A 72,089-nucleotide genomic window follows, 5' to 3' on the forward strand; every position below is an offset into this window, starting at 1 on the left:
GATCTCACTATAATAAGATTTAAACATACGATAAGTTAGTTAAACTATATTTAGATTAACCTTATTCAGAATATCATCTTCTTCTTTTGGTTCATCATCCTCCTCTTCCGAAGTGATTTTTTGATCATTAAACTCATATTCTTCTTCTTCATCTCCATCGACCCGCTCTTCTTCTTCAAATTGTCAGCTTCTGCTGGTAATGTGTTGTCATCTCCCCTAAGGTCAATGATGTCATCATCCATAACAGCCAAGCTAAGGGTGATCGCATCACCGATATTAACCACTATTTTCAAAGCAGTTGGGTCATCAATTTGGTAAGGTTCTTGACTCTCTGTCCCATTAGACTCTATGCGACTTCTTGGCTTAGTTTTAACCACAATAACCCAGCTAGACTTGCATGACCGCAGATAAGGCAAATAGTATACCTGTCATGCATTTGAGGGTAGAATATAAAGATTGTAGTGCCTATATTTTCTGGTTACATTTACTTTAGTGATATTGTAATCCTCGTGTTTTTGTTTTCCTTGTCGTGAATTTGGATCATACCATTCATATTTAAACACGCACACCTTGTACGTAGTACGACAAAAATACTCTAATTGAGTTATATTGTGCAACGTACTATACCACTGCTTACATCCCCACGAACCTAGACTTTGGTGTTATCTGTTTTCTTTCCCACCAACCATTATAAAGAAATGAAACAATATCCATTAATATTGTATATCGGGTAGCTTGTGCCTTTATTCATTTGGCCCAACTAAGTGCAACTAGTTTCGAATTTGTTGTGCCAGATAGAGAGACACTGACTTATTCTCGGAACCAATGTGAAAAATTGTTCAATGGTTTATCAGGATTTGTTTCCTAGAATAACCTATGATACAATATGATAAATAATGAAATTTTAGTGCACTAAAGTTTTGATTAGATTAAGAAGTTATTATCTAACTAATTACACTATTTACAAAGACTTAAAAAACTAACCTCGGGTAGGGTGAAACCTAGTCACAGTTAAACAACACATGCAGATGTACGGCATTGATTTCCTTTTTTTCTAACCAATATTCACTACCCGCGCCCATTACAACTCCATTCGGAACAAATATTGGATATGTTGTTCTAGTTGACGAGGATTCTCCCTTTTCGACGTTCCTTCCAACCCTTGTTCTATGCGATTCAACATGAAGCTCAAAATATAAAGAGCAAAATGCAGATATTTCTTCAACTAAGAATATTTTGTAGATACTTCCCTTGATCCAAGCTTTGTTCTTCACAGTGTGCTTGAAGGATCCAATCATCCTCTCAAAAAGGTACATCTACCTAAATTGGACCGGCCTACATACTCTTGCTTTGTATGGCAGGTGGATTACTAAATGTTCCATAACATCAAAAAGTCTTAGAGGAAATATCTTCTCTAACTTACAAAGTACGATAGGAATGTTCTTCTCCATGACTGTGAGATCATTAACGTTAAGTTTCATAGCACATAACTCCCTAAAGAACACTTATTTCTGTGAGAGGTTTCCAAATGTTGGTAAGAAGTTCTCTGAACGCGATAGGAAGCAATGACTCCATAAAGATATGACAATTATGACTCTTCAATCCAGTAAGTCTACCCTGTGAGACGTTTTCACACTACCCAAGTTAGAAGTGTAACCGTCAGAAAACCTCAATCTCCTAATCCACCAATAAATATTTTATCTTTGGTTATTTGTTAGAGCGAACACCGCCTTTGGTTTAGCCCACGAGCTATTCTCAAGTCCCTTTAAATTCATATTTGGCCTCCTGAAAATGTCCACCAAGTCCAACCTTGTTTTATCATTATACTTTGTTCGTTCATTGTCCATTACATTGTGCATGATATTATCAATACGTTTTTTTCAATGTGCATCATGTCAAGACAATGATGAACTAAGTTGTCTTTCCAATAAGGCAACTTAAAAATATACTTTGTTTCATCCAATTATGCTCCCTGCTATATCCCAGAGGTCTCAACCCTGTCCCGTTATCGACGATCCTTCCGATTCTACTGACATAATGACAAACTTGCAAACCACTTAACCTTTTCGGTGCCTCTTCTTGTTCAATTTTTTTCTTTCTACACGAGTCTTTGTTGCGGCAAAAAGGAAGATCAATATCGAGAAACTCTCTTAGGACGTCGTTTACCAATCCGTTCTCTCTCAACTTGAAACTGGGGTGCATCACAAAATCTTCAAGCACTTAGATCCATGTCTCCCTTGTAATACAACATACAACCATGCAAACAACAATCGATTTTCACTTAATTTAGACATAACTTTGACATTAACTTTTTTGCTTCGTAGTGGCTCCGTGATATGCCAATAGTCCTGAGAGGTACTGGTTCATTGCAAAGGGTAGCTCACTTATCAAAGGACTCATGTGTATGATTTGACACAGACTTAATATTCATCATTATAACACATGCAGACAATTTTGAATGAACGCACCCCTCAAACAAAGGTTTCACGGTAGATTCTAATAGATGATAAAATCTCTTTACCTCCTGGTTAGGGTATTGTTCAGCATCTTCCATATGGGCCACACCCAATTGCATCAAACACCATCTTATTATATCTCTCTTGGTTATCCTCCCAATTAATGTCTTCCATGTTTAGTCCTCTAACCACCTGAACTCTTATTGATTGACCCTCTATACCTATTAGAATTTAAGGCAGACTGATTAATTCCCTGCTTATCTACCTCTCCATGTTCTGTCCACATCCAATACCCATTCTTGAACCCATTACGATAAAAATGACGTGTTATATCCGAAGGTCCTAACTACTTAGTCAGTCGACACTTATAGCACGGACACGTAGCTACCGTTTGAAACTTAAATGGTTTATTGTTGAATACATACATAATAAACTCGACAACTCCCTCAAAGAACTCAGGTTTAACCCCTCTCCCCCATCCGCTGTTCTCCATATCGTACATCTACAGATGATGTATGGGAATCATTTTGCAAAAAAACCCTAGAATTCAACCAATAACGCAACTTGTTAAAATTTTTAGAAAATTTGGTAGAGTTTTCTCTATAATTAGAATCTCCCACCAAATCCAATTATCATTCTCTCACAAACCAAATATATTTTAAAAAATGTAAATAGAAATTTGGTAGAAGAAACAACTACAAGCATAAAGTAGAACAAACACGCATTCAATAAAATATCAAATCCTAGCTGTTCTAGTGCACAATCCCTTATAACTTGATAATTTTTTAGCAAACAAGGATTTCGAGAAGGAACCACTATGCAACCTTCTCTCACTTTGGTCCTAAAACTCTATCCTAGGAAATGTAAGTCTAACATAAAACTTAAACAATTCAGTATATTCATAGATAGAATACTAACCTGGAATTCAACTGCACATACTAAGAAAGAAGCGAACTCCAATTGATCTCAGAGAAAATAGCACTATCCTAATAAGAACAACTTATTAGATTTACAAGATAAAACTACATCAAAAAATAATTTGCAATTAATTAAAACATAGTTTTAATTTCATCAAGTTAACAATATACATAATAAAAAACAATATAAATTGAATGTAATTGAAAGAAACTCATTCAGTAAATACAAAAAAAAAAATCTTCAACCAGCTCAAGCACTCTTAATAATTAAATAAAATCTTCCAACAACTCAAGCACTCTTAATTTAACCGTACCATGACCTATACTAACATTATGTAATTTCTAACAACACTAAATTAACATAACAAATCCTAATCACACACTTCATTAAAAAAAATAATCAATAATTTAATAAAATACTTAACAAAATTCTAAACTCATAAAGAAAAAATCTAGAAAAATAAAAAATATAGAAAAATTAGCTCTGATGATAGCTGTAAGATGGTGGAAGCGTGGTGGTGACAGGAGGCAGCAATGATGGCAACAAGGTGAGAACCTCCGATGGAAACGGAAACCAACAATGATGGTAACAGCGACAACTCCAGCAACGTTGACGATTGCCAGTAGTGGTGACGGTGGCAGCTCAAGGTGGTGGCGACAACAGCAACTACAATGGAGTAGCAGAGAAAAGAGAGAGGGAGAAGAGAAGAGAGAGAGAGAGAGAGATAGAGAGACAGAGAGAGAGAGAGAGAGAGAGAGAGAGAGTTCGCAAAAGTGAGAGGGAAGGATTTCGTGATTGAATTTTATCCCAATTTTACCATCGAATTTACCGGCAGATAGATTAATTCACCGGTAATGCATTCCTTGTGGCCTAAATGATGCGTTTCACTAAAATCCGTTATCGTAGATTATTTCGCTATAAAATTCGACGGTAAAATTGGCGCAAATAACATGAAATTTCACACCACAACTTACCGACGGATTTAGCGACAAAATTCCTAATCTGACGGTAATATTTTTCAAGAACGAATTTTTCACCCGAAATCGTCAGTTTAGCCGACGCTAAAGTTTGCCACTAAATCCGACGGTAAATTAGCTGATATTCAGCGTCTTTCTTGTAATGTTGACTGGTAGCCTTTAATCGCATATTTTGAGTTAACTTCAACACTTTACAATGATTTCATAGATAAGATGAGTTTATTGAAGCATTAAAAATTTCTTATCTAGGTCCTTTTGTAATTACTATAAGAATTTTTCTGAAATCTCCACCAAAAATAACTTTCTTTCCTTCAAATGGTAATGTCATGCTTGATTCACTATTGAATCTTAGTAAATCTCTCATTGTTCTATCTAATTCTTCAAAACAAAACTTATTCATATGAAGTTCATCCTAAATTATTAGTTTGGCTGTTGAAATTAATTTAGGCAGTCGACTTTCTTGTTTTATATTGCAAGTTGAACATTCATTAGGAGTCAAAGCGATAGCAAACCTGGAATAAGTAGGTTTTTCTCGAAGTAGTAAAAAAGATGCTATATCACTTGAAACAACAGTCAACACAATTTTGCCTTTTGATCTAATAACAACTAATAAAGCCTTATATATGAAAGTTTTTCTTGTACCACCATATCTATATATGGAAAATTTTTTTCCAGTTTTTGAACTAATAGTCGTAAGAATTTCATCATAAACATCTCTTTATTTAGTTGTCAATTGTGACAAATATTGGTTATGCTCTTTGGTCAGACTAAGATGGTCATAAGAAAGTTCACCTATTATTAATCTGTTTTGTGAATCACCTTGTGTTGGAACATAAATGTTATTCATATTAGGAAATGATATTATTGAAAAATCTCAAACTATTTTTTCATTGATATTAAATATATACTCAATTTCAATAAGACTAAGTTGTAACAATTCATCTTTTGATAAAATCAAATTTGTAATATAAAATAAAAAGTTACATTAAAATATAATAATGCAGTTTTTGCTAATAATTTATTAAGTGGACATAATAATATTAAAGTTTTTATTGATCTTTTTAACAAAATAAAAAGTCAATGTAAATTTTTTTCTTATCATTTAAGTAAGATAGATGCATGTGTCGAGAAGATATAAAAAGAATTATTGATTTTAAATTTGGCGAATTAAACATGGTTTTTGGTTATGTTGGATTATATCTGATAGTAAAATCCAATATTTTTTCTAAAAATTTTTTGACCGAACTATTGAATTTATCCATAAACATTATGTTCAAAAGTTAGAACATTAAAATTAGAAAAATATATAACAAAGACACTGACTAATAGAAATAACACACAAAAGACATACATGTTTTTTTTATAATAAAACGAAAATAGTTGTCCTTTTATTCTGATCATTGTAAACTCGTACACATAAATCTCCTATATTATCAAAGCAGATATGTTACATTCTAAATAATTTCTGATAAAAAATTTACCAATTAACTATAGTAATAATTTTACACAACTACAAAATTAAATAAATAATATTCTTAAAAAATTGTATAGATCTAATTTCATATACACATAAAATATTTGAAAATTTGAAACAAAAAAAAGTAATTTTACGACTTTATCTCATATTGACATAATATACTTTAAAGAATATTATTAAGAGAAAGTATTGGATCACACAATTATGGAAAAATATTCTGAGATATCCAAAAAAAGTACTTATTTTTGTCGCTCCTATTGGCGTAGACCACCATTTTAGGTCATCAACAAATATGGAAGAAAATAAGATAGAGACAATTTTATCTTTGAGTAAAAACTTGTTTTCCTTATCCTTTTCTATGTACACTAAACTTGAAAGGTAGAAAGTAAATATTTTTATATTAAATAACAAAAAAATAATAAAAATATAATAAAAGGCCTGTATTTTTTATCTTTAGTTAACATTTGTTTTTATTCTAAACTTATTGATATTTATTGAATTAGAATTTAAAAAATAGGTTGTACCATAGGACATAATCTTCAAATAAAATAATTCTTTAATAATTAATTTTTTTAAAAATAGGCATTAAAATTTAAAATTATAATGTTATTACATAAATATTTTTACATCTTTTAGAATGCAACTATAGATTTTTTAACCACTAAAAAAATAAATTATTACTTCTAGAAATACAAAAAATAGGACGTAAACAATTTAATATCTAATAATACGTATAAATCTTTATTTTCTTTTTATCAAATCTTAAAAGTACAAAAAAAAATTAATTTTTCTACTAACATTTCTAAAATCTTTAGTGCTAATCACCAAATGTACTTATTCATATGATTATATACTTCAAATTAATTAAGATAAAATTTTCATAACAAAACATAATTTAATTTACTTAGATTACCTCTACTAATTTATGTCTTTTTTATTAATCTATTTTTATGATAGTATGTAGTATTATATATCTAAAAATACATACATAGTAATAAATATAAGCCAACGAAAAAACAGTAAAATTATCAAAAAGGAGTTAACATAATATTATTAATATTATAAGTTAGACATTCACCACATATATTACTTACAACACTTCAACACAAACACAAAAATGTATAACGTAAACAGGATTTCAACTAAAACATAAGCCATCCTAACATATATAACAAATTCAACTAAGCATCTCTTAAACATTAATTACCATATATATACAAAGATTTGTGATCCACCTTACATTATTAGTCAAACATAACCACCACTAGAATAATTACCTAATTTTTCTTTTACCAATATCACGTCTAAAAGTTTTGCTACTAGATGCTTGAACATTTAAACTATATATCACATCTTTATTATTAATCCTTATAACATCAGCAACAACATATTTACTGGGAGTCTCTATGTCATTATCGCAATTATTCTCTGTAATAGAATTCTAATACAATAAAAAGACAATACACTCAATACAATAAATATTAGTAACCTACATTTTTAATATTTTAAAAATGCTAATATTAGATAAAGATATAGTTAGTACTTCATTCGTCTCTGACTCAATTTCGTTATGACCATTTGAAAGCAATATTGAAAATATTTTAATCACCACCCTTGAAAAGAAGGGGTATGTTAGATCTCAAAGCAACTAATGTAAAAAATATTAGAAAAATATGACACCATAAAATCAAGTGAAAGTATTCATAACATACTCCAATATCAAAGGACGAAGTTTGGGATCCATATAACTTTATCAATTTCTTATCATCGCTTATTTTAACCATAATATACACTTGATCAGTCAAATTTATATTCTTAAAGGTAACTGATAATTTTAAAAGGCATCACTTCTCAATAATTTTCTCCAATGCTGCTGAGTAAAAATCTCCACTTTGTTCTTTCTTGATCAAAATAAAATTATGATTGCCTACATTCTTTTTTGAAAGGAAAAATAACAGAATAAAATTAAAACAATTGAGAGAGTAAACTAGCTACTTACACTAATATCCCTTATTTCAATTGCAGTTTTTTTTTTCAAAATTAACCTAAACTTAAAATTTCAAAGAATTATCTTAATGAAACTAGTACTATTAGTTATATAATATGAAGGCAATATTTGCAAAGTAATCATCCTAATGATTATTATCACTTATAATTGACACATGATACATGCCTAAAAAGATTAACAACATTATAATATTCATATTAAATCATATCTTGACCTTAAAGTTGGTTTGAAACAAGTTTTTCTACAATGTTCACACCAATATCAATCCTTATGCATTTGCACTTTTTAATAGAATTTATTATTGGCACCAGCCTCAATAGAAATAATGGTACCAACAACCTAGCAGATCATTTCTATACCAATCAAGTTATATATTAATCATAAAAATAGTGGCTTCACTTTCAACATGAAACAGAAATATTTTATAATGTAATCATCTCTATCATGTTAAGAATTTTTTTAATACTCTTCACTGGAGTTGCACCACCCATTATATCATCAATGACTAAATTTTGTGGTTGTCTTTGTTATGGCTGATTGATGAGCGGATAATTTATATGCTTTTTGGCATTGTTTTTATATAGTTTCTAGTAAGTTTGAGCTACTTTTAGGGATGTTTTCATTAGTTTTTATGTTAAATTCACATTTCTGGACTTTACTATGAGTTTGTGTGTTTTTCTGTGATTTCAGGTAAATTCTGACTGAAATTGAGGGATTTGAGCAAAACTCTGAAAAAGGCTGACAAAAGGACTGCTGATGCTGTTGGATTCTGACCTCCCTGCACTCGAAATGGATTTTCTGGAGCTACAGAACTCCAATTGGCGCGCTCTCAACGGCGTTGGAAAGTAGACATCCAGGGCTTTCCAGAAATATATAATAGTCCATACTTTATTCGAAGAATGACGACGTAACTTGGCGTTAAACGCCAAGTACACGCTGCTGTCTGGAGTTAAACGCCAGAAAAACGTCATGATCCGGAGTTAAACGCCCAAAACACGTCATAACTCAAAGTTTAACGCCAAGAAATGCCTTAGCTCGTGGAATGATCAAGATCAGCCCAAGCATACACCAAGTGGGCCCCGGAAGTGGATTTATGCATCAATTACTTACTCATGTAAACCCTAGTAGCTAGTCTAGTATATATAGGACATTTATCTATTGTATTAGACATCCTGGATTGTATTTTGAATCCTGTGATCACGTTAGAGAGGGCTGGCCATTCGGCCATGCCTGAACTCTTTGCTTATGTATTTTCAACGGTGGAGTTTCTGCACACCATAGATTAAGGGTGTGGAGCTCTGCTGTACCTCAAGTATTAATGAAGTTCTATTATCTTTTATTCAAATCTCTTTTATTCTTATTCCAAGATATTCATTCGTACCCAAGAACATGATGAATGTTATGAGTCAGATTACCCTCATTATCATTCTCACTTATGAACGCGCGTGATTGACAACCACTTCCGTTCTACATGCAACAGAGCTTGAATGCATATCTCTTAGATTCCCCAACAGAATCTTCGTGGTATAAGCTAGATAGATGGCGGCATTTATGAGGATCCGGAAAGTCTCACCTTGTCTGTGGTATTCCGAGTAGGATCCTGGGAATCCGGAAAGTCTCACCTTGTCTGTGGTATTCCGAGTAGGATTCCGGTAATGAATGACTGTGACGTGCTTCAAACTTTAACCTGCTGGGCGTTAGTGACAGACGCAAAAGAGGGATTCTATTCCAGTAGGAGCGGGAACCAACCGGTGATTAGCCGTACTGTGACAGAGTGCGTGCATTAGTTTTCACTGCGAGGATGGGATGTAGCCATTAGCCATGGGTGATGCCTCCAGACTGGTTAGCTGTGCGAGTGACAGCCGCACAGGGTATTTCCCCGAGAGGAAGAAAGTAGCCACAGTTGATGGTGAACCCCTATACAAAGCTTGCCATGGAAAGGAGTAAGAATGATTGAGTAGAAGCAGTAGAAGAGCAGGCGTCCAAGAGCTCTACAGCATCTCCACATGCTTATCTGAAATTCCTACCAATGAACCTGCATAAGTATCTTTATCCCTTTCATTATTTCTGTTTTTCAAAAACCCATAAACTATTTTAATCTGCCTAACTGAGATTTGCAAGGTGACCATAGCTTGCTTCATACCAACAATCTCTGTGGATTCGACCCTTACTCACGTAAGGTTTATTACTTGGACGACCCAGTACACTTGCTGGTTAGTTGAACGGAGTTGTGAAAATAAACAATGCCATCAGAGTAAACATCCTACAAGTAGAAAGAACAAGTGATCACAATTTCGTCCACCAAGTTTTTGGCGCCGTTGCCGGGGATTGTTCGAGTATGGACAACTGACGGTTCATCTTGTTGCTCAGATTAGGTAATTTTCTTTTCAAAAATCTTTTTCAAAAATTTTTCTTTTCTTTTTCGTTTTCACAAATTTTATTTTCGAAAATAATTAATAAAAATCCAAAAAAATTAGAAAATCATAAAAATCAAAAATATTTTGTGTTTCTTGTTTGAGTTTTGTGTTAATTTTTAAGTTTGGTGTCAATTGCATGCTTTTAAAATTTTTCTTGCATTTTTCGAAAATCTCATGCATTCATAGTGTTCTTCATGATCTTCAAGTTGTTCTTGATAAGTCCTCTTGTTTGATCTTGATGTTTTCTTGTTTTGTGTTGGTTGTTGTTTTTCATGTGCACTTTTGCATTCATATTTTCCATGCATTAAAAATTTCTAAGTTTGGTGTCTTGCATGTTTTCTTTGCATTAAAAATTTTTCAAAATTATGTTCTTGATGTTCATCATGATCTTCAAAGTGTTCTTGGTGTTCATCTTGACATTCATAGCATTCTTGCATGCATACATTGTTTTGATCTAAAAATTTCATGCATTGAGTATTTTTGTTGTTTTTCTCTTTCATAATTCAAAATTCAAAAATCAAAAAAAAAATATCTTTTCCTCATTTTTCTCCAAATTTTCGAAATTTTGGGATTGACTTGGTCAAAAAATTTTCAAAATTAGTTGTTTCTTACAAGTCAAGTTAAAATTTCAATTTTAAAAATCTTATCTTTTCAAAATCTTTTTCAAAAATCGTATCTTTTTTATTTTTTATATAATTTTCAAAAATTTCAAAATTATTTTTCAAAATACTTTCAAAAATCTTTTTCTTATCTTTATATCTAATTTTCGAAAATTAGCTAACAATTAATGTGATTGGTTCAAAAATTTGAAGTTTGTTACTTTCTTGTTAAGAAAGGTTCAATCTTTAAGTTCTAGAATCTTATCTTGTAGTTTCTTGTTAGTTAAGTATTTTTTAAAATTAAATATTTTTCAAAATATCTTTTTCAAATATATCTTTTTATCTTTTTATCTTATCTTTCTCAAAAATTTTATCTTTTTCAAAATTTGATTTCAAAATATCTTATCTAACTTCTTATCTTCTTATCTTTTTTCAAATTTTGATTTCAAATCTTTTTCAATCAACTAACTAACTTTTTGTTTGTTTCTTATCTTTTTCAAAACCATCTAACTACTTCTCCCTCTCTAATTTTTCGAAAATTCTCCCTCTCTTTTTCAAAAATTCTTTTTATTTTAATTTTAATTATATTTTATCTCTAATTTTCAAAAATACTAACCCCTTTTTCAAAAATTATTTTCGAAAATTTTCTTCTCTTTTCTTCTTCTATTTTAATTATTTAATTACTAACACTTCTCTTCACCCCTCCTCATCCAAAAATCCGAATCTCCTTCTTCATTCTTCTACCTCTTTCTTCTTCTACTAACATAAGGGAATCTCTATACTGTGACATAGAGTATTCCTTTTTCTTTTCTTGTTTTCTTCTCTTTCTTATGAGCAGGAACAAGGATAAAGGCACTCTTGTTGAAGTTGATCCAGAACCTGAAAGGACTCTGAAGAGAAAATTAAGAGAAGCTAAATTACAACAATCCAGAAATAACCTTTCAGAAATTTTCGAACAAGAGAAGGAGATGGCAGCCGAAAATAATAATAATAATAATGCAAGGAGAATACTTGGTGACTTCACAAAGCCAACGTCCAAGTTTGATGGAAGAAGCATCTCCATTCCTGCCATTGGATCCAATAACTTTGAGCTTAAGCCTCAACTAGTTGCTTTAATGCAACAAAACTGCAAGTTTTATGGGCTTCCATCTGAAGATCCCTATCAGTTTTTAACTGAGTTCTTGCAAGTCTGTGATACTGTAAAGACGAATGGAGTTAATCCTGAAGTCTACAGACTCATGCTTTTCCCTTTTGCTGTAAGAGACAGAGCTAGAATATGGTTGGATTCACAACCTAAGGATAGCCTGGACTCCTGGGATAAGCTGGTCACTGCCTTCTTAGATAAATTCTTTCCTCCTCAAAAGCTGAGCAAGCTGAGAGTGGATGTTCAAACCTTCAAACAAAAAGATGGTGAATCCCTCTATGAAGCTTGGGAAAGATACAAGCAGCTGACCAAGAGATGTCCATCTGACATGTTCTCAGAATGGACCCTATTAGATATATTCTATTATGGTCTCTCTGAATTTTCGAAAATGTCACTGGACCATTCTGCAGGTGGATCTATTCACCTGAAGAAAACGCCTGAAGAGGCTCAAGAACTCATTGACATGGTTGCAAACAACCAGTTCATGTATACCTCTGAGAGGAATTCCGTGAATAATGGGGTCCCTCAGAAGAAAGGAGTTCTTGAAATTGATGCTCTGAAGGCCATACTGGCTCAGAACAAAGTGTTGACTCAACAGGTCAACATGATCTCTCAAAATCTGAATGGATTGCAACATGCATCCAACAGTACTAGAGAGGTAGCTTCTGAAGAAGCTTATGATCCTGAGAACCCTGCCATGGCAGAGGTTAATTACTTAGGTGAACCTTATGGAAACACCTATAACTCATCATGGAGAAATCATCCAAATTTCTCATGGAAGGATCAACAAAAACCTCAACAAGGTTTTAACAATGGTGGACGCAATAGGCTGAATAATAGTAAGCCATATCCATCATCTTCTCAGCAACAGACAGAGAACTCTGAACAAAATAATTCTAATTTAGCCAATATAGTCTCTGATCTGTCAAAGGCCACTTTCAGTTTCATGAATGAAACAAGATCCTCCATTAGGAATTTGGAGGCACAAGTAGGCCAGCTGAGTAAGAAAGTTATTGAAACTCCTCCCAGTATTCTCCCAAGTAATACAGAAGAGAATCCAAAAGGAGAGTGCAAAGCCATTGATTTAATCAAAGTGGCCGAATGCACTAGGGAGGAGGAGGACGAAAATCCTAGTGGGGAAGACCTCCTGGGATGTCCTTCAAGCAAGAAGGAGTTTCCTATTAAGGATCCTGAGAAATCTGAGGCTCATACAGAGACCATAGAGATTCCATTAAATCTCCTTCTGCCATTCATGAGCTCTGACTATTATTCGTCCTCTGAAGAGGATGAAGATGTGACTGGTGAGCAAGTTGCTCAATATTTAGGAGCTATCATGAAGCTGAATGCCAAGCTGTTTGGTAATGAGACTTGGGAAAGTGAACCTCCCTTGCTCATTAGTGATTTGGATACTTGGATTCAGGAAACTCTACCTCAAAAGAGACAAGATCCTGGCAAGTTCTTAATACCTTGCACCATTGGCACCATGAGCTTTGAGAAAGCTCTATGTGATCTTGGGTCAGGGATAAATCTGATGCCACTCTCTGTAATGGAGAAGCTGGGAATCATTGAGGTACAACCTGCCTTGTTCTCATTACAATTGGCAGACAAGTCAATGAGACAAGCTTATGGGATGGTAGAGGACGTACTAGTGAAGGTTGAAGGCCTTTACATCCCTGCTGATTTCATAATCCTAGATACTAGGAAGGAAGATGATGAATGCATCATCCTAGGAAGACCTTTCCTAGCCACAGCAGAAGCTGTGATAGACGTTCACAGAGGAGAGTTAGTCCTTCAATTAAATGGGGAATACCTTGTGTTTCAGGCACATGGCCATCTCTCTGTGACAAAAGAGAGTAAGCATGAAGATCTTCTCTCAGTTCAGAGTCAAGAAGAGCCCACACAGTCAAACTCTAAGTTTGGTGTTGTGAGGCCACAACCAAACTCTAAGTTTGGTGTTGAGATCCCATCTCCAAACTCTAAGTTTGGTGTGGACAACTATACAACATTGACCTGATCACCCTGTGGCTCCATGAGAGCCACTGTCAAGCTATTAACATTAAAGAAGCGCTTGTTGGGAGGCAACCCAATTTTATCTATCTAATTTTATTTTATTTTGTTTTAGTGTTATTTTTGTGTTGAATTAGGTACATGATCATGAGGAGTCACGAAAAAATCAAAGAAATTAAAAACAGAGTCAAAAACAGAAGAAAAAAATTTTTACCCTGGAGGACGCACGGGCTGGCGTTCAACGCCCAGAAGGTGCATCTGGCCGGCGTTCAACGCCAGAACAGAGCACCATTCTGGCGCTGAACGCCAGAAACAAGCAACAACCTGGCGTTTAACGCCAGGATGTGCACACAGAGGACAATCTGGCGCTGAACGCCAGAAACAAGCATGAAACTGGCGTTCAACGCCAGAAACATGCATTACATGGGCGTTTAACGCCCAGAACATGCACCAATGGGCGTTTGAACGCCAGAATGATGCATGGAGGCAATTTACATGCCTATATGGTGAAGGAATGGTATTTCTTTTCACCTCAGGATCTGTGGACCCCACAGGATCCCCACCTCAGGATCTGTGGACCTCACAGGATACCCACCTACCTCGCCCTCTCTCTTTCCATCCCTTCTGTTTCTCATTCACCACCTACCTTTACAACTCAACTTCTCTTTCCCACCCAATCCCACCCATATAGCCGAATCCTTCTCCCCTCACTCACCTCCTTTTTCTTCTTCTTCTTCTTCTTCTCTTCTTTCTTTTCTTGCTCGAGGGCGAGCAATATTTTAAGTTTGGTGTGATAAAAGCATAGCTTTTTTTTGCTTTTCCATTACCATTAATGGCACCTAAGGCTAGAGAAACCTCAAAGGGAAGACAAAAGCTTCCACCTCTGAGTCTTGGGAGATGGAAAAATATAAGCCGTCATAGCTCAGTGGCATAACATGTGGCTGCAAATCAAGAGATCCCTGAGATACCTCAGGGGATAAGTTGTCCTCCACACAAATATTGGAAGCAACTAAGGGTAGAAACACCAAAATTATTATGAATCATTCAACAGAAACAAGGAAGAGACATAGAGGAGCTCAAAAAGCACCATTGGACCTTCAAAAAGGCGCCACCCTCACTCAGGTGGATTCATTCCTTGTTCTCTATTTTCTTTCTGTTTTCGGTTTTTAATACTATGTTTATTTATGTTTTGTGTCTTTACTTCATGATCATTAGTATGTAACCATGCCTTAAAGATTATGAATAATTCCATGAATCCTTCACCTCTCTTAAAAGAAAAATGTTTTAATTCAAAAGAACAAGAAGTACATAATTTTCGAAATTATTAGTGAATTTAATTTAATTATATTGATGTGGTGGCAATAATTTTTGTTTTCTGAATGAATGCTTGAACAGTGCATATTTTTGATCTTGTTGTTTATGAGTGTTAAAATTGTTGGCTCTTGAAAGAATGATGAACAAAGAGAAATGTTATTGATGAACTGAAAAATTCATGAATTGATTCTTGAAGCAAGAAAAAGCAGTGAAAAAAAAAGTGGCGAAAAAAAAAATAGATAGAAAAAGCAAGCAGAAAAAGCCAATAGCCCTTAAAACCAAAAGGCAAGGGTAGCAAGGATCCAAGGCTTTGAGCATCAATGGATAGGAGGGCCCAAGGAAGTAAAATCTAGGCCTAAGCGGCTAAATCAAGCTGTCCCTAACCATGTGCTTGTGTCATGAAGGTCCAAGTGAAAAGCTTGAGACTAAGTGGTTAAAGTCGTGATCCAAAGCAAAAGAGTGTGCTTAAGAGCTCTGGACACCACTAACTGGGGACTTTAGCAAAGCTGAGTCACAATCTGAAAAGGTTCACCCAGTTATGTGTCTGTGGCATTCGTGTATCCGGTGGTAATACTGGAAGACAAAGTGCTTAGGGCCAAGGCCAAGACTCATAAGTAGCTGTGTTCAAGAATCAACATGCTTAACTAGGAAAGTCAATAACACTATCTGAAATTCTAAGTTCCCAGAGACGCCAATCTCTCTAAACTACAAAGGAAAAAGTGAGATGCCAAAACTGTTCAGAAGCAAAAAGCTACAAGTCCCGCTCATCTAATTAAATTAATATTCATTGATGTTCTGGAATTTGTAGTATATTCTCTTCTTTTATCCTATTTGATTTTCAGTTGCTTGGGGACAAGCAACAATTTAAGTTTGGTGTTGTGATGAGCAGATAATTTATACGCTTTTTGGCATTGTTTTTATATAGTTTCTAGTAAGTTTGAGCTACTTTTAGGGATGTTTTCATTAGTTTTTATGTTAAATTCACATTTCTGGACTTTACTATGAGTTTGTGTGTTTTTCTGTGATTTCAGGTAAATTCTGACTGAAATTGAGGGATTTGAGCAAAACTCTGAAAAAGGCTGACAAAAGGACTGCTGATGCTGTTGGATTCTGACCTCCCTGCACTCGAAATGGATTTTCTGGAGCTACAGAACTCCAATTGGCGCGCTCTCAACGGCGTTGGAAAGTAGACATCCAGGACTTTCCAGAAATATATAATAGTCCATACTTTATTCGAAGAATGACGACGTAACTTGGCGTTAAACGCCAAGTACACGCTGCTGTCTGGAGTTAAACGCCAGAAAAACGTCATGATCCGGAGTTAAACGCCCAAAACACGTCATAACTCAAAGTTTAACGCCAAGAAATGCCTTAGCTCGTGGAATGATCAAGCTCAGCCCAAGCATACACCAAGTGGGCCCCGGAAGTGGATTTATGCATCAATTACTTACTCATGTAAACCCTAGTAGCTAGTCTAGTATATATAGGGCATTTATCTATTGTATTAGACATCCTGGATTGTATTTTGAATCCTGTGATCACGTTAGAGAGGGCTGGCCATTCGGCCATGCCTGAACTCTTTGCTTATGTATTTTCAACGGTGGAGTTTCTGCACACCATAGATTAAGGGTGTGGAGCTCTGCTGTACCTCAAGTATTAATGAAGTTCTATTATCTTTTATTCAAATCTCTTTTATTCTTATTCCAAGATATTCATTCGTACCCAAGAACATGATGAATGTTATGAGTCAGATTACCCTCATTATCATTCTCACTTATGAACGCGCGTGATTGACAACCACTTCCGTTCTACATGCAACAGAGCTTGAATGCATATCTCTTAGATTCCCCAACAGAATCTTCGTGGTATAAGCTAGATAGATGGCGGCATTTATGAGGATCCGGAAAGTCTCACCTTGTCTGTGGTATTCCGAGTAGGATCCTGGGAATCCGGAAAGTCTCACCTTGTCTGTGGTATTCCGAGTAGGATTCCGGTAATGAATGACTGTGACGTGCTTCAAACTTTAACCTGCTGGGCGTTAGTGACAGACGCAAAAGAGGGATTCTATTCCAGTAGGAGCGGGAACCAACCGGTGATTAGCCGTACTGTGACAGAGTGCGTGCATTAGTTTTCACTGCGAGGATGGGATGTAGCCATTAGCCATGGGTGATGCCTCCAGACTGGTTAGCTGTGCGAGTGACAGCCGCACAGGGTATTTCCCCGAGAGGAAGAAAGTAGCCACAGTTGATGGTGAACCCCTATACAAAGCTTGCCATGGAAAGGAGTAAGAAGGATTGAGTAGAAGCAGTAGAAGAGCAGGCGTCCAAGAGCTCTACAGCATCTCCACATGCTTATCTGAAATTCCTACCAATGAACCTGCATAAGTATCTTTATCCCTTTCATTATTTCTGTTTTTCAAAAACCCATAAACTATTTTAATCTGCCTAACTGAGATTTGCAAGGTGACCATAGCTTGCTTCATACCAACAATCTCTGTGGATTCGACCCTTACTCACGTAAGGTTTATTACTTGGACGACCCAATACACTTGCTGGTTAGTTGAACGGAGTTGTGAAAATAAACAATGCCATCAGAGTAAACATCCTACAAGTAGAAAGAACAAGTGATCACAATTTCGTCCACCACTGATTGCCTAAGAACATACAACACCTTGAACTTTTAAACTGCATGAAAAAATAAGACAAAAATAAAATGAGAATTAAATAAAATTACCTTCTTTCAATCAATGAATTCAAACTTCACAATATATAAATAGTAAAACTATAAATTGAAATGTAAAAGAACAATAAAATTCCAATACATGCAAAAGTTTATACAATACTAAACTAAAAATTAAATTGATAAAAAAATTATGAAATGGTCACTAGCTGTCCATGTACCTATTTCTGAATGCAACTACATTAGAAAAGTTTAGGTTAATCAAAGTTTAGAAAGACTGATAATTATTTTGGATGTTGACCTCATCTAAATACGCATAGGTTTAAATAGTTGTATCATCATCATCAGTGGTTGACCGTCATATTCTTCTATAAAATACAAAATTAGATCAACTAAATTTTCAATACACTTCATTTTATTTCTCCTATGAGACCAAAAAAGACATAACAAAAGAAAAAATACACAGAAAAAATTCATGCTATGTCTTTATTAAAGTAAAAAAAAATAATAAAAATGAAAGGACACCAAAATAAAATAATTTTTTCTTTAATTAAAAAACAAACTATATATCAAACAAAAAAAAAGTAGTTTAACATAAAATGTGAGAGGAAAAATAAATTCTAAGTCTTTTGAGTAAACCGCAATGTGTTTATTATGGTTTCTTATAGTTGTTACCAAGTCTTTTGGATCCTCCTTGCCAATAACATAACTAATGTAATCTACAAAATCATATAAACTACCATTTTATAAAATCATCCACTTTACAAATAAAAATAATCTAACAAAACACATAACATTAACCAAATATGAAAATTAACATATTTACTTATAAAGCAATTTTGATTCAGAGTAGCCATGAACCCAATATCATAATAAAGAGTAAAAATAAAAGGACAAAATGTGAAACTATTATTGGAAAGAATAGTCACTGAAATTTTGGTGTAAAAACTTAATTTATACTTGTGAGAAGTAGTTCTAATTAGTTTGGTTTTTATCTGGACAATAAAAGTTCTCATAGAATAGATTTCGTATTCACGAATGAGAGATTTAAACACAACAACACTTGTTTTAGAAATGCTATAATGAATACACCCTTAATAATAAAATAACAAAATAAAGACAATAAAAAATAGACTAAACCACCAAAAGTAATCATGAAAGATTGATTCACTGACAAAAGTAACCATGGAAGATCACAACTCCTCAGATACCCACAATTAATTTGCTTTGTTTGTCAAATGTGACCAAACATTAGAAGAATGTTGTTAAATTATATAATTTGTCCACATCCATAGCAACGTGGCAAAAGGATGTCTTACATGGATAAATTTTTTTTTGTTAAAATTGCATTTATTTAGTTTATTAAAAAAAATGGTTACTCCTTCAAGCATTGAAATTAGAAGAACAGTAAGAGGTGTAACCCCTCCCTTTTGAGCAGGAAATCAACCATACCCTAACAGAGCAGTTTTTCATCTTCTTCTTCTCTAGTGTAATCCCATTGTGCTCTGATTCCATTCTAGCGACGACATTGGAGAGGGAGGTTGCTGCTTCTCCAATGGATAGTGTTTAGAGGTGAACTCTGTCACACTCGAAGGCTCTAAGAGGTAATACTTTCATAAACTAAGTGATTCAATGACTGTAACCTCTAAGTTATAAGAGTTGTTAGTTCAATGTGAAAAAATTAGTTCTGTTGTGGTTATTTATGATAGGGTTTGGATTTGCGGTAACTCTATTATATTCTTGTTCCTCTATTTAAGCTGTATAAATTTTTTATGATTTGAATATTGTGGTAATTATTGTTCTTGAAACCAAATTGATAGTGACGTTAGGTACCATGATGGTTAGGTTTTGAGTAACTTGGAGTTTGTGAGATTGCCACTAATGGTGGATTTTTTATTCTTTTACATAGATGGCTACAATACATATCACTTTAGAGATATATCACGAAGGAAAATTTGAGAGAACAAAAGATGGAAAAGCATAGAACTCAAGGGTGCAGTTTGGGTGTGTGCAAGGAGCACAACCCCCCCCCCCAAGACTTTGCAGCAGCCATGACAACAATCAGAAAACTAAACCCAGATGCTTGGGAGTATCTGAGCCGTATTCCACCAGAACAATGGTTAAGATCCCACTTCAGTGAATGGCCAAAGGTGGATAATATCACCAACAACAACAGAGAAGTTTTTAAGCTAAGTGTAAGAAGTTTAGGGGAAAGTGATACATGCTCGGAAAGACAACAGGAGCATTCTAAATCAAAAGGGCAGAATGAGAATTTCATACTTCTAGAGGGCCCCATCACTAGAGCACGTGCAAAGAAGCTCAAGGAGAGTTTTGGAAACCTGGCAGCGCTTGTGCATATGGAGTTACATCAAGTTCTAACCAAGGAAGAATGGGCAAGGCCCATAGGGCTAAGTCAGGACAGCAAGAAGCCCAATAATGTTTTCCGAATTCAATGGGAGGTATAATTTATTTTTAAATTTCGAAATTCTAGACATTTGTTTTTGTTTGTTTTGTGGTCAAAAGTTTGTTAGAAGACTCATTTTAAATCTGCTATACTTAGTAGTATTTTTAGGAATTTTAAATTTAAATCAAATCTGATCTACTCTAATAAGATCAAATCTGATTTAAATTAGTTATCATATCTTTAGGATTTTAAAATTTAAATCAAATTTGATTTAAGTTAGTTATCTTATCTTTTAGTTAATTGTTAGGTGCCTATTTAAACACCTTCGGTGAGACAATTTACATAACTTTGATGAATAAATTTCAGTTGCTTTTAAGCTGTTTTTATTGTGTGAGAAGTGAGGTGAGTGATTTGCTTCACTTGTTACATGAGGAAGATTGGAGGATCCAACACTAAGGTGATCTGTGTGGTGGTTTCTTCCAGTTTTCGCCCCTCTGATCTAGGTTGTCAAGGACAATTTCTTTGAAGGTCTAGTAGGGAATCCTTTCTGATGACCTAGGTAGCTAAGAACAGGTATCTTAGAGGTCTAGTAGGAAAACCCCCCTTATCTATCCTTTTGTTTTATTTTTCCTTATCTCAATTCCTCATCTTTCGAAGTGCAACTTGTTAAGGCAATACAAGAGTGAAAAAAGGCAAGAGTGGTAAGCTCATCAGAGGGTAAAAGCCACGTATTGAGTGAAACATGAGTGCCCTATTCCGAGTGATACACGTGAGAAGAGTGCTGTAAGGTCTTTTCTTTTACAGGTTCATTGATGGCTAACACTGAAGGGAACCCCGATCCACAACTAACTTTCCGCCTTGACGCATTTGTCAGCATCCTTACAGGGATTCAACAACGTCTTGATGACATGGATTCTCGAATTAACTCTTTTTCTCCTAGGCGAAAAGCACGGTCACGAGAATCTATTCATAATGATTCTACGGAGTCTGAGGATGAGACTTCATCCAAATCCCGGCATCATAGACAACCGGTAGATGTTGATAATAACCTTAATGCTATCAAGATGCGCATCCCAGAATTTAAAGGCAGAAGTGACCCTGAGGCGTACCTGAAATGGGAACACAAGGTAGAGCTCCTATTTCAGTGTCATAACTACACTGATGTAAAAAAAGTAAGTCTAGCGACTGTCGAATTCTCAGATTATGCCCTTATCTGGTGGGCCGAGCTAGACAAACAGAGGAGGCGGAATGGAAAACCACCAATTCTGTCTTGGAAAAAGATGAAGAAGGTCATGCGACAACGGTTTGTCCCTTCTTACTACTATAGGGAGCTACATCAACGGCTCCAACGGTTATACCAAGGTTCTAAGTCTGTAGATGAGTATCATAAGGAGATGGAGATGCTGCTAATCCAAGCAAATATTGAGGAGGAGTCTGAGGCTACTATGGCACATTTCTTGAGTGGGCTGAACCAAGACATTACAAATACTGCAGAACATCTCCCATTTGTGACTATGGAAGACTTGGTGAACCTAGCTATCAAAGTGGAAAGACAGTAAAAGGCAAAAGGGCTGCGTAATTCTACTTCAAGGTGGGATTCAAGAGGTGCTAATTTTAGGGAGAAGACTGGATCCAAACCTACTGAATCAAAGGAGAAGCCCACAGAGCATCACAAAAAACCGCAGACACCTAATTCCACTTCTAAACCTCCTGCACGGCATCGTGATATTACCTGCTTTAAGTGTCGTGGATTAGGCCATTCTGAGTGTCCAAATAAAAGGACCATGGTAATTAAAGCAAACGATATTTTCTCAGAATCTGATAACTCAAATGGGTATGAAGACATGCCACATGCAGATGACGCTACAGATAATGAAGATATAGTTGAGTATGCTGTTAGTGGTGAGACCCTTGTTACTAGGCGGATCTTAAATGTACAAGCCAAGGATGATCGTCTAGAACAGTGAGAGAACATCTTTCATACAAAAGTTTTATTGGGAGGTAAGGTTGGACTCATGATCATTGATGCTGGAAGTCATACAAACGTTGCTAGCTCTACTTTGATCACAAAATTGGGGTTGAAATGCACCAAACACCCTAACCCTTGCAAACCGGAGTGGCTAAGTGATGTTGGTGAGTTGAAAGTTATGAAGCAAGCCCGCATACAGTTCTCTATTGAGAGATATAGTGATGAGGTACTTTGTGACGTGGTTCCCATGCAGGCTTGTCATCTACTCTTAGGCCGTCCATGGCAGTATGATAAGAAGGTGGTCCATGATAGTTTCACAAACCGATACTTATTCAATTATCTTGGGAAGAAGATTACCCTTGCACCTTTGACACCTAGAGAAGTGTACCTGGAGCAACTGAACATGCACAAATCTACTAAAGAGTCTTTAGGATGTGAGAAAATTGAAAAATAAGAGGGTAAAGAGAGGGCTTTGAGAGATGAAACGTGTGAGAAAAAGAGTCAGGGTTTGAGTGAAAAAGAGAGTTCTAAAAGAGAAGCATCTGTGGAGAGTGAGAGTGCTCACAAAATATGTTTTTATGCCAAAGAGAGGGATCTGAAGCATGCTAGTTTAGGGAAAAAAACATTGGTGTTAGTACGATTTAAAGAGTCTTTACTTTCTACCATTGAAACTAACCATAACCTGCCTAGTACTTTTATTTTACTCTTGCAGGAATTTGGCGATGTATTTTCAGATGAGATGCCCTCAGGTTTACCTCCATTACGAGGCATTAAACATCAGATTGACTTTGTCCCCGGATCAAGCATTCCTAACCGGCCAGCTTATCGGACCAATCCTGAGGAGACGAAGGAACTGCAACGGCAAGTCGAGGACCTTTTGGCTAAGGGTTTTGTGAGAGAAAGCATAAGTCCTTGTGCTGTTCTGGTACTATTGGTACCTAAGAAGGATGGCTCATGGAGGATGTGTGTTGACTGCAGAGCTGTAAATAAGATTACGGTAAAGTATCACCATCCTATTCTTAGACTTGATGATATGCTTGATGAATTGCATGGTTCTGTTATTTTTACTAAAATAGATTTAAGGAGTGGTTATCATCAAATACGAATGAAACTTGGTGATGAATGGAAAACAACTTTCAAAACTAAATATGGTTTGTATGAGTGGTTAGTTATGCCATTTGGTTTGACTAATGCACCTAGTACATTCATGAGACTAATGAATCATGTTTTGCGAGAGTTTTTAGGTAAATTTGTAGTTATTTATTTTGATGATATCTTATCTATAGTAAATTTCTTGATGATCATATTTTGCATGTTCAATCTATTTTAGAGGTACTTAGAAAGGAAAAATTGTATGCTAATCTCCAAAAGTGCTTGTTTTGTCTGAGTAAAGTCGTATTCCTAGGTTTTGTGATAAGTTCTTCAGGAATTGAGGTAGATGACGAGAAGGTGAAGGCTATTAGAGAATGGCCCACACCTCAGAGTGTCTCTGATGTTAGAAGTTTTCATGGTCTTGCGGGTTTTTATCGGAGGTTTGTTAAAGATTTTTCTACTATTGCTGCACCTTTAACTGAAATCATCAAGAAACATGTCAACTTTAAATGGGATCAGGAACAAGAACTTGCCTTTAACACCTTGAAAGAATTATTGTATTCTGCCCCCATTCTTATTTTACTAGATTTTTCTAAAACTTTTGAAATCGAATGTGATGCTTCCGGAATTGGTATAGGTGCTGTTTTGATGCAGGAAAAGCGAGCAATTGCCTATTTCAGTGAGAAGTTGAATGGGGCCCGCCTCAACTACTCCACTTATGATAAAGATCTTTATGCCTTGGTGCGAGCTTTGGAAGTGTGGCAATATTATTTGCTACCTAAGGAATTTGTGGTACATACTGACCATGAATCCCTCAAACACTTGAAGGGCCAACGGAAGCTGAACAAGAGACATGCAAAATGGATAGAATTCCTTGAATCTTTTCCCTATGTAATCGCCTATAGGCAAGGTAAAGAGAATGTGGTTGCTGATACATTATCTAGAAGGTATTCCTTAATCACAATCCTTACTTCTAAACTGTTAGGTTTTCAGTGTATGAAGGAATTGTATGCAACTGATTCTGCTTTTGCCTCTATCTATGCTACATGTGAACATGGTGCATATAACATATTCTATAAGTATGATGGCTTTCTTTTTCGGGGTAATAGGATTTGTGTACCTACTTGTTCTATTAGGGAGTTACTTGTTCTAGAATCACATAGTGGGGGTTTGATGGGTCATTTTGGTGTGCATAAGACTTTGGATGTTTTATCTGAGCATTTTTACTAGCCCCACATGCGTAAAGATATTGAGAAATTTTGTGCTGCATTGCATGTAAACAAGCTAAATCTAAGTCTTACCACATGGTTTGTATACTCCTTTACCTATTCCTGTGCATCTATGGGTTGATATTTGTATGGATTTTGTTCTTGGTTTGCCTAGAACTAGGAGAGGTCGAGATAGCATTTTTGTTGTGGTAGATAGATTTAGTAAAATGGCTCATTTCATTGCTTGCCATAAAACTGATGATGCCACACATATTGCTGACCTATTCTTTCGAGAAGTTGTGCGCTTACATGGTGTTCCCCAAACTATTGTTTCTGATCGTGATGTCAAATTCTTAAGTCACTTTTAGAAAGTTTTATGGAGTAAACTGGGAACAAAATTGTTATACTCAACTACTTGTCACCCTCAAACTGATGGTCAAACTGAAGTCGTAAATAGGACATTGGAAACCTTATTGTGTGCTGTTGTTGGTAAGAATTTGAAAACTTGGGAAGATTGTTTACCTTTTATTGAGTTTGCTTATAACAAGACAATCCATTCTTCTACTGGTTTTTCACCCTTTGAACTTGTCTATGGTTTTAATCCTCTCACTGTCTTAGATTTAATGCCTTTACCTTTGAGTGATCTTATTAGTTTAGATGGAGCTAGCAAGGCTGAGAAAGTTAAAGCAATACATGCGAAGGCTCGTGACCTAATTGAGAGGAAGAACAAAACCACGGCTGAAAGGGTTAACAAAAACCGAAAGCATATAGTCTTCGAACCAGGAGATTGGGTTTGGGTACATTTGAGGAAGGAGAGATTTCCTGCTCAGAGGAAGACTAAACTTGATGCTAGAGGGGATGGCCCATTCCAAGTACTTGAGAAGATCAATGACAATGCCTACAAGATTGACCTACCAGGTGAGTATAATGTCTCTGCTACTTTCAATGTTTCTGATCTCTCTCCTTTTGATATAGACACAGATTCGAGGACGAATCTTTTTGAGGAAGGAGGGAATGATACATGCTCGGAAAGACAACAGAAGCATTCTAAGACAAAAAGGCAAAATAGAAATTTCACACTTCCAGAGGGCCCCTTCACTAGAGCACGTGCAAAGAAGCTCAAGGAGAGTTTTGGAAACCTGGCAGCGCTTGTGCATATGGAGTTACATCAAGTTCTAACCAAGGAAGAATGGGCAAGGCCCATTGGGCTAAGTCAGGACAGCAAGAAGCCCAATAATGCTTTCCGAATTCAGTGGGAGGCATAATTTATTTTTAAATTTTGAAATTCTAGACATTTGTTTTAGTTTGTTATGTTGTCAAAAGTTTGTTAGAAGACTTATTTTAAATCTTCTATGCTTAGTAGTATTTTTAGAAATTTTAAATTTAAATCAAATCTGATATACTCTAATAAGATCAAATCTGATTTAAATTAGTTATCATATCTTTAGGATTTTAAAATTTAAATCAAATTTGATCTAATCCAATAAGATCAAATATGATTTAAGTTAGTTATCTTTTCTTTTAGTTAATTTTTAGGTGCCTATTTAAACACTTTTGGTGAGACAATTTACATAACTTTGATGAATAAATTTCAGTTGCTTTTAAGCAATTTTTATTGTGTGAGAAGTGAGATGAGTGATTTGCTTCACTTGTTGCATGACGAAGATTGGAGGATCCAACACTAAGGTGATATGCGTGGTGGTTTCTTTCAGTTTTTGCCCCTCTGATCTAGGTTGTCAAGGACAAGTTCTTTGAAGGTCTAGTAGGGAATCCTTTCCGGTGACCTAGATTGCTAAGAACAGGTATCTTAGAGGTCTAGTAGGAAAACCCCCCTTATCTATCCTTTTGTTTTATTTTTCCTTATCAGAAAGCCAATCATTACCCTCCTGGAAGAGATAAGGTGTTATGTTATGAGAATTTTGGCTAGAATTAAGAAGGAGTTGAGGGGATACAATGGACAACTTTGTCCAGTACAACAGAGTAGATTGGAGAAAAATAAGAAATCGAGCAGTAGTTGGAGGCAATTGTGGACAGGGGATGATGCTGAAAATATCTTTGAGGTTCAATGCTTACCTATGAAGGTAAGTGTTGATCTCGGGAAGCATACTTGTACATATAGACTATGGCAGCTCACTAGCATACCCTGCAAGCATGCATGTGCAGCATTGGCACATTAAAATAGGAGAGCTGAAGAAATTGCACACACATGGCTGACAATTGATGCTTACAATGCAACATACCAATTTTTGGTTCAGCCAGTGCCTAGTCAAGAGTATTGGCAACAGCTAGACACTAATAAGAGAGACACCACTAAGGATGCTCCTAAGATTAACCCAGACCCTTACAGGACAAAGAGAAAATACGGTCAAATAAAATACAAATACTGTTTGAAGGTTTGAGAAATATTGTTCACCAAAATAATTGTTATGGATATTTGTTTATGTCTATTTGTGTTGTGAACTATTATAAAATCTTAATTATTATATAGGAAGGGCACAATTCTAGATGTTGCAAGGCTAAAAAGGAAGCCATGGCAGCAGTTGCTACTGTTGCGGATGCTGCAGCACATGGTCAAAACTTTTCTGCAGCAACAACTGCACATGTACCACCTGCTAATGTAGCGTAGGATGAGGATGATGAAAGATTGGATAAGATGTATTGGGAGAAAATCTTGGAGGATGTAGAGGCAGAGGCAGCCTTGGATGCTGCAGCAGCTGAAACTGAGGCATCTCTGACTATCGGAACCCAACACAGGTAAAATCTAAATTTGTTAATTTTTAAGCATTTTTTTGAGCTATTAATTTTACTTACATTCATGTATAATTTAATTCATAGGCCACTACCACATTGAATCCATCTAATATGTCACATACACCGCAAGTGCTACCACCAATTAGACCACCAACCACAAAAATAAAGAGAATAAAGAGATCCACCAAGAAGCCTCCTCCATCACAAGTTCAGACCCCTGTGCCTCGAGCTCCAATTTTGAACACTCCTCAGCAGCCATCCAATGCATCTATTAGGCCACCCATCGTGTCTCCACATACAATGCAAGGAGCAAGTACAGGCACAACTTCCAGGTTTACACAGTTTATGCCAATACCAAGATCACACCTTACACCAAGATGGCCAGTTCCTAGATTCAGATCACCCAGATCATCTACTACTGTGCAAGGTACAGCCTATGGATTATCCAGTGGGAGCAGCAATTCAACACCAAGTTAAAAAAAAATTAACAGTCTTTATCTTTTTTTTTTGGAATCTATATTTATGTAATTTACCTCAATATTTTATTGATAAGGATCAATTATTTTTACTATTTTTATTTTGGATTATCATGTCGTGTTCGTATGCTACATACACTACTTAAACAGTTATTGATGTACCTTTTTAGAACCTTACGAATGCTTATGAGTGCTTGTGGCTATGCAGATTTTCTAATACATATTATATTCTGATATTGATGTTATTATGATTAACTAATTTCTCAACTCAGAATGCTTAAATAATGTTGGAAAAGAATAACAATTATTGAAAATAGTGATAGAATAAAAATATAATAAATAGCAAATATATCATTCCATTCAAACATGAATTACATTGTTCTTCATTGGTAGAAAACAATCTGTATCGAAACTAGTTCTAAACTTATGCATAAATTTTGGACTCAAATTTCCCAATCACTTGTATATGAACATTACAAACAAGAAAAAACGTAAACTGCAAAAACAATCCTAAAGACACGGACATAAGCCATACTCTCATAGCTTTGATTTCACCTTCAATCTTCTTCTCAACCTTCGTGGCCATGTTAACATTTCTCTCACTGTGGTCTGTTGGAGCAATCGTCACATCTTGATTAGCAATACCACATTTATGCTCATTGAGTCTTCTAATCAAACACCTTGCCAAACTTTGTCATCCCCTATCAATTTCATCAACCCAAACAAAATAATTGCAATCTCGACTCTACAGAAGCAAAAAAAATCAAAATATCAGAGATGCAGAGAAACCTTATAATTGTCTAATTATCATAAATAATGTTCCATACCTTCGAAAAGGGGCAACGAATAAATTAACCATCTTTTAGAATTAGTAACCGTCAAAGATTCCAACAAGACAACATACTCACCACAGTGACATCGTCCATCCATAATTTTCTTCTTCTTCATCTTCGAATGTAAAGCTCCTGAAAACCTGCTTCCTTCACTTGTACTTATTTCTCTCCTTAATATTGCTCAAATTCTATAAGAATAAATTAATTCAGAAATTAGGATTCTTCACTTGTAGTTACCTTGGATGATTGTGCTCGGGTATAATTTTACCTATAAAAATTGGGTTCTAACTAAAAAGAACAAAGAATTAGTGTTCATATTGACCTTAAATGATACTAAATACACGTATACCTACCAACACGTGTTATCGTCAAAGTAAACAATCCACGTATGCCACTCTGCTAAGGTTACATCAGACTTGGCTATTTTTGGCAAACGGAGCAAATCAATTGTGAGTATCTGAAGAGTTGTGATCTTCCATGGTTACTTTTGTCAACGAATCAATCTTTCATGGTTATATTTTGTGGTTTAGTCTAAAAAATAATTGTCACAATTTAAGTCATACTACAATTCCAAAAAAAACGACATAAGAATAACAACAACAAAACCAAAAACCACAAAGAAAAAACTGAATCTTTTCATTTTGAAGCATTGTTTTCACACTCAAATATCATTCGCATTGAACTGATTTTGAGTTTCATATAGTCGTACAACTCTAACCACCAAAGACCATGATAAGTTAGTAGGTTTCACATATGCAATACCATCAATTTCTAGGTTTATACCATTTAAAAAAGTCATGTAGATATTAATACACAAAATATTCAAAAACTAATATATCATCATAGCTATTTTCAAACTAAATTAAAAAACAAGAGACACAAATTAAAAAATGGGTGTGGCGGACAAGAGAAGTAATTTCTAAATATATAGAACTTCTAAAGAACATTGTTCATAGAGAGAATTTTGAATCCTGCTCTTAAGTGCGAAAAATTCAAACTCATGTAGACAGGGGTTAATCCATATTAGGGTTTGAGTAACACATTTCGTAATCCATTACATTCTTATATCAACCAATTAAAAGGAAAATTGCTAGATTATTGATAAACTACTATTTTATGGTTTATCCTATGTTCAATTGAGTGGATTTTATCAACTCTTTACCCACTTATTCATACTATTTGCATAGTTTTACATTTGCCTTCCTAATTATGTGCTTTGATTGAAAACATGCTTCTTTGGCCATAAGTTTTACATTTACCTTCCTATGTTTAATCCTCTCTTATTACCATTAGATGCCTTGATATGTGTGTTAAGTGTTTTCAGATATTATAGGGCAGGAATAGCTCCCAGGATGGAAAGGAAGAATGCAAAAATGGAAGGAATACAAGAAGTTGGAGAAACTGCTAAGTTGTCCAGCTTGACCTCTTCGCACTCAAACGACTATAACTTTAGCTACAGAGATCTAAACGACGAGGTTCTAGTTGCATTGGAAAGCTAACGTCCGGGGCTTCGATTTGATATATAATATGCCATAGTTTCCCTGACGCTAGGCGACGCGAACGCGTGATTCACGCGGACGCGTCGCATCTGCGAACTTCAACCCGCGCGGCCGCGTGGGCGACGCCTCCGCGTCACTTGGCCGCGACCTGTACGGACCAGAAAGCGCTGGAAGTGACTTCTGAGCTATTTATGACCCAGTTTTCGGCCCAGAGAATACAGATTAGAGGCTATAAAGTGGGAGAATGCATCCATTCATCAGCATGCTTTCATAATTCACTTTTCATAGTTTAGATGTAGGTTTAGTTTTGAGAGAGGTTCTCTCCTCTCTCTTTAGGATTTATGATTTAGGACTTTTCTTAGTTTTATAAGTAACTCTCGATCCCAGGTTCAATGTTCTTTTACTCTATGTTATTTCTTATTTTCTTATTTTCTTATTTAATGATATTTGAGGTATATCAGTTTATGATTGTTCCTTTTTATTATCCCCAATCTGAAGACAATTTTTATTCCAGCAGATTTAATTTCTTTTCCTTTTGGTCTTGGTTGAGAAATCAGTAACTCAGGAGTTATCTTAGCTCAACATAATTGATAACTGTTATCTTTGCTAATTGAACTGAACTTCAATAATCCCAACCTTTTCTTAGGAAATAAATAGGATTCGAAGGTCAACTAATTAGTCCCTTGACTTTCCTTTGCTTTAGCAAAGGTTGACTAAGTGGAATTAAGATTCAACTTTCATTATTATTGATAAGAATAACTAAGTCTGGATTTTCAACTTCTCATACCTTGCCAAAGGGTTTGCTTTACAGTATTTATTTATTTTAATTGTCATTTAAATTATTTGCCATATTTATTCCTCATTCTCAAAACCCCAATTTTACCTTTTTCATAGCCAATAATAAGAACATATCTCCCTGCAATTCCTTGAGAAGACGACCCGAGGTTTAATACTCGGTTATCAATTTTAAGGGGTTTGTTACTTGTGACAACCAAAACGTTTGCACGAAGGGATTTCTGTTGGTTTAGAATCTATATCTACAACGCGACTATTTTTATAAAATTCTTTACTAGCAAAAAATCCCAACGTCAAAATGGCGCCGTTGCCGGGGAATTGCAAACGTGTGCCTTATTATTGGTTATTGTAAATATTCAAAAAAAATATTTTTCTTTTACTTGTTTATTTGTTTTTTCTCTTCCCTCTTATTTCTCATATCTACTATGAATTCTCACCCCTCTCGCTTTGAGTTTAGTTCTAACTTTGTTGAAGGAAATAGAAACCACAACAGAAATATGCATCAAGGTCAGACCAATCAAGGATGGATGGAGTCAAGAGGATCTAATCAACCCTTTAGGCAACAATACCCTCCAAGATATCATGGACAACGACCATTCTACAATGCATACCCAGCTGAAAGATATGGTTGACAACCTTGTAACTACCAACAAGCCCCACCCCGTGCCTATAGACCATTCTCTCAACATAACCTCGAACCACCACACTCACAAGCTTCTTTTCACCATTCGCCACCATACGATCCTTATCCACCCCAACACCAATCCAATTACTCCCAAGAACCACCACTCCCCCATACACCATACCCATATCCATCAAAGCCAGAATCACAGGTTCGCCTTGAAGAATCAATAAAACAACTTACTGCAACCCTTCATCAACTGGAGCAAGCAATGAATCAATTATCTTCCAGACGTTCAGCCCCTCAACAGACTCCCATGGCTTTATGTGGAGAATCCAATGAAGAACGCAGTACAAAGAATACACTAGAAGCTCCAATGAACAGCATAGAGCATAACTTCGTACTGGAACAAGTAGAGGAAGCTGTCATTGCAGAAGAAGAAGAGTTGGTTGAAGATTTAGGAGATGCCGAACTGCCACTTGAATCCAGAGTTGTGGAGAACTCCGTCAAGGATGTTACAATTGATGCTAAGGAGGATTTTGCACCGCCTCCACTGCAAATATCTTATGAAGAACTGGACGGAATAACCCAGGACGCAGGTTTCCTTGATGATGATGATCACGAGTCCTGTTCTCTTAGTGATGACCTTGCATCCGCAAGTGATTTCTCTGAGACAGGAGAATCTTCCCTAAGTGAACATGAAGATGATGCTGAGGTAGATTTTTCTCAACCTCTAATATATGACTTGAGCGATGATGAGGGAGAAATTGAAGACTCTGATCAAGATATGGTTGAAATGGAAGAAATTTGCAAAGAAATGGAAGAATTCACAAAAGATTATAAGGGATTAGAACTTACAGAACTATTGGAAATACCTATCCCACAGCCATTACCACCAATTACAAACTACAAGTGGGTAACACCTTTGCCTTTTATCTTTACTTTTCCACTTGAATATGGTTTACTTGAAACAGATGGCCAGCTTAGAGCTCTCTGCGGTTTTAAGAGGAAAAGGGATATGACTCACACTCAGCGCTGGTATGCAAGATTCAATAAGGGTTCGCACTTCAACGTGAGGTGCAAGAATTGGTGTCAAGCTCAATTTAAAGGATCTCGGAAGCTGTTTGGTCACTGCAGTGAGAATTCAGATTACTCATCACCCGACTGGACCAATGTAGATCAAGACAAAGACGGGTGTAGAAGAAAAGTTTGGGATCATATAGTCTATTCTGACATTCAATACTCCGGGAGCTTACAAGCCTGTTTGAAATCACACAAGGGCTTTACGTACTTTGTTTGGGATCCCGGAGCCTACTGGCATTCCAAGCACTGGTGGAGATTTCTGGACGAATTTAAACATAAGCCGCCATAAAAGGAAGCTCAACCAATGTCCAACTTATGGACTTTAACCAAAAGTGCTAGGTAGGAGACAACCCACCATGGTATGATCGCTCTTGTTTTTATTTTATTTCGTTTTATCTATTTTATATTATTTTATTCCTATTGAACCTGGATGCCATTCATAACATTTGCATTTAGCACTGCATACTGCATAATTACATTTTGCAAAAAAAAAAAACAACGCACGCGACGCGGAAGCGTCGCTGACGCGTCCGCGTCGCAAGTGCATTAGGAGAAAAGAAAAGTGAACAGAGAGTCACGCGAAAGCGTGGCTGGAGGCATGCCAGTGGCACAAATCGTCCCACGCGACCGCTTCGCCGACGCGTCCGCGTCACATGGGAATAATGGCCTCCCACGTGACCACGTGACCCACGCAGCCGCATGCCCTGATTTTCGACGTAAAAAGGGTGCACAATAAATTATTGTGCGAGAGTGGTGCTGGATTGGTGCTGAACGCACAGTTCTACCCACGCGGACGCATGGCTCACGCGTCCGCGTCATTCCTTTCTAAAGCCCACTCACGCGATCGCATGCCCCACGCGATCGCGTCACCCCAAATTTGGCAAATAAAATAATTCGAACAGAGAGTTGTGCAGGCGCGAGGCTGCACTCGCGCCAGAAGCATAACATGTGTCACGCGACCGCGTCGAATAACTTAAAGCGCAAGTCACGCGACCGCGTCGCCAGCGTCGCACAACCTATCCAGATTAGTGCCAATTTTTTTTTTCTAATATTAATTTTTCTATATTTTCTTATTTTATCTCCCTCCTCTCTTATTTACTTCTTCTTCCATTCTTTCTCTTCTTATTCTTTTTATCTTTCATTTTATTTTACTTAATTTATTTGCAATTTCATTCATTGCATTTTAATTTAGTGCATATTTTTCTTTTCTTTTCTAATTTCATTATTTTTTCTTTGGTGTTAAAATTTTCTTATTTAGCTGTTACATCTTCTCTTGAATTATTTTGGGTGCTTAGTGACTTGTTTTATTCTAGTTAGGTAATATTATTTAAATCAATGCCTATCTTTTATACCTGTATTAATTTTGCATTGACATGAATTTACATTACCTCTCCTTACCCACACTCTCCCTAATTGTTGCAAAATTTTGCACCACTAAGTATGCCATGTGCTTCTATTGTTTTCTCACTTACATGCTGTAGCTACCATGTAATTGAGACCCTTATTATTTGGCATTAACCTACCCATACTGTATTTATTTTCCTATCTTTATTTCTGGGTTACTCTTCTTCCCTTTTTCTTTCAGGATGGCCACCCGGAAGAGAACCGAAAGACGTTCACATGGGGAGACAGGCAAGTTCATCTGCACAATCTTTGGAGTAAAGCATCAGTTGAAACAACCCGTCCACCTGCACATCTCAGCATGCACCGAGGACGGTGAAATCTTTAAGTGTGGGGAGGTCGATACCGATCTCCGTGGGTTAGTACCTTTCTGTTTCAACACCAATGTTTAAATTTTCTTTGTTAAATTAGTTGCTGCATTTGCATGTATTGCATATTTATTTGATTTTGTGCATATTTTACCACTTGGTTGAAGAAATATTTTTTTTTCAAGAAATTTTTATATTATTTCACTAATTTAAATTGAAAAATTTGTGTTAAACTTGTTTTGAAGTTGTATTTGGAATATGGTTTTTGAGCCAAAGAACACACAACCTGTGAGATTTTGAGCTTATTTATATGGTTACATTATTTAACCATAAATTTTTATTCTTGTGTGTTTTCTTCTCTATGATTGTAATCTATATTTTGTTCCAATCTATATGTCCATTATTTAGTGTATTTACATGCTTGCATATGATTGAGGTCATTGTTTGATTTTAGCTCACTTATCCCAAATAAGCCTACCTTTACATCACCCTTGTTACCCCCTTGAGCCTTTAAATTCCCTCATGTTGTATAACCACATTACTAGCCCTAAGCAGAAAAACAAAATAAAAATCCCAAGTTGAATCCTTGGTTAGCTTAAGATAGAAATTGTGTATTGTTTAAGTGTGGGAAACCTTATGGGAACATGGATGATAAAAACAAAGGTAGAAAGTTAAAAAGAATAAAGACATTTTAAAATAAAAGTTTTGGGAAGCATGCTCATGTGAAATCAAAATAATTGAATTACCATGTACATTTAAAAAAAAAATTAATTCAGTATTTGAATAAAGGGGATACAAAAGAATTCCCCAAATGCAAAATAAAGCAATGCACATGGGACAAAATTAAAACTAATGCATGAGCATGTAACATCAAAAGTGGGAAAATTATAGGAAGTTAAGTATAATTTTAAAATTTTTATAGAGTATGTATATGTTAGGTGAGATCTTAGACTACTCAAGGATTCACTTTACTAGCTCACTTAGCCTTATATATACCCTTACCTTTACCTCAGCCCCATTACAACCCTGAAAAGACCTCATGATGTTTGCATTGGTATGCTAAAAATTTGTTGATTGATTAGATGAAGAACAAAGTTTTAGAAAGTATGACTAGAGAAGAGTAGAGTGATTACCCTATACACTAGAGAGATTTGAGCGCATATACACTACCAGTGAGGGTTCAGTGCTGAATTCTATGTTCCCTGCTTTCATGAGCTATCTTCTTACAAGTTTACTTGTCTTTATTTTATATGATTTGAATTAGTGAAATCTGATTTATGTTTGTCTTGGAGAACTTATTTATTTTTAACCAAGTAGGTAGAAACGTTTTTTGCATGTAGTTGCATTCATATAGATAAGTTGCATTTCATACATCCTACCATTCCTCTTCATCTTTATAGTTTCTCTTGAGTTTAGCATGAGGACATGCTATTGTTTAAGTGTGGGGAGGTTGATAAACCACTATTTTATGGTTTATCCTATGCTCAATTGAGTAGATTTTATCAACTTTTTACCCACTTATTCATACTATTTGCATAGTTTTACATTTGCCTTCCTAATTATGTGCTTTGATTGAAAATATGCTTCTTTGGCCTTAAGTTCCCTATGTTTAATCCTCTCTTATTACCATTAGATGCCTTGATATGTGTGTTAAGTGTTTTCAGATATTATAGCACAGGAATGACTCAGAGGATGGAAAGGAATAATGCAAAAATGGAAGGAATACAAGAAATTGGAGAAACTGCTAAGTTGTCCAGCCTGACCTCTTCGCACTCAAACGGCTATAACTTTAGCTACAGAGGTCCAAACGACGCAGTTCTAGTTGCGTTGGAAAGCTAACGTCCGGGGCTTCGATTTGATATATAATATACCATAGTTGCCCTGAGGCTAGGCGACGCGAACGCGTGATTCACACGGACGCGTCGCATCTGCGAACTTCAACCCGCGCGGCTGCGTGGGCGACGCCTCCGCGTCACTTGGCCGCGACCTGTACGGACCAGAAAGTGCTGGAAGTGACTTCTGGGCTGTTTCTGACCCAGTTTTCGGCCCAGAGAATACAGATTAGAGGCTATAAAGTGGGGGAATGCATCCATTCATCAGCATGCTTTCATAATTTACTTTTCATAGTTTAGATGTAGGTTTAGTTTTGAGAGAGGTTCTCTCCTCTTTCTTTAGGATTTAGGATTTAGGACTTCTCTTAGTTTTGAGTAACTCTCGATCCCAGGTTCAATGTTCTTTTACTCTATGTTATTTCTTATTTTCAGACATTTGAATGCTTGCTTGTATTAGTTATGTTGCCTATTTGGCCTATGCCACTTTCATGATGATTTTCTTATTTAATGATATTTGAGGTATTTCAGTTTATGATTGTTCCTTTTTATTATCCCCAATCTGAAGACAATTTTTATTCCAGCAGATTTAATTTCTTTTCCTTTTGGTCTTGGTTGAGAAATCAGTAACTCAGGAGTTATCTTAACTCAACATAATTGATAACTGTTATCTTTGCTAATTGAACTGAACTTCAATAATCCCAACCTTTTCTTAGGAAATAAATAGGATTCGAAGGTCAACTAATTAGTCCCTTGACTTTCCTTTGCTTTAGCAAAGGTTGACTAAGTGGAATTAAGATTCAACTTTCATTATTATTGATAAGAATAACTAAGTCTGGATTTCCAATTTCTCATACCTTGCCAAAGGGTTTGCTTTACAGTATTTATTTATTTTAATTGTCATTTAAATTATTTGTCATATTTATTCCTCATTCTCAAAACCCCAATTTTACCTTTTTCATAGCCAATAATAAGAACATACCTCCCTGCAATTCCTTGAGAAGACGACCCGAGGTTTAATACTCGGTTATCAATTTTAAGGGGTTTGTTACTTGTGACAACCAAAACGTTTGCACGAAGGGATTTCTGTTGGTTTAGAATCTATATCTATAATGCGACTATTTTTTTAAAATTCTTTACTAGCAAAAAATCCCAACGTCAATTATTCACAAATTTCAGGATTGCTGCACCTCTCCACAGTAACCCTTAATCTGAAAGAAAAAATTCATCTAAAAGTAAAAAAAAAAAAAAAACAAACCTCTGTTATCCAACGAACTACAACAAAAATGGCACTAATATAAGAGCTATTAGAAAAATTAATAAGTGAAGGTTGAAATTAACATCAAAGACACATGTTAAATTAAGAAGAGAGAGAATAGAAAATTCTAAATGCCCACAAGTCAACTGGGGGTGTTCTTTGAAAGTGAATTTACAAAAAGAAGATTTGAACTTAATTTCTTTGTTTATTTGCAGAGGTATACCAATATCAACCTCTCATTCATAGAGAAGTTTTTTTTTCTTTTTAAATATTTTTAGAACATATTTAATTTATGTTATAAAATTTTTTCTATATTTTAATCTTCTTTTTAAATTCCATTATTCTAAATTGAATAAGATTTAGATATACTAATTGTGTTAGAATTAGTAAAAAAAAAATAAGTTTGTTATCTTTTACTCCAAACTAATATTTCATTTTGTTTTATTTCATTTCTTCATATTTATTATAAAAATTTCTAAGTATTTTATTTTAATTCATGAAATTTATTATAAAAGAGTAAACATTTAATTGATTTTCAAAAAATTTTAAATCAAAATTTTATTTTTTAAAATTATTTTATTATGTAGAAGTCTTTGAAAATTATTTATGTATATCTGATAAATTGATTCTTTTATTGATTTGAAGCATGAATAATTTATCTTATAATGATATTTTTTGTAACTTAATTGTCCTGGTGAAGAAGCAGTAGAAGGTGAGAAGGAAGAATTTTAAATTGTGCAGAACAGAAATAAATCGAACATGTTATTATGGTGAAACAATTGTATAGTACTAAATGAATGGAACATTATCCATTATATAAATTCAAATTCGAACAGCTTTCTGCATAATGAACCGAACACGTACTCATGGTGAAACAATTGTATAGTACTGGTTGAACGAAACATAATCCATTATATAAAATCAAATTCAAACAGCTTTCTGCATAATGAGCCGAACGCGTATTCATGGTTAAACAATTGTATAGTACTGGATGAACAAAACATAATCTATTATATAAAATCAAATTCGAAACACCTCTGTCTACAATTTAGATATTATCAATTCAATTCAGACTCAGAATACCTGCGCTTATTCAATTCAATTCAATTCAATTTAGCAATTGCATTCCATTCAATTCGATTGAAAAAAATAATCCATCAGCAAAATATTGGTGTTGTTGGTATTGTTGACGATAACAAAAGAGGAGAAGAAGAAAAAGGAGAAGGAGAAAGAGGAGAAGGAGAAGGAGAAGTAGAGAAAGAGGAGGAGGAAAAGCAGAGAAGAGGAGAAGAAGAAAAAGGAGAAGGAGAAAGAGAAGGAGAAGAAGAAGAATCTGCGTGCACGAAGAAGAAGGAGGAGCAGGAAGAGGTATACGTGAATTTGAAAGAAAAAGAAGATGACGTATACGTGTATTTGAGAAAAGAGGAAAAAGCAGCGCGGAAAATGCGTGTAATGACGCTCTTTTAATGAGAGTAATTTTTGTTTGTGTTAAATCTATTTAAATAAAACTTAGATAAAAAAAATACTTGAATGTGTAGCATAACCCAATTCTAAATCATTATCATCCTCTATACTTAAACAATAATGTCACGGGAGTAAAAGAAAAAAAAAGATTTTAAACAACAAAAAATAAGAAAACCAGTAAATAAGAAAAGAAGATTATTATGTTAAATAATTTTGTTATAGAATTAATTTTTCTCTATTTATAGTTAATTCATGAGTTACTTTATTGATTGATTGTTATTTTTTGTTAATTTACTGTTAAAACTGAAAAATCATATAATTATAATTTAACACTCAAGTTTGACCAGTCAAAATTCGGAGAGCGATTTTCAACAAACACTTTTTCACAATCAACCAATCCGGACGCGCCACGTCATTATACGCTGCGTTGCAGGTATCCTTCTCCCCGTTCTTCAAATTCACACGAGAAATTGACTAGCCGATATTTTGGAATCAAAATCGAACGGCGCAGAAACGTAACAGTCTCTCTCCCTCTCCCTCTTGTTTCGTGTCTATCTGTTTCTCTCTACTAAACACGTTGGTCCACCGGCATTTCCCGGTTACCGGTTCTGTTAACTGCGAGCAGCGCGGCGAACATCTTTTGGGCCCACCTACCACCTTTCGCAACCGTCCTCCACCACCGCCACATATCCTCCTTTCCAAAAATAAAAAGATTCCTTTAGTATTTTTAAAAATATGGAAGTTACTATTACAAAATTACAATTTCTAAAATAATAATTATTTTTTAATTATTTAATTGGGTATTAAGGTTGTGATTTAAGAGAGATAAGGGCATGGAAGTGAAGGTCCCCCTCTATCAGATTTTGCTCCAAAATCACAACAAAAGAAACGCTTCTTCTCTTCTTCTTCTTCTTCTTCTGTGCTTCTGTCTCTCTGTGTTCTGCTCAGCTTACTCGCTTCTCTCTTCTTCTTTTCTTTAATGCTGGGTATGTATGTTATTCACAGATTCACTTGTTGTCTTGTAATCTTGTTACTTGTTTGAGTAGTTTCTAATTTCTCTGGTTTCGTTTTTGGTGTCTGAATGAGAGAGAGAAAGAAAAAAAAGAAAAGAAATCAAATGACCGGGTCTATCACCACCGTTTGCTTGCCTTCTTCTAATTTCTATAGTTGATTTGAATTGATAATTCTCTTGTAGTTTATGAATTGATCATTCTACTTTGTTTCCTGCATTGTTTGATCCGTAAAGCAAGCCCTATCTATCATGGATCCTGAACAGGAAAATTGGCTTATTTCTCAAACGAGATAACTATGAATGCATAGTTTAATTATTTTTTTTTAATAGAAAAAATTGTGCGGGTATGTATATAAGATGGCTTGGTTCTATTTGTGATTATTCTCTCTAATTGTGTTATTATATGGTATAATGATATTTATGATTATTTTTTTCTACTTATCATTAAGATATATATTTGTATTAATAAATAGAGCTATTTGTCGTAGTAGATGCTTCTGTTTGAGGCTTGTTCCTATGTTCAGTTCCTACCTACCTATCATAAAAGATGGCTTGGTTCTATTTATGATTATTTTCTTCGTTCTTGCATTCTCCTTCCGTGCCTGTGAAGGCACTCGTTCCAGACAACCTTCATAGAGTGGTTCCTTTCTGTGAGGACTCCATGGAATACTATAGTAGTGAGATTGAGTTGCTGATTATGGTGAGTGAAGAAAGTGTTTGGAAGATTATTTTTTGATTCAATTTGAAAATTTGGCCATCAAATATTAATCTTTTGGGGATTTTTTTTTGTTCCTATTTTTTTTTATCCAACCTTGTAAGGCTCTTGCGTTTTTATTTGAATGATCTTTTGGTTAATTTTGTTTTCGGTTTGTCGAATCATTTGGGACATGGGCATCATGATTAATGGATTTTATTCAAATTTTGAAATTTCCGGTTCTGCTTTGGAGGGTGTTATTGGTATGTTCAATTGAACTTTGTGTGTTGTTTCTGTTCTTTAGCTTCATGTCCTGCAATCTCTCGTATTTTTTCTCCAATAAATGATTATTTGGAGTCTATCTGAGTGCTTAGCTGATTGGATTTCAATCCGAATCATGTATTTTTTTTTTTTGCTTGATTTATTTCTGGGTGTTGATTTTGTTTCTGCAAACAAGAATCAAAATTTGAAACTAATGAATTGAATTTCTTCTATTTTGTTGGACAGATTCTTGAATTTGCTGGGAATTTGTCATTTCTGGATTGAGGCTTTCTTCGTGAAGTGCCCATTTGTTGTTGCTTTCTGCGGAGAGTTAGAGAGAGAGACATGTTCGAAGGTCGTTCCTGTGTGGTTTCGAGATTGTTTCCTAGCTCGTGCCAGGCAGAGAACAACTGGTCTTACATGAAATACCTGCCTGAGTTGGACATCAAGAATAATGGCAAGCGCCCTGCGGAAAATATTGCATCCGAGGATGAGAATCGTCCGAGGAAGTATACTAGGATGTTGGACTCCAAACAGAAATCCCCTGAGGATAATGAGAATTCTGTAGTTTCCCAAGAGGATCAGGAAACCATTGAGACATTGAGTATCTGCCAAGATGGCGACGAAGCTGGTGATTGGACTGATGACCAGTCATTGGCTGAACAAGAACAGCGTGATGATGATGATGATGATGATGATGATGATTCACTGGAATTTGGTGAGCATCATTCTGATCAACAGCAGCAGGGTGAACATGAAGATTTCTTGGATTCAAGTATTCATCAATCAGACGAAGAACAGCAAGAGGATGAACTTGTGGCAGATGATTCATTAGATTCTGGTGTTCGGCAACCGAATGAAGAACAGCAGCGGGTTGAACTCAGGGATTTATTAGATTCCGGTGTTCAGCTTGAGCTTGCTGTGAATTTATTGGAATCATGTGGTCAGCAATCTGATGACCACCAGCAGAACCATGCTGGGGGTTCATCAGATTCTGGCTCTCTCTTGCCACGCATGAACCGGGACAGCTCAATCACCTGTCTCAGCCGTTGCTCAAGGTCAGATTATGGCTCTCTTGCCTCTCTGAATAGGGGCTTCCGCAATGTAATCCGAAGCGGTGAGCTTTATAAATGGAGGAGACTAAATGGTATCATGGAACATTGGATTTATTTCTCCTATGCTCTCCTTGAATGGGAGGCCTATGATCCGATCCGTCAGCGATGGATGCATTTGCCAAGGATGGCCTCTAATGAGTGCTTCATGTGTTCGGATAAGGAATCTTTAGCCGTAGGTACCGATCTTCTTGTATTTGGGAGGGAGCTGCAATCCCTTGTTATATACAGATATAGTCTTTTGACAAACTCGTGGTCCTCCGGAATGAGGATGAATGCTCCGAGATGCTTGTTTGGCTCTGCTAGCCTCGGAGAGGTTGCAATCTTAGCTGGTGGGTGTGATTCTGATGGGCGTATCCTTGACTCTGCAGAGCTATACAATTCTGAGACTCAAACATGGGAATTACTCCCAAGCATGAAGAAACCCCGGAAGATGTGTTCCGGGGTATTCATGGATGGGAAGTTTTATGTTATAGGTGGAATCGGAGGAAGCGAGTCGAAGCTTCTTACATGTGGTGAGGAGTATGATTTACAGGCTAGGACTTGGACCGAGATTCCTAGCATGTCCCCTGGACGTAGCAACAGGGGGTCGGAGATGCCTGCAATGGCCGAGGCACCTCCGTTGGTTGCAGTTGTAAATAATGAATTGTATGCTGCTGATTATGCTGACATGGAGGTTAAGAAATACGATAAGGAAAGAAAATTGTGGATTGTGATTGGGAGACTGCCGGAGCGGGCAGTGTCGATGAATGGTTGGGGTCTCGCATTCAGGGCCTGCGGAAATAGGCTTATGGTTATTGGTGGACCTAGAACTCACGGCGAGGGATTCATCGAACTCAATTCATGGGTGCCGGGTGAAGGTCCTCCGCAGTGGAATCTACTCGCTAGAAAACGGTCCGGTAACTTTGTCTATAACTGCGCCGTGATGGGATGCTGAATAATTGAATTGTGTGAAGGTTAACACATCTTGACACTTCAAAGTCCTATGAAATTGTACAATGGTGATTCACCCATTGACATAGGAGTTTTGCTAATTGGTACCATTCCCCGTCTCTCTTTCTATGATATTTCGATTCGAAGTCTGGGGAGGAGACTCAAGATATTTATCAAGATTGGCTGAAAAGTTTGCTGGGGAGGAAGCTCATCAGTATTTGTTTCCAAAAATTCCGATTACTTTTTTGTTCGATTTAGTTGCCTCCATTTACATTGACATGAAAATTTTCTTGGTATCATGTAGCACAAAAGCAAGAAAAGGAGTATGTTAAATAATTGAAAAGTTCCAACACAAAATGTAGGTGACTGGTGCTGTCTGTTTTAAAAGATTTTAATCTTGAGAACACACAAACTAGACATTTGAATTTAATGATCACAAAGTTTCTTAGATTGAAGAAATGAAATAACTTTCTTAGAGTTGTTCATCAATTTTGAATTATGTATCAAACCAATTTTCTTATTTGAATTAATGATGGATTCGGATTGTATACTTTGTATGTGACCATTTAATTCATTACTTGCGCAGATAGATTTTTCTTGTCTTTTCCTTTTTTAAAGTATTATATTATGGATTTGTTCTTTTTGATGCAAGAATGCCAAAGAGCTAAATGCCTGAAACTACATATCAACATTCTTTTTGTTTTTCAGGCTTTCATGAAAAGCTTTCAGCAAAGATTACTATGTTGCTTCAAAGGCCCTTAAGCCATAGAAGCATATTTTATTTTATTTTTATTGCCTTTTGGCTTCATAATTGCATTCTCATGAAACCATATTTTAAGATTATAGTGACCATCTTAAATGTATAGTTTTGTACCTGAGTTCCCATTATTGGACATTAAACTCCTTAAACACCCATAGAGCATCCATCCTAGCCCGGTGTAATATTGTTCTCTCAGTTCCCCATTATATTATAATAAAGTGATAAAGTGAGAGCTTAATTATTATTAAATTTGTAATTCTTATTATATGTATGTTCTATTATTCTAATTTAAAAGTGATTATTTTATTATTTTATCAACTCCTTCACTTTAGATCTTGATTTATGCTTTTATCATCATTATTTTTTTTTGGGTACATCAAAAAATTTGTATATATAACACATATTTTATAAAAATTAGGTATATAGTGAAGGAGGTGAGAGTTGAATCTACAATTTTTTTTATGTAATAACTTACAATAAGTGAACAACTATTATACTAGTTAGTTAATTTAATAATTTAGAGAATTAATTTTTTATTTTTTATTTTATTAATATGTATGAAATACGAAATGATTGAATTTTATATTTGCTTTGAAAAAAATTGATATTTCTGCAAGTAATATAGAGTAGGGTTTATAACTTTAGAATGCGAGTAGAGTTAGAGATGAGAGATTCTCAATTTACGAATAAAGTAAAGTAGAGTTTTAATAAAATTTTTAACTGGCGAATAAGGTTAGGATTTTACCCTACCATACCCATTGCTTTAGCCCCCTATACAGAATAGCGTTGAATTGTGTTCACCAAAGTGATGGAAGTATGGTCCGAAAATCAATCATTCTTAGAAAGAATAATAGTGACAATTGATGTGTAAACAAGTAAACAAAGAGCAAAGCTTTTGTTTTTGTTTTATTTGTCTTTTGTGTGAAGTGTGATAACAAATCCTATTAATATTGGGCCTTATGTTGTGAATAACTAGTGTTGCAAGTCCAAGAAAGGAAACCTGTAGATCACAGTAAAAAAGCTCTCTGGTATTTACCAAAAAAAAAAAATTCTCTGGTAGAAGTTTTGGCGGGAAAGTATGAGTGAGAATTACGAAGAAGCAACGAAACGAGTTTTGAATTTTCGATGTTTGTGATTACTTGTTAGAGAGTTTGAACTTTGAACTTTGAACTTGGAAGCTTTGGCTTCGCAAACTGGAAGGAAAAAAATCCCTTACATTTCGTTTCCCAATTTCATGAAACTTTGCCCTCGCAGGAAAGACGTAATGCGACACTGTGCCTTTAAGGGAGAATCTGGTAACACCAGCAACGAGGCTACGCCACCGAGTTCTGCCATGTTCAAGACGGAATCTGTCGGCATCTTCATGTCTTCGATGCCGGAGACTCAGAGTTCCGAAAGCTTTGACGCCGGTGAAAGCACTCAGAAGGAAGACGACGTTTTCCACACGCCGCCTGAGAAGTCGTCGGTTCCCAGCTCCGGCGAGAAGCCGTTGGATGACTGCACGCTCAATCCGCAGCTTGATGCTTCCGATGAGTCTCTGGAGTTCGTCGATTTTGGTGATTCCCAGGGAGCGGGGCGCATCAGTTTGGATAGGGACTCTGATTTAGGGTTTTCGGAGACACAAAGGGATCAAAAGGAATTGGTCTCTTGGAGCCATCGGGGAATTAAACGAGATGGTGTTGATGAAGATACTGATGAGTTGCAGGTTAAAAAATCGAAAATCTCCCAGCCACAATCAGGTAGTGATTTTTCTAGGGCTTATTTGGGGATTGAATCTCTGGAAACCCCAGAGAGTAATGAGCATTGCATGGGGCTTGTTGATGTTGAACTTCTGCAAGTTCTTCCTGCTGAGGGACAAGTGAGTGGGGCCAATGAAATCTCAATGCTTGAGAATGAATGTAATGAAGAAAATCAAAACATGGAGAATTCAGCTTGTGGATTGGAGTTTTCTCCAGAAGAAAATGTTCAGAAGAAAAATAAGAGCTCCTTTATTTTCGATGTTTTGAGGTTTCTAGCAGAGAGAGAAGTTGAGAAATTGAACTCTGATAACAAGGAAGCGGGTGGTGCTGCTGCCCCTGCTGCTGCCCCTGCTGCTGCTGATGATGATGATGATGATTTGGATGTTGTGGAGATTGATGGCATTGATTTCCCTCGTCCAAGGTGGTGGCCTAACAACAACAAAGACTTGTCCCACTAGGTGAGATCAACTATATGATCAAATGCCACATCATGTCTTGAATCTTACCTGAACTTAGCTGATATATGTTTATAAAGTTCATTTAGTGTAGACCTTGTTCGTAAGAAGACTATAACTATTAGTACATGCAGGTTCTTTTTCATTTGAATTTCCAAAATCAATCAAGGTTTGCAATAGAACTGTGTTAGAGAAACTTTGTTCAAACTATATGATTTGGAGATTTCTAAATGGAAAACCAAACCTGCTATAAATGACATATATATTTGGTTTTGGGTTCTAATGCTGGGAAGATATGTAAGGTGTGTTTTGGATCTTTTATCTGTGGCAACGAAGGTTCAACTCTAATTATGTAATTTATTGTTATTTTTATTAGTTTTTTGTGTGTATTTCAAGTCTTGATCATTTTTTCTGTTTTTTGATCTCTGAATATATATATATATATATATATATATATATATATATATATATATATATATATATATATACACTGCTATAGCTTGTATATATATTGACGGTGGGATAACATTGATGCCATTTTAAAAGTTTTGGGATAAAAATAGGATGATTAAAATATTAGGGACCGAAATAAGATCCACCCCAAACGTTGGAAACCAAAATAGTACTTTACCCATTATTTAATTATGGATTTGTTCTTTTTGATGCAAGAATGCCAAAGAGCTAAATGCTTGAAACTACATATCAACATTCTTTTTGGTTTTCGGGCTTTCATGAAAAGTTTTTAGCAAAGATTACTATGCTGCTTCAAACACTCTTCAGCCATAGAAGCATATTTTATTATTTATTTATTGCCTTCGGTCTTCATAATTGCATTGCATGAAATCTTATTTTGGCCTATGATCATGCAATTGCCAACTTGAATTTAAAATCCATTTCAGAAATGATTTATCTTCCCAATATATGTGATCTTAACAACTAAACAGAACAAGATTTGATTGCTTTCTAATATTCCAAGACATTTGATTAAGTCATACTGGTGAAGATTACAGTGACCATCTTTTATTTTTTTTTGTCAGAGCAGTGACCATCTTGTATAGTTTTGTAGCTGACTTCCCATTATTGGACATTGAAGTCCTTAAACACCCATATAGCTTCCGTCGTAGCACGGTGTAATATTGTTCTCTCAGTTCCCTTTTATGGTTTTATGATCACTGTCATTTATTTTTAATTTTGGTACATCAAGAAACAAGAAATAAAGAACCTTTGCCTACTAGTTGAAGTTGATTACACAGATCAAATTTTGTCATTGAATTCTATCATATATTATGCTATGTTTTGTTCTTACTTCATTTATGATAAAAAAATACTATGCTTTATGAATGTTAATTGGGAAGTTGTAAAATTCCCTATCACTTCTAATATAAATTCAAATACCAAAACCATTCCCATGTGAAATAAATAAAATGAACCCGAACCAAGATTCATGACAAGCTCAGATGTACTCTTATCATCATTCAAAATGTTATGGGGAATCGTCTTTGATAATTTACTAGTTCTTTAGAGTGGTATAAAGTTTATTGATTATATAATTATATGTCTAGATACAAAAATTATTGTATGTTCATATTTTATCAAGTTTCCTTGATTACTAATCAATGATATTTATTGACTTAAATAAATAAATATAATGCACTTGATCTGAGAAAAGCTTATAAATACCATTTAGTACTAAGTTAAAAAAAAGAGATGGGCATCAAAACCCACTCTACTTCATTCCTGATACGTGGTACCTTGTCTAAAAGAGTGATAACAGAGAGAAGAAAGAATAGAAGAATTGAGATGCAAAAATAAATGAATGGAATACTGTTCTCTTAAGATTTGATACAAGTGTCTATATATACATCACATTAACCCAAGGACCTTAACTATTCATAAATGTCATAACAGAAACAGTTATGAGCTATAATTGACTCATCTTTGCCAATTAAGTAATATGAAATATGTCCTTAAACTTATCAATTGGTAAAAGTGAGAAAGATTTAGTCAATATATCTGTAATTTGTTGCTGTTGGAACATAAGTTACTGCCACTGCCTCATTAATAACACAATCTCGAACAAAATATAGATTCAGTTCGAAATGGTTGGTGAGATTATGTTGTATTAAATTATAGGCCAGAAAAATTGTAGGCGTATTGTCACAAAACACTGGACAAAGTGAGACATGATTGATGTAAAGTTGGATCCAAAGAAACTCCGAAAACACTGTTGCTAATACTCTAAACTCTGCCTCAGTAGACCTGCGACTGACTGTAGTTTACTTGCTGCATTGTGGCGAAACTAAATTGGGACCATAAAACACAATACGCTGAAATTGATTTTCTGTCGTCCAACTCAGCTGTCCAATTAGAATCTGAAAATGAAGATGAACGTAAATTAGCAGTCTTATTAAAGACATATTGGCTAATTTTATCCAAAGAAAGAGAAATATCTGGTGGAATAACTATTGCATATTGCAATCTCTCCTATAATAGAGTGAACGATGAACTAACCATAGGAGTGCTCATAGGTTTAGGTTTATGCATGCTAGCTTTTGACAGCAATTCCTTGATGTATTCAGTTTGATTGAATGATATTAGGGAATCAGAATGTTTAATAGCTTCAATACCGTGAAAGAAAGTTAAATCCCCTAAGTCCTTAAGTATGAAAGTAGAATATAACTAATTAATAATGTATGTAATCTTTGTGTCATTATTTCTAGTAACGAGCTCGTCATCATCATAAATCAAAATATAGGTGATTGAATTGACAATAAATCTAGTAAATAAAGTGGGATCGAATTTTGTAATTTTAAAACCAAACTTTTGAAATGTGAGAGTAATAGCAAGATACTAGGCTTTATGAGCTTGTTTTAGCCCATATATAGCCTTATTCAATTTACAAACTAATGCCGGATACTACGACCATCGAGGAAGCTGACCAACTTCATCGGAACAAGAAAAACTCCGGAATGATGAAAGAGGCTTTGGAGGTGAAACCTCAAGAGTGGTAAGGGAAGAAGAGTGGATGTTTATCAAGACCTCCTCGTAGGACCCAATGGAAAGAGGAGAACCTATGCTGACTTAGTCATGCATGGTAGTGCTGATCCCCATGCATAGAAAGGAAACTCTAGTGGTGCAGAAGACTCTTCAGAGACTGACTCAGAAGAGGAAAACCCAGAAGATGCTATGGAGATACTAGAGATAAGTCAAATGCAAAGAGAAGCATTAAGGAGATGCAGAAAGGAAGAAAGAGCCATTCCCTCTATTTTGGTGAAGAGAATGCAGAATGGAACTATTAGCATCTACTACTAGAAAATTATTTATTATTCTTGACAGATTTTATCTTAAGGAAGTACAGACAGATTTTAGGAGGGAATTTTTGTTGAAAACAAAAGAAAATAAATTAGCATAAATTACAGATAAAAAAAAGAATTTGTCGATAATTCTGTCAATTTTTTTTTTCATGAAAAATAGTTACCAACAAAAAATTTGTCTATATTTAAATGAATAAAAACGTTGCATTTTATTAAATTATTACAGACAAATATTCTGTCTATAATTTAAAATATTCCGCAGAAAAAATTAAATTAAACCTAGCATTGCCCCCACCCTATCGCTCCATTCACACCACACATCACTTTTATCGAGTTCCACTCTCTGTCAACGAGCTACTTCTTCTCTCTGCCGCTGCCACCGCCGCTCGCATCGCATGAGCCCCCTCCACCACTCGCGTCTCATGAGGCCCCTCCGCTACCGCTCTCGTCGCGTTGCTCCCTTCGTCGCATTGCTCCCTTCATCGCCATTGTCGCAGAGCTCTCTCCGCCGCTCTCGTCGCGTCTGCTCCCTTCATCGCCGTCGTCGCAGAGCTCTCTCCGCCGCTACTCTAATCCAAACACTATTTTTGTGATTCTGTTGCTTGGAGGTTAGATTTTCATTCTGCTAATTAACCGAAACTGAAGCCTTTCGTTTTTCTTCGCTTGGAGATTAGATTTTCAATTTCATGCAATTAATTTCTCTTTTCAATTTCATAGAATGGTGTGATATAATTCAGCAAGATATATACTGTTCGTAATCTCTGACCTATTCGTAATTCCTCTTTTCAATTTCATGGAATGGTGTGATATATGCTATAGTTGTCTAGAACAGAAATTTAATTCAGTTAATACTTAGTTTGGATTCATCAATTTCAGCTTTCTGCTATCTCTTGTTCAGCGGTTAGTTCCTTCAGCGTTTTGTTCCTTTCCTTGTTCTTGTTCTGCGATTTGATCATGGTGATTGATGATTTTCTTATGTTGATTTTTGCAGGAGCTTAATTTGGGAAGGAATAGGGTAAGCATTCGCAATGAGTTCATCACTGCACTCTTAATTTTAGAAATGCAAATATTTTTGTTAATTTCGATTCGATGCGTTTCGTCTCAGATAAAAACTTTGCAACATGAGATTTCATGCAGATCTGCTTTAATCAAAGCCAATGTCCTAAAAGCTGGTAGTAACAAAGATGGGGACATAACAACTTTACAGCTATCATAGTGCATAGAAAGAGATCATTGTCATATTTCCCTCTGCAATGATATAAACCAATCTATCTTCATGTGTCTCATGTTCTAATCTTTATTTTCCTTCTACCACATTAATGGATTGATGCCAATTTACAATTGAAAATTTGACCATATTTCTTGTAGTCTTGTAGACCTTTTCTTTTAATTTTAATTGAATGAAATTACCATAGCTGAAGAACAATCTAATACAGGAGAACTCATTTGTCAACAACAATATAGATCATATTATTGCTTTAACATAATCATGCAATTGCTTCTCAATTTCTGTCAATTAGAAAGATATGTTAACTGAATTTTCAATCCTTCACTGAAATGGTGGTCAAGTTCTAGAAGTTCATGGTGCTTGCTTTCTAACAAGGTTGCATGTTCTTGTAATTGAATATATATAATGCAAGCTGAATTGTCTTTATAATCCATAAAGAATCATGGTTCTACTATATATGGTTCTTGTTGGGCAGGGCATTGGGGTGACCAGTCACTTTACACCTACATGGTTCTGCTATATATGTTGCCAAACATAGTGACTGTATTACTCTTTTTCCTTCCACCTGTGCGGGGAAAGTTGGAGCGATCTAATATGCGACTCATCACACTCTTAATGTGGTGGGCTCAGGTGAGTAGCACAGGCTATTAGTCTTTGCATTTTATTTTTCTAACTAAATGTTATGTGTCTAACAATCACTTCACTGCAGCCAAAATTATATGTAGGAAGGGGAATGCAGGAGAACATGTTGTCACCACTGAAGTAAGTGTGAAAATCTTATAAATTTCCTTTATTTATCACCAAGTTTTTCAAGATGTGGAATTCAGAAGTCAGAAGGATGAGCATAAATGCATAACTACCATTGTTTTTGTTATATTACACATAGTTTACTATATAAGTTTCGTGAGAAACTTCACCATTCTAGTTAAAAGACTTCATGAAGAATATATCTATGTACTTGCTGTTCAAATTTTCACTATATTATTTTTGAAACTTTTTCGGTCACTATATTGTAGACACAAATGTTCTATTTTTGGGCCATTATTTTTTATTTTCCTATTGATCGACTAAAGATTTAATATTGAATTCTTGGCACATATATGCTGCTTCTATAATAAAGTTTGACTTTCCATATATTTTGATATTAAAGTATATGATTGTACTTTGTTATGGCAGGTATACCTTATTTTGTCCTAATTTATTTGTGAACAATACATATATTAATTATAATCATAAATTATGTTATTTTAAATTAGAATTATTCTCCACATACAAGCGTTTTTACATACAAGTCATACAAGTCATTTATATTTACGCGTTTTTCATGTTTTTCTCCGTGTCTCTTTTTCTTCTTCTTCTTCTTCTTCTTCTTCTTTTTCATAATTTTTCTCTCATTATTGTCGTCATCAACACCACCTCTTCCTCCTTCTTTTTTCATTGAAAATTCTTCTCCTCTTTTCGTTTTCTCTTTTTCCTTCATCATTAGTTATCTCGTTGTTGAAGATAATAAATAATTCAAATTCAGATTGTCAATTGAACTAGAACGAAATTGATTATTATTTTAAATCCAAGGCTAAGGTGTGGTTCAATTTAGAAGAAAAAATATAGCATTAGAAAAAAAAATTTTCTGCAGCAAATTTGAGTGTAGTACGAAGATATTTGGGTGTAACACGAAAATATTTAGGTGGATTTCAAGAATTTTTGGGTGTATTTTTATTCTGATAAATTTTGCATAATTCAAAACTCTTCCTCTTCTTCCTTCTCATCTTCTACTGTTTCTTTTTTTATCATTATTACCGTCTTCCTTTTTTTTATTCATCTTTTTTTATTTTACCTTTTCAAGTTCCTTCTTGTTTTACTCTCTTAATAAAAATAAAAACAAAAAAATCAAACAAAGAAGAAGAAACACATAATGCTGCAAAATCACTTGAAAGAAGATGAACTTACATTCATTTAACTAAAAGAAAGAAAGAAATAAGGGAAAAAAAGAAAAAAACGTAGCATTAGAGAAAATATTTTTCTCTATTTGCAGCAAATTTGGGTGTAACACGAAGATATTTGGGTGTATTTTAAGAACTTTTGGGTGTATTTTTATTCTGTTAAGTTCTACATAATTCAAAACTCTTCCTCTTCCTTCTTCTCATCTTCTACTGTTTCTTCTTTTTTTATCATCATCACAATTTTTTTCTTCTTTTTTTTTCTTATTCATCTTTTCTATTTTATTTTACCTTCTTAAGTTTCTTCTTGTTTTACTCTCTTAACAAGAATAAAAACAAAAAAATCAAACAAATAAGAAGAAAAAACACATAATGCTGCAAAATTACTTGAAAGAGGATGAGCTTACATTCATTTAACTAAAAAAAAGAAAGAAATAAGAAAAAAAGAAGAAAAAAATACAGCATTGAAAATATTTTTCTGTATTTACAGCAAATTTGGGTGTAACACAAGGATATTTGGGTGTAATACGAAGATATTTGGGTGTATTTTTATTCTGATAAGTTCTACATAATTCAAAACTCTTCCTCTTCCTCCTCTTCATCTTCTACTGCCCCTTGATCTTCTACTGCTTCTTCTTCCTCATCTTATTTCGTTTCCTTATAATTCTTCTTGGGAGAAAAAATCAAACAAAGAAGAAAAAATACATAATATTGCAAAATCAATAGAAAGGGGAGGAGGAAAAAAACGCAACAACGACAATGGTAATAAAAACACAACGATGAAGATGAAACACGCGAAGAAAAAGGAGGAGAAACGCAAAGAAAAAGGAGAAGAAGAGGAAGGAAGAGGACGAGAAGGAGGAACGTGAAGAAGAAGTGTCGTGCATGTTATCACACTCCAGTGGGTAAATGTTATTTTTGTTAGATTTGACCCAACTTGTAAGACTTATAAGCCAAAAAGACTTGTATGTGTAGCATATTTCTTCAAATTAAATGACTTATATAATGGTGGTCTTATTTATTGTTATAAATGCTAAATTGGATAAGTCATAATTACTTCTTATTTGAAATTAAATGAGAATAAAACCAGATATTATCTTTTATTTTTTAGATAATTATCTTTTGAATTTTAGATACTATTTTATTTAGGTTTTAGGATTTAATGGGTGCCATGCTCTCAGTCCCCAATATACTAAAGTCGCATCAGTAACACTTTTTCCACCAGAGAAGTTGCAATTCAGCCGTCTAAAAATACAAAAGATTTTAGTTGATGAAAATTAAAAGAACCACAAAATTCAAACTTTTCCAATCATGATTTAACTTCATAAATTTAGGTACGTTTTCGCATTCAAGTATTTTATTTCAATATGAATAATGTTTGGGTTAACGAATTTTAAGAAAATTTTAACAAGTGGTTTTAAAATCATTTATGATTGAATCATTAAAAAATAATAAATTTATTTTTGTTCGTATTCGATGTTTTCGATTTAGATTTGTAAACTCAAATTTAAATCTATGGTGTTTCTATTTTCTTGCGTAAAAGCGGATTTCAATGTTCATTAATGGAATGGTATTATATACATTGAATAAAAAAAAAATGAGAAAAGAATCATTCAATCCTATTATTATTATTATTATAATTATCATTCAAATATATGAAATTTTTTATTCTTATTGTCCTTTTGATATTGACGCAATACTATGGATTTATATGTATTACGAGTTTCTCAAGGAAACTTTATGAATTTCGATATTGTCACGTCAAGCATTACAATTGATATATTAATTATATATATATATATATTTTTCGTATTATTGAATTAGAATTGTCTCGTTTTAATTGTGTGCACACTATTAATTTGGTGTAATAATTGATTATCCTTTTAGGATATAAGGATTGTTATGTATATGTCATTTATACGAATATTAATCTACTTAAAAAAGATTTATATTTGGCTAAGTTATGTGTACACGTTAATAATATTTGAGTAATAAAAAATAATATTTATTATTTATGCAAACAGTAATTGACCCAAAAAAAGTTTATTATTTAGCCAAATAATAAGCATTACACACTTGCGATAAATAATCGGTTAAAAGAAAGTTATTATTTGACCAATTAATAAAAAATATATGCGATAATAAATAAGTTGCAAAGTTTAAGTTTCCATGTGCGTATTTAGTCGGTTCAAAGAAAGGCTTAATGTATGATAGGAATTTTGACAATATTTGATTACTGCAATGAGAATATCACTTATAGTTAATTTTTCTATCCAAAAATTAAAAATTAATGTTGTTCTGGATATCTCAATATGGATTTTTTTTCTCATTATTTAACTAAAATTTACTGCATGTTTTCCTTGTCCTAATTCAAAAACTATGGCTTCAATTGCTAATGTTTCTGCACAAATTAGCAATATTTTTATGTTGAATGATTAAAACTTTAAAGTTTGAAAGGATACCGTAGAGATTGTCCTCGATTGTATGAATCTGGATATAGCTTTTCGAGAGGATAAACCCACTTTCACTATAGAAAATCTCAATGAGGTTAAAATAGAGAAGTAGGATAGATCCAATCGAATGAGTATTATAATTATGAAACGCTCAATTCCCAAGGCATTTTGAGGCTCAATTACTGAGGATAAAGATGCCAAACAGTTCCTGAAAGATGTTAAAAAATTTTTTGCTAAAAATGAAAAGGCAGAGGCAAGTGGCCTTTTGAGCAAACTTGTCTCCATGAGGTATAAAGGTAAAGGGAACATAAAGGAGTACATTATGAAAACGTCTCATCTTTCTTCTAAATTGAAAGTACTAAAGTTAGAGTTGTCTGAAGATTTACTTGTGCATTTCATTTTGATCTCCCTTCCTACACACTTTGGGCAATTCAAAGTGAATTATAACACTCTGAAGGACACTTGGTCCCTAAATGAACTTATATCTCACTGTGTGCAATAAGAAGAGAGGTTGCAGCAAGATAAGACTGAAAGTGCTCACATAGTTTCATCTTCTCATTATAAAAAAAAAAGTGTGATACTACTGCGGATACACCTTCTAAGCAGAAAAGGCTAAGAAACAGGATCAAGCTTCAACCTGTTTCTTATGTAAGAAGGTGGGACACATGATGTCATGAAGAAGGATTGTACCAAATATGCCACTTGGCGTGTAAAGAAGGGTATGATTCCTATTTTCGTTTGTTCTGAGACTAGTTCAAGTTATGCACCTATTGATACTTGGTGGGTAGATTCTACTGCTACTACTCATATAAGTGTTACTATGCAGAGTTGCCTGTGGAGCCGATCGCCAAATGATGCTAAAAGATATATCTATGTGACAGATGGTAATATAGTTGTAGTCGAAACTATAGGAACCTTTAGATTATGTTCCACGAGTGGATTTTACTTGGATTTGTTTGAGACATTTTGTGTACCATCATTTAGACGGAACTTAGTTTCTATTTCTTGTTTGGACAAATCATGTTATTTTTATTCGTTCGAAAATAATAAAATCATTCTCTTTTATAATTCAAATAATGTTTGCTCTTGTTGTTTGGTGGATAATCTATATAAGCTTGATTTGAATTCCTATAATAATGAAATACTACAAACAGGTACAAAATGAAAACTAAATGAGAATTTGACATCTTTATGGTACAAACGCCTAGGCCACATCTCTAAACAGAGAATTTAGAGGCTCGTGTCGGATGAAATTCTTGGACCCCTAAATTTGGCGGACTTTGAAGTCCGCATTGGGTGCATAAAGGGGAAAAGGATAAACGAAAGGAAATTAGGTGCCAAAGAGTTAAAGATGTCTTAAAAGTGATACATACCGATATATGTGGCCCATTCCCTACTGTCTCTTGGAATGGACAACAGTATCTTATTACGTTCATAGATGATTACTTTCGTTACATGTACTATATTTAATTCATGAAAAGTCCCAAGCTTTGGATGTTTTCAAGTCTTTCATAGCTGAAGTTGAACTTGAACTTGAGGAAAAAATTAAAGCTTTCAAATCTGATCGTGGTGGTGAATACTACGAAAGATATGACGGTTCAGGTAAGCAACGTCCCGGGCCTTTCGATCTTTTTTCTAGAGGAGTGCGGTATTATTCCGCAATACATTATGCTAGGCAAACCTAGCATGAATGATGTTGCAGAGAGAAGGAACCGAACTCTTAAGGACATGGTGAGAAGTATGATTAGTCATTCTTCCTTGCCTTAATCACTCTAGGGAGAAGTCTTAAAGACCGTAGTGTACATATTTAATAGGGTGCCAAGTAAAGCAGTTAACAAAACCTTATGAAAATTGGATTGGAAAAATGCCCAATATAAAGCATTTGCACATTTGGGGATGTCCAGCTGAGGTGCGACCTTATAGGCCGCAAGAAAGAAAATTGGACTTAAGAACAATTAGTTGCTACTTTGTTGGTTACGCTGAGCGTTCACGCGGGTATAAGTTTTACAATCTTGCATCAAGGTCTATTTTTTGAAATGAAAAATGCGAGATTTCTTGAGTATGTTAAGTTTGGGGGGGGGGGGAGAAAATATTAGGAATGTTGCTTTTAATGAGGATTCTATAACTGATAATGATCAGGTCTTTGTACCTATTATTGTTCAAGATCCTGTTACAGTACAAGAAAATAATGAGAATATCGTTGTTGCTCAAGATACTACTACAACACGGAAAAATAATAAGAATCCTCCTCAATCCCAATCCATACAACAAGCTCAACAACCTCAAGAAGTGTCATTAAGGAGATCCAACAGAGAAAGGAGAAAATCCATATATGGTCTCAAACAAGCTTCCGATCAATGGTATCACAGGATTAATCAAGTCATTACCTCATATGATTTTGAGGTAAATATTATAGATGAGTGTGTATACCGCAAGTTCAGTGTGAGTAAATATATCTTTTTAGTCTTATATGTTGATGACATTCTACTTGCCAGTAACGATATAGGCTTGTTGCATGAAACTAAGAAATTTCTATCAAACAAATTTGAAATGAAAATTCTTGGTGATATCTCTTTTGTATTAGGAATCGAGGTACTAAGAGATCGTTCTCAAGGTATTCTTGAATTATCACAAAAGGACTACATCGAAAAGATTTTAAGTAGATATAGCATGAAAAGTTATAGACCAATGGACACACCCTAAAAATGATCTTGAGAGGACAACAATGCATGATAAACCTTATGCATCAGCACTAGAGAGCTTAATGTATGCTCAAGTCTACACACGTCCTAATATATCATTTATAGTGAGAATGTTGGATAGATACTTAAACAATCCGGAAATGGATCATTGGATAGCTGTTAAACGTGTAATGCGTTATCTGAAGAGAACAAAGGATTACATGCTTACTTGTCAGATATGAGAAAATTTGGAGATCATTAGGTACTCTGATTCCGATTTTATGGCTTACGGTTACAAAACTTTGTCACTGAGTTTCGTATAGTAGATGACATTTAAAGGTCATTAAAGATATTTTGTGACAATAAGTCAGCAGTACTATACTCCAACAACAATAAGAGCTTGACAAAATCGAAGCATATAGACTTCAACTTCTTAGTTGTCAAGGAGAAAGTTTAAGAAAAACAGATTTTCATAGAACATATAGGAACAGACTATATGCTAGCAGACCCATTAACTAAGGGATTGATCCCTAAAGTCTTTCATGAGCACACCGCTTGGATGGGTATCAATATTTGTGATGCCTTGGTTTAGTGGGAGTTTATTTTATGCTATATGTCCTATGATAAATATTGAATTATTTTTCTGCAGAATTAAGTTGATGGTTTATTTCATGTTATGTGAAAATGTTCATTTTGCAATATTTGGTTTGTGTTTGATCTCAATAAAGTTTTTAAAGTTGGACCAGTTGGGAATAGACATGCATGAGATCATTTGGTATGTAATTTTCATATTACTTATCTAAATTTGATCTATGTCATTAAGTATATTAGGATGGTGATTGTTGTGGTTCAGTCATGACATTAATGTGATAAAAGCTGCGGTAGTTCCATATCTAATGTATAAGACGGACCAGATTGTTAAAGTAATAAGGGAAATAGCATTCAGATGCGCACATAAAGTTTATAAGATGTGATTATGTCAAGAAAGAATATATGTATAGTCTAAGTAGGAGATTGTTAGGAAATTCTTTTAATTTCCTAATTTATTTGTGGGTAATACATATATTAATTATAATCACAAATTATGCTATTTCAAATTAAATGACTTACATAATGGTGGTCTCATTTATTGTTATAAATGCTAAATTGGATAAATCATAATTACTTTTGATTTGAAATTAAATGAGAATAAAACCAGATATTATCTTTTGTTCTTTAGATAATTATTTTTTGGATTTTAGATATATTATCGTTTGGACTTTAGATACTATTTTACTTGAGCTTTAAGGTTTAATTGGTGTCATACTCAAATATAAATAGTGCCATTATTTGTTACAAAAAGCTTCCAGTGAGCTTTCTCTCCTTCACAAAAAGCTTTCTGCTTGTCACTATTTGTCACAGAGAACTTTTTATTTGATGCTCTCCATCATCTTTTTTGTTTTGTTTCTTTCTATTTTCCTTTTAAAATTTCTTGTAATCAATGAAATTCAACTAATTAAAGTAATGTTCATTCTAACCTTAAATTCATTGATTATTTAACAAAAATTCTTAATAAATCAATTGAAATCAAAAAGAAAAAATATTAAATATGCGCACGCATCAAAAGCAGGAATAGAGACCGAGTGAGAAAGAAGGAAACCTGAAGACCGCGTCGCTGCTTGTGACGACAGCAGTGGCAATGCTTTGGAGGTCGGCGACGGTACGACAAACGAAGAGAACGGGATACTTAATAAGGAGGTGAAGCTTGGGAGGCCCAACGACGCTGACGGAACGGGAGAGGAGCAAAAGGCCGAAAGCCATTACAAAAAAATCGAGTTCATTTTCTGAAAGCATAATTTGTGGGAAAAAACAAAGATTTAATTTTTAATATTTTAATAAATTATATAATTATTCATTTTAAAAAATAATTTAATCACAAAATAGTATAATTATAGTTAAGATAATAACTAATTAAAAAATAATATATTATGAAAAATAATTTACATATTATTATAAAAAGGATAGGATAGAATTTAGATATTAATTTTGGTTCAGTCCAAATAGTAATTTATTGACATTGGTTAATGGTAGTGGATTACAATGCTATAGCAAAAAACTACGAAGAGGACGGAAGGGGGGAAGCTTTAGCCTTCTAGTTGGCCAAAAGCTCTTCTTTTTGGGCTGGAGAAAAACATGGAGTTTAATAACAATATGTAAACTTTAGTGTGGATCTGACCAAAACTATTAACTTTTTAGTATGGGTAGAGTTCAGTCACCAAAAAAGAAGAGTTTTCGAACAGATAAAGGTGTAGAATAACTGACCAAAAATAAATACCAAAAATAAAACTGACCAAAAATAAGACCTAGAATTTAAACTTCTGTTGTTATATATACACTTATACTATTAATTTTATCAAACCTATTCACCAAAAATAAATAAAATTCTATCAAACCTTATAACAACTTAGCATATTAACCAAAGGTAACAATATTATACAAATTTTTACAATATGATATACTTTGCATATATCATAATCCTATCCACTTTCTTGTGAAAAGATGTATAATGTGGTAAATGTTTAATTTCGTTCCTGAAATGATAAATATTATTCAATTTAATCTTGTCTTTCAAAATATTTAATTAGTTAAAATAGTAAATAATACACGAGTGGAAAGAGAGAAAGTATGCAAATAAGATGTTAATTTTTCAATTAAGATAAAATTAAAATTTTACATTTCTCGTTAATTTAGCTTAATAGAAAAATAAATTTTGTACTATATGTCCGAGATCGCCAAACTTTGTGATGATTCTGCTAAATAATACAATGCATTACAGAGCCAATTTAACACTTAAATCATATATCAAACACACCCAGTTCTCTCAAGAGTTTTTTTTCTGGGACTTAAAGCACATAGGCATATCTATTTTTGTCTTACATACTGAAATTCTATTTTTTCATAAAGTATTTTTGGTGAATTCATTTTTCTTTTCAGCCGAACAAAAGGATTTATGAGATTATAGAGACAAGATGATAGAAGCATAAAACATAATGTCCCCAGAGTTGAGATGATAGTATGATTTGTTCATGCGCAAAACTCAACACTAAAGAAAGACTATACAAGATGGAAATTATCAATCATATTCAAGGACCAAAAACAATCTATTTTATTTTATTTTATTTACTTAATATAGAGAAAGTCTAGAGGGCTAACATTTTTATTAAAATTTGATAAATACTTAATCAATAAAAAAATAAATAATTTCATATCATTAGATGTAATCTCACACAATTAAAAATACTAATAATAACTAATAAATAACTATAAATCACAAAATTTAATGTCTCTAGCACTCCTCTTAATAAATAATTTTGTTGTTCCAGAGTATGGCTAAGTAATAATTCGAGGAAGAAATAAATTAAATAAGATTGAAACTCACAAATTATGGTAGGATGGTGCTTGTGTCTTTGGTAGTACAAATTTACAATTAATAGTAAAGTTACGCTTAGATAGTACACGAGTTTCAAATTTTTTGTCATTTTGTTTTCCTTTTTTCTGATTTCTTTGTAAGTGACTTTATCTATGGCTAATCTCTTTTTTTTATTATTATTTATGTTATTTATAAAATATTAAATAGATGATCTCACTACCAGAAAAAGTAGATTACAAATAAATTTTTTGGATGGAATTTTACTGTTAAAAATGTTAGATATTTTATAAAATTAATAATTTGCGTACCTTTGGTCATTATCAATAAATTCTTTGATTTAATTTAAAAATTTTCAATTCTTGAATTACAAATTCAAATGGAATCAAAGTGTGTTTGTTTGTTATTATGTAATCAGAATTAGAGACTCAAACTTTATAAAATTTATGAACAGTCGTATTTTTTTCATCAAAGAACAGACAAACTGTCAATATAATTAATTAATAATTACAACACCACCCAAACTAATTTCTATATTAACAAATTGGACCACAATTAGAATAAAAATTCTAACATTCTCCTACTTGGTCCAACATTTGTTACGTATAGTTTGTAATTACATACTATGCTTAAACAATTAAGATAAATTACACGAATTATAGCGGTAGGTTCTCATTAATCGAGTATTATCTTCTATGTATTACAATGTAACATCTCCAAAGTGAATAAACTCTGTAGGAATAAGCCCAATGCTTATTCTAGGTCCTTCACTGAATTTTATTTGTCATTCTCAATCATGTATGCGCATATATACTGACCAAATAAGAAACAAACAATAATAGGAATTTCATATCCGATCCAAATATGTCATATAATATAACATAAGTCATATAAGTGATGTTACAGAACATAAACCCATACTAGTAACACGATCCTTAAACAATTCTGGTGTACGCCTTTTGTCAAAAGATCAGTTATCATCTGTTTAGTACTAATATGCTCTATCTGTACCTCATTAGACCTAACTCAGTCTTTAATGGCTAAGTACTTAATATTGATGTGCTTATTTCGACTACTACTTTTATTATTTTTAGCCATAAATACAGCAGCTGAATTGTCACAATATATTATTAATGGCTTAGAGGTACAATTCATAATCTTAAGCTCAGAGATAAATTTCTTTAATCAAACATCTTGTGATGTAGTCTAAAAACAAGCAATAAATTCGGCTTCCATGGTAGAAGTGGCTACAAGTATATATGCGTATACATGATTAGAACAGATGATTGGAAGGCTAAGAAGATAAAGTTAAACCAAAATCGTGTTTGACAAAGGAGACATGGACAGAGACAATGTGTCCAGAAATAGTGAATTAGTGTATTTTGTGTCCATCCTAACAGGAAGAATACGGAGACACTAACGAGGGACACAACTTATTTTTTATTTTTTCTTTTATTATTCTTGTTAATTTTTTATAATGATATTTTTTATTATTATATTTTTCATATCAAATTTTTTGAATTAAAAAAATGAAAATAGATTGGATTTTCATAATTTGTTTTAGTTTATCACCGAATAGAATACAAGAACACAAAATTTTATATCTCTATCTCTTATATCTTATTCTCCGTGTCTTGTCTTGTCCTATTCTCAGAAACAAACACAACCAAAGAAATGGAATGTGACTTATATTAACTATTACAAGAAGGTTAGAATGCAAATAGTTCTAGTACGATTTTACTACTGTTCCGCCATGCACCCTCATCTTTTCGGATAAGGACTATAATAATGATGAGGATGATGACGCTGAAGATTATATATAGTTAATATTTTTAGTATGGTTGAATATGATGTGCCAATATACTTGTATTTATGTTTTGAATTGATTACTTGTTTTTAGTATTTTTCTTCTAGTTTGATAACATGATAAATTTATTTATTTTTTTGAAATATTACAAATGTTTTAATACAAATTTGATTTCCACTAAAATTAGATGAAAATCTATCTTAATTAAATTTACATTTATTTTATATGAAAATAAATTTATTTTGTGATAAAAAAATTTTAAAACAAAAATTCTATTTTACCTTACTGATAGAGTTATCACAGATAATTCATTGTTGAAAAAAATTATAAATACTTTTTTAGATTGTAATTATCGACCAAAAGTCTGTTGAAAAATTTTACACAAATTATCGATCGAAAATCTGTAAAAATATGACATTTTTAATGAAATGGATGAGGCAATAACCGAAGAAAAGTCTGTCGATAACAAAAAAAAAATCTGTTAGTAAATTATCTATGAAAAAATATCTGTTAGTAAATTATTACTGATGAGACTTTTATCAATGAACAAAATCTGTCGGTAATTTTATCGGTGATTGAAAATTTATCTATAATAAAGACAATTTTTCTATAAATACGACTGTAATATACAATTTTTTAGTAGTATATTTTCTATAAATTTAAATTATTAAATAAAAACACATGAATGTTCACACTTTTTTATTTTGATATTGCTCTCACAATAGTATTTTTCAATCTCATTAGAGCTTAGAATGTTTTACCATAGTGTGGAGTTAATTTTTACATATATATCCTTCAGATTTATTATGTAAAGACACTTGCTTGTATATCGTTTCCACAAATCTAACTTTTAGATTTATTACCTCAACACAAATTTGTGTACCATCAAATCTCAAATTTCTCCCATTGTGCAATCGGACTATTAATGTTTTTATAAATTTTGTTACCCTTTAAATTTGAGGATTCAATTTGTTAAAATAAAAAAATAAACTCACCCAAAAAAACATATCGGCATCCATATCGGCATCCATGACGCTCTTGTCATAAGGTCCCTTGAATCCCCAATTGAGATGAGTTTAGTGGGAAATCGGGATAGAGATGACAGGAGGTATTGGTCTCTTGGTATGTTCTTTTAGAAGTACGTCTGGATGCACCCCGTGGTATCATGTACTTTTTATTTAATAATTTCACCTTTGAGCATAAAGAAGCAATAAACTAATTAATATGGAGAACCTTCTTTTTTGATGCTAGTCTTTCCTCCATGAATAGTAGTCACTTTTGATGAATATAGCATATCTCATCTCACAGAAAGGACATATAAAACGAACTCATCAGAATCCCAACTTCATATAGAGGATCAATACGTGTTATCCACCCTCCATTATCTAAGCTAAAAAGCCTGTGGAGCTAGAAGCTACTTTAATTTCTCTTTTTCTCATCCCAGGTGTCAAATAATTAAACCATATTTGCCTTAAACTTTATAATATATCTTCACAGATCTTTGAGCTGCCCAATTGTTCTTCACTTCTCTGGCTTCCCACCAAATCAAGTGAGCCTCTTATGCTTGAATTGACCACTATAACAAGAGGCATTAGTTTGTATGTTAGTGTATGTAACACTATTTTATATATATGGTGAATCAATCAAATTTGTAAAAAAAAAAACATAATAATAATAATAATAATAATAATAATAATAATAATAATAATAATAATAATAATAATAATAATAATAATAATAATAATTTTCTTATCCAATCGATATATTTAATAATCAACTGTTATATAAACACAAAAACTTAGCTTTATCAGTCATTGTATAAAGACACATATTTAGTGTCACAAAAGAGTTTGATTATATTACCATGACATATTTGAATATTTTGTATAAAATATTTGAATATTTTAAAGATGAATTATTTTATTAGAAAATTTATAAATAATAACATAAACAAATATGCAAATATAAGTTGATTATTTTTGGTGGTCTAATAGGTATTTGATGGACCTAATTAAATTTATTTTTTTTAAAAAAAAGTAAATATCCAATTTGTCATTTGTCTATTTTTATGAAAGATTACACTACGACCCCCTAGTCTCCTAATAAAAAATAAATTATAAATGACAAGACGATATGCTAATCTTTCACTTACTCTTTTTTTAAGAAATATTAATCCATTTTCACCTAAAATAATAACGTGTATTTAAGAGATTGAATAATTTGTTTTAATGATATTGTTTTGGATTAAAAAAGTAAAGTAAATAACATAGTCTTTTTATACTCACCTAAAAAGTTACGAATTTGAATCTCTTTATTTTTAGAAAAAAAAAAAGACTAAGAATTATTTTATAGTTTTTTTTAATTAATAGTTGCTTTGTCTTCTATATAAATGAATAAGGATCCAATTAAATCTAGTATTTATTCGGGGAAAAAGGTTTATGTAGTACACAGAGGCGATGGCACATAAAATTGGCATAAAGTGAACATGCCAGCTAAAAAATCTCTTATTATTAAGTGGTGGGATATATTGGACTCGGATTCCTTTTTATGCCACCAGTAATGTCCAAAGCTATGATAAATTATATCCATCCGCCACTTACTCAACATCACCACAATTTTCTTTGTCTCCTTATAAACCATCACAATAAACATTGCACATTTTATATGCTCACTTATATATGATTGATTGTCCAACAACTTTATCTTAAATAGTACAAGATTATCCTTATCACAATGCAAGGATCACAATGTTTTTTTGTCTAAGAGCTTTAATTATTTCCATTTGTATGTGCTTTAGAAATCTTTGAGTATTCTATTGCTAGGAGAAAATATGAAAACAATAACAAAACTAGGCTTTTAAACTTTTTTAAATCAAATACTCAATCAAGTCACAGTTTATTTTTTCAAACAAATATATATAAATATTTGTCATGGTTGTTTTTTCTTCTTTCTTCCCTCCCTCTTTCTCTTCCTCTTCTTTTTAATTTCTTTTTTTTTATTATTCTCGTCGTCGTCGTCGTCGTCATCTTCTTCTTCTTGTTTGATTTCTTCTCCTCATTATTTTTTCTTCTCATTCTTTTTTTATTATCATTGTCGTCGTTGTCGTCGTCTTCGTCTTCTTCTTTTGCTATATGTTTAGGAAACTAGAACACAGAAATTTTGATTCACAACACAAAAGATTTTAATGTACAACACATAAATTTTTAAATGACTACGTATGCAGAATATTAACATCCAACCAACAAAATACACACAGCACATAAAATTTAGTGCATAGCATAAAAATTTTGGTGTTCATCGCAAATTTTTTTGACAAATTACATATTCAAAATATTGACCCCAACCAACAATATATATATAGTACAAAAATTTCGATATATGATAAAAATTTTTGATATACAGCTTGGTGACAGAGTTTGAAGAGAATTTTTAAAGGGCTAATAAAAAGTTTTAACATAAAAATTATATAATAATATTTATATTAAAATAAAATGTATAAATAATTATTTTTAAAATTTGTTAGAAATATGACAAAAAAAATAAATAATTTTACAAATAAAAGTAATTTTTAACAATTAAATCAAAATAAAAAAATTTTAGTACTTTTTTTAATATAAATAAAAAAATTATCATTAAAAAAAATCATCTTTTAAATTAACTTTAAAATAATTGATTTATTATTGTTTTTTTTTTGGAGATCTTTAGCTCTTTTAATTTTGTAGGAAATGATATTAAGAATGTGTAAAAATTTTGTTAGTCTTCAATTAATTAGTTTGTTATTCATGTGAAATAAAAAAAATATATTGATTGTATGAAAAAGCAATAATGTAACATAGGAGGCAATGGAGTATGAGATTGGTAGAAAATGAAATGAAAATAAAAAAAGTGAGAGTTTAAAAAAATATTATACTCAATTAAACTAATCATATCAAATAAACATCTGGTACTAATAGTTTTATAAAAGAGTTGGGGCAGCCATGGTCCTGATTGGCAATGGAAAGCTTCGTCCTTAGCTTGTGTATAACACATAAAATTTTTTTATATATAGCACAAAAATTTTAAAAAAATCATATGCTTAGAATATTAATTTATTCAATTAATCAATTATATTTGTGACAAAAATTTATTTGTTATATTTAAAAATTTATGTGGTATATGTAAAAATTTATGTGTTATGTCAATATGTTTGTATATTCTTCAACAAAAATTTGTATACTGAATTTTCTTTTGTTGAATTTATGTTAATTTGATTGGATTTGACTATAAAAATATTTGTATGTATAGTATTACTCATATAAAAAATCTACTTTAGATAGTTAATATTAAAAAATTTTAAAATTTAAATTTATAACCTAAAATTTAAAGTTAATAGTTTAGGATTTAAGATCTAAAATTTACTATAAATAAAATAATTTAAAAATTTGATTAATTTTAACCGAAATTTTTTTTAGCATTATTCATTTATTTATCTATTAATTATGAAAGATCTCAAATAGCCTTGTATTAAGAGTTTTACTGTTGTACAGGCGAATCCAAATCCAAGATAATATATTAGATGATATGAAAAAAATGAATGATACTCTTGCTACTCAAGTGATTTTTTAATAATATTTTTATACTATACAGTCTAAGTTTAAATCTCATTTATTACCTTTTAAATCTTATCAGCTCTTTCTCACTGATAACAATATATAGGTCAGTCATTTTGTTTAATGGTTTTTATTATTCCTTTTATTGTTTACATTTTTTTCTTAATTATTACATCTGTTATAATGTGAAAATACTTTAATTTTTATAACGGACTTGCTACACATACAAGCAAAAAGACCATATAAGTTTTACAAGTTTCCAACTCAGATTTCATTCACACGCGTAGTCACTCACTTTGAATGGAACGTAAAATACACGCGCTCCACTCAACGGTTGCGCTTCGCGAAAAGTGCTGCTTAATGGCGCACTCTTCCGCTTCTCTAAGCCCTTCAAAGAAAACACAAACCGTCCATTTTCAGCAAGATTGCAAACTGCAGAGATAAAACTTGTCGCAAAAATTAGAACTCTCCATCAACACAAGATAGAACTCTCCATCAACAATCTTCAGAAAAAACGAAGATATATTACTTAAGGTACATTACTATTTTACTCATCTTGTATATTTTTCACATTTCGAAATAAAAAAACTAGGTTTTACTGTTCTTCTACGTTCTTCTAGGTTTTACTATTCTTCTTGTTCTAGGTCTCATTTTACAGTTTTTAATGTTCTACTTGTTTTAGGTTTTACTATTATTCTTGGTTGTTCTAGTTCCTCTTAGTTGTTCTAGGTGTTACTGTTCTTGTTGTTCTAGTTCTTCTCGTAACTAATTTTTGGGAGTATATTACGTAATTTGGTAGGTGTATATGGAGTAATTTGTTGGGTGTATATGGCATAATTTGTTGTGTGTATATTTCTGAACTGATATACTGTAATAATGTAAACATTTGTAACTGTTCTAATATTTGCTTGTCCATGGGTGTATAATGCTTGACCTTGTAATGTTGCTTGACCTTGTATATTAATGCATGTTTGAGTGATATCTGACTGATATCTATGGGTGTATCTTACTGATATCTATCGGTGTATTTTTCATTTAAGAAAAAATGGCAGGCAGAAACTAAGCTGAAAAAAATATAAGAACAAATATATGTCTTAGATGAAATCAGTTTTATATAATAGAAATATATCTGACTATAATTTTGCTTTGTTTACAGCAAACCAAAGACCTTAAGTGTGCAACCCATTTGTTAAATGAGAAATTCAGAAACATGAGCGAGGAGAAGAAAACAATTATTAGGAATTCAGAATTTGGTGGCCTGATGTACATCCCGCCATTAAGGGTGCATCATCAAATATTAAGGGAGTTGGCTAACTCCTTTAAATTAGGGGAAAACAGACTGAAAACTGGCTACGGTTCGTTTAAAGTAAGACCAAAAAATAATAGGGGCTGCGCTTGGCATCAACGCATCAGGTAACTCGCTAAAAATATAGGTGTATATGATCCATATTCAGGTGTATTTCAATCGATGCTTGAGTGTATTTGAACTGATTTTCATACTCTGTATTAATTTACTCAATTAACATGGTTGATTAAACAGAATATTCTTTTTAACTGTAGGACGAGGTGGACCACTTTAGAATAGAATATGCTTCTCGGATTCTATTCCATGAAATGAATAAAGACAAAGCTGAAGCCATTAGGGGAAGTAATGCAATAAGAATTCTCCAAGCCATCCTCATTGTTATTGAGTCCATATTGTTAGATAGATTCTAAGGATATTGACACTGATTAATGTAACTGTGATATGATTGATGTAACTAATTAATGTAACAAATTGAACACATGATGTAAAAATTTGCCAATTATGAGTAAAATTCTCTCTGCTGTATTCAAAATGTCTGAATTACAGGTACTATCATATGAAGGAAAACATCAAACCAAATATACACCTATGACCTGCCATTTTTTACACCCAAAGAAAGTTGAATATACACCCAAAATTCTATCCCCCTGATGCTTTATCCCTAAAACCTTAAACCCTAAAACCCTAAACGCTAAACACTAAACCCTAAAAACTAAACCCTAAACCTTAAACCCTAAACCATAAACACTAAACCCTAAAAACTAAACCATAAACCCTAAACCCTAAACACTAAACCCTAAACACTAAACCCTAAACCCTATACTCTAAACCCTAAAACCCTAAATCCTAAAACCCTAAATCCTAAACCCTAAACCCTAAAACCCTAAACCCTTAAACCCTTAAACCATAAAAACAAACAAACAATATTTTATAACATAAACAACATATTGTGAAATATATATGTATATATATGTAAAATGTGAAACACAAGAAAATTCACAAAAATACACCCAAAACAACAGTGCTTTTACACCCATATTCTGTAACTATACACCCAAAACGTTATCCACTGCTGCTAGTATCCTGAACTGATAATTCATAATACGTCCTTGATATTGTCTGGAGTTTGAATGCACCACTGATGTAGAGAAAGGCTGTAGAATACACCATGTCAAAAACAAAAAATACACCCAATCATGTCTGATATAATACACCCAAACGACAACAACTCAACTAAAATAACAAAAAAAGCCATAAAATGTAAATACATCCACACTTCCCCCTAAAATACACCCAAAAAATTCTGATCCACACCCGAGCGTCTGCTATAAATTGCAGATAATTAATCAAAACTAATACATTAGATTCAATCCACAGATTTATGTTCATGCGTTAATTTCACAGTCAATGTTCACAAATTAGTCAGCTACACAATGCTATACAAATAACTGCAACAAAATTCAGAGTAATCGTATGTAAATCAAACCTCAAGAACTTCGTTAGATTCAAATTCATAATCCACTTTGCCCTGATTCAGCTGACAATCTGAGGTAGAATCATCAATTATCTTCAAAACGAGTTCAAACTTTGATTTCAGAAACCAGAAAATCAAAAAGAAAACGAAGCTGGAGTTATAGAGAGAGAAACTCACGTCAATGACGAAGAACAAACCAGTGAGAAAGTAGGGAAAAAGAACGATAAAAAAAGCAGGGAAAGACGCGCGAGAAGAAGAACGAAGAAATTTGGAAAGAAGGAGAACGAAGAAAGAAACAAATCTTTTAAAATTGGTAGTTATATATACGCGGAATCTGTTATATAGCGAGTGTAAGGGACGTAATACTAGGAACGCGTTTTGGGGAGTTAGTAGTTAATTGACTTGTAATGCTTACAAGTCTAATCGCTTGTATGCAGAGTTTTTCCGTTTTTATCATAACTCCTAATTAAATGTATTAAGAATATATGAATATATATATAAAATTAATTTATTTCAAATTTTTTTATGATATTAAAATTAGAACATATTAAGTAAAATATTTGTTAATATAATATATCTTACATACTATATTTACTAATTTATTTTAAATGCATACATAAAAAATATTAGAAAAAAAATACTTTTTTGTTATGAATGACATTAAGATATAAATTTATTTTTTATTATAAATTTTTATTTTGATATGATATTTGTTAATCGATTTTTTTTATTAAAAAAATAAAAGAAACCAACATCACAAAATATATAATACAATATTTGATTATATAAATTTCTAGATTTCAATCTCCTCTAATTAAAATTTCGAACTCGCCATCATGTTATACAACTGTTATCTTTCAATTCTTTCTTTCCATCACCCATTTTTATCTGATTCTAACATTATTTTCTATTTTCTAATTTTGATTCAAAGATTTCAAAATGTTTTAAATGTTACCCATAGAAACATGTAAGCTCATAACCAACGAATCAGAAAAGGAATTAGGATAAGAATGGTAATAAAAATTTATAAGCATAAATATATATGGAAAATTTGAATATGAGAATGGAGATAGTGTTAAAAATGACCTCTTGAAAAAAAAAATAAAGATAAAAAACTTTCTAAAAAAAAATTAAAATAAAGATGGAAACTCTCTTATGACCTTGTAATGTTGCTTGACCTTGTATATTAATACATGTTTGAGTGATATCTGACTGATATCTATAAGTGTATCTTACTGATATCTATGGGTGTATTTTTCATTTAAGAAAAAATGGCAGGCAGAAACCAAACTGGAAAAAATGTAAGAACAAATATATGTCTTAGATGAATCAGTTTTATATAATAGAAATATATCTGACTATAATTTTGCTTTGTTTACAGCAAACCAAAGACCTTAAGTGTGCAACCCATTTGTTAAATGAGAAATTCAGAAACATGAGCGAGGAGAAGAAAACAATTGTTAGGAATTTAGAATTTGGTGGCCTGATGCACATCCCGCCTGATAAACCACTATTTTATGGTTTATATTGTATTTAATTGAGTGGTTTTATCAAGCTTTTCACCCACTTATTCATAGGATTTGCATGATTTTACAATTCCTTCCTAGTTTAGTTCTATAATTGAAAACATGCTTCTTTGGTCTTAATTTAGCTAATCTTAATCCTCTCTTATTACCATTCGATGCCTTGATCTGTGTGTTAAGTGTTTCAGGCTTCATAGGGAAGGAATGGCTTAGAGAATAAAGAGGAAGCGTGCAAAAATGGAAGGAACACAAGGAATTGAGGAGATGACCAGCAAGAAGTCACGCGGTCGCATGGCTCACGCGACCGCGCGAAATGGAAGAAATTAGAGTGACGCGTTCGCGTGCCTGACGCGACCGCGCGGATTGGAAGCTGCACGAACGATGCGAATGCGTGGACAACGCGCACGCGTGATACGA

The 72,089-nt window shown here is 33.6% G+C and overlaps 1 protein-coding gene, 1 long non-coding RNA gene and 1 pseudogene across 3 annotated transcripts; all 3 read left to right on the forward strand.

Moving 5' to 3' along the window:
* Nucleotides 1-21,212: 21,212 nt before the first annotated feature.
* LOC140173198 (uncharacterized) lies at nt 21,213-25,934 on the forward strand (annotated as a pseudogene).
* A 13,722-nt stretch (nt 25,935-39,656) lies between these two features.
* On the forward strand, nt 39,657-43,550 carry LOC112801530 (F-box/kelch-repeat protein SKIP11). 2 transcript variants are annotated; one of them, XM_072237225.1, is made up of 3 exons: nt 39,818-39,974; nt 40,611-40,700; nt 41,202-43,550. In XM_072237225.1, the coding sequence occupies exon 3, from the start codon at nt 41,301-41,303 to the stop codon at nt 43,002-43,004; it is 1,704 nt and encodes a 567-aa protein (XP_072093326.1). In that variant the 5' UTR covers nt 39,818-39,974; nt 40,611-40,700; nt 41,202-41,300; the 3' UTR covers nt 43,005-43,550. The 2 variants fall into 2 exon arrangements, with proteins under 2 accessions (XP_025700104.1, XP_072093326.1); XM_025844319.3 differs by lacking the exon at nt 40,611-40,700 and having other exon boundaries at nt 39,657-39,974.
* A 5,988-nt stretch (nt 43,551-49,538) lies between these two features.
* LOC112801531 (uncharacterized) lies at nt 49,539-51,501 on the forward strand. Its single transcript, XR_003201931.3, has 4 exons — nt 49,539-49,876; nt 50,260-50,283; nt 50,972-51,126; nt 51,206-51,501. It is a non-coding gene; the product is annotated as an uncharacterized lncRNA (long non-coding RNA).
* The last annotated feature ends 20,588 nt before the right edge of the window (nt 51,502-72,089 follow it).

The sequence above is a fragment of the Arachis hypogaea genome, chromosome 5, assembly GCF_003086295.3.
Source record: "Arachis hypogaea cultivar Tifrunner chromosome 5, arahy.Tifrunner.gnm2.J5K5, whole genome shotgun sequence".
Taxonomy (NCBI): Eukaryota; Viridiplantae; Streptophyta; class Magnoliopsida; order Fabales; family Fabaceae; genus Arachis; species Arachis hypogaea.

Excerpts from the sequence above, each read along its gene's own strand:
- LOC112801530 (XM_025844319.3), top strand. The coding sequence starts at position 41,301 with ATGTTCGAAGGTCGTTCCTGTGTGGTTTCGAGATTGTTTCCTAGCTCG.